The 68001-nt window shown below is 44.2% G+C and overlaps 3 protein-coding genes across 3 annotated transcripts; 1 reads left to right on the top strand and 2 right to left on the bottom strand.

Moving 5' to 3' along the window:
• Positions 1 to 7430: 7430 nt before the first annotated feature.
• On the bottom strand, positions 7431 to 20178 carry LOC115359837 (alpha-tectorin-like). The gene is made up of 17 exons (XM_030052479.1): positions 20120 to 20178; positions 19283 to 19380; positions 18455 to 18691; positions 17952 to 18038; positions 16902 to 17007; positions 16301 to 16433; positions 15300 to 15561; positions 14498 to 14654; positions 14052 to 14145; positions 13706 to 13768; positions 13091 to 13293; positions 12119 to 12262; positions 11574 to 11764; positions 10488 to 10639; positions 9526 to 9771; positions 8674 to 8836; positions 7431 to 7526 (listed from the first exon to the last, which is right to left on the bottom strand). The coding sequence occupies exons 1-17, from the start codon at positions 20163 to 20165 to the stop codon at positions 7431 to 7433; spliced, it is 2478 nt and encodes an 825-aa protein (XP_029908339.1). The 5' UTR covers positions 20166 to 20178.
• Positions 20179 to 27351: 7173 nt separating this feature from the next.
• Positions 27352 to 37117, top strand: tomm34 (translocase of outer mitochondrial membrane 34). Its single transcript, XM_030052562.1, has 8 exons — positions 27352 to 27575; positions 28813 to 28962; positions 30130 to 30229; positions 32793 to 32945; positions 33411 to 33571; positions 34171 to 34318; positions 34856 to 34982; positions 36157 to 37117. The coding sequence occupies exons 2-8, from the start codon at positions 28833 to 28835 to the stop codon at positions 36256 to 36258; spliced, it is 921 nt and encodes a 306-aa protein (XP_029908422.1). The 5' UTR covers positions 27352 to 27575; positions 28813 to 28832; the 3' UTR covers positions 36259 to 37117.
• A 1784-nt stretch (positions 37118 to 38901) lies between these two features.
• Positions 38902 to 62297, bottom strand: LOC115358880 (14-3-3 protein beta/alpha-1). The gene is made up of 7 exons (XM_030050982.1): positions 62150 to 62297; positions 53736 to 53895; positions 50452 to 50592; positions 47564 to 47687; positions 44540 to 44703; positions 42425 to 42520; positions 38902 to 42097 (listed from the first exon to the last, which is right to left on the bottom strand). Exons 2-7 carry the CDS (start codon positions 53886 to 53888, stop codon positions 42041 to 42043), a joined length of 735 nt encoding a protein of 244 aa, XP_029906842.1. The 5' UTR covers positions 53889 to 53895; positions 62150 to 62297; the 3' UTR covers positions 38902 to 42040.
• Between the last annotated feature and the right edge of the window lie 5704 nt (positions 62298 to 68001).

The raw sequence follows: 68001 nt of genomic DNA, 5'->3' as shown, positions 1-68001 counted from the left end.
TCATCCTCCTCCTCCTCTTCCTCCTCCTCCTCCTCTTCCTCCTCCTCAGCTCATCTTCTGCCCGTCATTCCACTCGGATGCTGAGGGACAGACGTGGCACCAGCAGCACTGGAGCTGTGGAGCAGAGCAGCACTGACACACACACACACACACACACACACACACACACACACACTGCCAGCACTGACACACACACACACACACACACACACACACACACACGTACTGCCATCACTGACACACACACACACACACACACACACACACACTGCCAGCACTGACACACACACACACACACACACACACACACACACTGCCAGCACTGACACACACACACACACACACACACCCTGCTAGCACCAACACACACACACACACACACACACACACACACACTGCCAGCACTGACACACACACACACACACACACACACACACACACTGCCAGCACTGACACACACACACACACACACACACACACACAGCAGGAACTAAACAGGCAAAAACTAATTAGATCAAAATCTCACAGCAAGACTTTTTAAGGAGTGTGAGTGTGTGTGTGTGTGTGTGTGTGTGTGTGTGTGTGTGTGTGTGTGTGTGTGTGTGTGTGTGTGTGTGTGAGTGTGTGTGTGTGTGTGTGTGTGTTAGAGGACACTGAGGTATTGACAAAGGAGGAGCGATGTTGAGCTGTGCAGTTTGAGATGTGAGGACGCTGATCTTCAGAATAAAAGCCCCTCAGGCTGACGACAGCCCAGTGAACTGCTGCGTCACATTAAAAGCCCTCAGCCGGACGTTTTCCTGTCCAATATTCACAAGAACATGAAGAACGGAGCGACCTGTTCTCTGTTCGGGTTCTGCTGCGTCGTTCTGCTGCGTCTCCACGCGGTGGAGACACCTTGAGCAAGGCACTAACCTCTGCCCTGAAACCCTTGGAAAAATACTGGTTCTGAAAAGGTTCTTCAAAATGCTCTCTGGTTCTACGAAGAACCATCAGCAGCTGAAGAACCTCTTTATTTAGGGGCTGGTTCCTCACACACCTGAAACCCCTGCTGCTGTTAATGCCTTGCTCAACTGACTAAGGCTGCAGGAGAAGAACCAGCACATTTCAGTCTAATTCCGTGACAGAGAGGAGACACGGCTAAAGCTCGTACAGGTGAAGCTCGTACAGGTGAAGCTCGTACAGGTGAACTCGTACAGGTGAAGCTCGTACAGGTAAACCTCGTACAGGTGAACTCGTACAGGTGAAGCTCGTACAGGTAAACCTCGTACAGGTGAACTCATACAGGTGAACTCGTACAGGTGAAGCTCGTACAGGTGAAGCTCGTACAGGTGAACTCGTACAGATGAAGCTTTTACAGGTGAAGCTCGTACAGGTGAAGCTCATACAGGTGAAGCTCGTACAGGTGAAGCTCGTACAGGTGAAGCTCGTACAGGTGAAGCTCGTACAGGTGAACTCATACAGATGAAGCTTTTACAGGTGAAGCTCGTACAGGTGAACTCATACAGGTGAAGCTCGTACAGGTGAACTCGTACAGGTGAAGCTCGTACAGGTAAAACTCGAACAGGTGAAGCTCGTACAGGTGAAGCTCGTACAGGTGAAGCTCGTACAGGTGAACTCATACAGGTGAAGCTCGTACAGGTGAAGCTCGTACAGGTAAAACTCGAACAGGTGAAGCTCGTACAGGTGAAGCTCGTACAGGTGAAGCTCGTACAGGTGAACTCGTACAGGTGAAGCTCGTACTTCAGGTGAATACTTAAAGAGGCTCTACTGCAGTACTGCATGGCGTTTGCAGTCGAACACACTCACAGGAATGTTCGGCTCATCTCAGATCATCACGGTGGGAGGCAGAAACAATCTCATTGGTTGAGTGAAACCTCGGTGGGCGGGGCTAAAGAGGCAGGTAGGCGTGTTCATGTGGGCGGGGCACCGGTGGGGTCTCTTCCTGGTTTTTAGGACTAAACATCAGGGAATTAATTAACTCTGCAGCTGCTTGAGGCTCGTCTGCGTCTGCCTGCCATGTTGGGGGCGGGGCCTAACACGGCGAGGCATCTTCCTCGAAGGAGGTGAGCGAGGGAGACGAGGGACAAGGGATTTTACAGATTAGGGTTGATGGAGAGAGCGAGGATTTTATTGGTGGAAGTTTGGTTCACGCCCACTAGCCACACCCTAATGATGTCATCACTGATGTCATCACCGTTTCAAGGACGAGGCAGCGCTGGAGTTTAACAGTAAATTCATTTTTTGTTAAACAGGTGGATTGTCTGGCACGGAAAATGAACTAACCTTACCTTTGTCAGGTAGCTCTTTGGCTCCGCCCACTGAGGTTGGTATGCTGTTTGTACGAATAAAACCACGTTTTGCATAGAGATCGATTCAAAGACACGTGACATGTAGGTGAGGAAGCTAAATAATAACACAGTGGTGGAAAAAAGTTTTCAGACACCCTTAAAATTTTACACAATCTCAAATATTATCATGAAATATTTGTGGGAAAAATCTTTTTTGTGTTTCAAAAGGTGTGGCTGCATTAGACAGATACAAACAAATACAAATGACATTTTTTTGTTTATTGTTTCCAAGAAAAACTAAGCAAACTAAACAGTTGACAGTGTAATCTTTCTCTTCAGGTGTGTTTCCTGCGTTAGGTTCCTTGTTTTAGCCATTTTTGTGTCTGAAGGACTTTCAGATGTGCTGCTTTATATCGACACCAAGCTTGGCAACAAAAATTGTGTCTTTTAATAAAAAGAACCACCTTCATCACTGGTACCAAAATGACCCAATACTCAAAATTTCTTCTGTATTTTTATGGAACCAATCAATTTGAAGTTTTGAATGGCTTTTTTAGGATTTGTTTAGTATTTTGGCTGTGACTGGACTAAAAGAAATTGTACTTGAAGACCTAAGAGTGATTTGCTAATGCAATATTTCACAAATGCATGGGGGGTCCCAAAACTTTTTTCCACCACTGTAAATCAAAGTTATTTTTAAAGGCTAGCGTGCGGCGGTGGTCATTGTCTCGGTGACGATGGAAGACTGGAAGACGGCGGCGGCGCCACGGCGGCTCTGTCCTCTGAGGCTTCAGCACAAAACCAACGAAACCCGTCCAAACGAACCGCAGCTCTGATTAAACTCATTTTACTCTCAGAAAGACAAAAGACCTGCAGTTTTGAACCGTTTGATTCTGGTGTTTTAGCAGAAAAGGAGAACTGGACGTCAGGCGGAGCTTCACTAACATATCATGTTTTAATAATTAATGCCGTTCAGTCGGGTTTCACTCTGCTAGTTTTATTCTTTTCTCTTTGGTCATTCTGCATATCGACCATGAAACTGAAAAAATAAAAGCTCCAAACTGACAGCTGCTGGAATATTTCACTTTAATGCATCACGACAAACAGAAATCAGACTCTTCCACACAGCGGGCAGTTTTTATTTTTCATTTTGTTATTTTAGTTTTCAGTTTTTGCCGCCGGTGTCAGCGCCCCCCTCTGTTGAACTCTGTCAGTGTTCAGTAGATTTTCCCGTTCTGGGCTCAGCTGTATTCTGTCTCCTTGCTGCTTCACTTTGACTCCAGATCCACTTTGGTTTTATTTATCTTTTGGTTTGGACGTGGATCTCCTGACAACTTCTTTGTTTTGCTAATTATATGAGTTTATTATTTTTTAGTAATGCTTCTTTCATGGCAAATTGGACTCTGTTGCTGTGTTTGTGTCACTGACCTGACCTGCAGTCTGACATTATGACAACATTACGTTCAAAATGTAATGTATTATGTTTTACTTATTACTGACTTTAGTGGAATCTGTCATTTTAACCCTGTAAAGCCTGAACCATCAAATAAGAATTTTAATTCTAACTCTTTGAAACTAGAGTGTTTATTGAACTTTGTGACAAATAAAAAAAAATAAAGAAATTAAATAACACTTCTTGTATATTTTGTATATTTAGTTTTGTTTTGTGTCGTATTTGAGACATCTGGAATTTGTTGCTATTAATTTTGCACAGCTGGGTTTTTTTTTTTTAACAAACAAAAATAACCAGAACACAACATTTTAACCCCTTAAACTCTGAGTTTCAAGAGTTTAATTTCAAATATGAGACAGTTTTTCCAGATTGTGCGACTGTCACACACATTCTGCAGCTGCATCACCTCTACATCACGTCACCTTCACTTTTTCAAAACCGGCTAAATGATCCGTGCAAAACCACCAGCGGCTCGCAGATCAACAGTGTCCATGTTGGGTGTCTCTGTACTGCAGTGCACAGATGATCCACCAGGGGGCAGAAGACTCAGATCAGATTATATGGGTCAGGTTTTTCAGCCGTTACAATTACTAATGTAGTTTATGGCTGGGACTAATTCAATACTATATGATCCTCGGGTACCAGATCAATATGTATTGCAACTCTTAGGTTATACAGTTCAATAGTATGATTTATTGTGATGTCTGTTTTTTGAATCCTCTAGTTTGTGTGTGTAAAGTTTGATGAGGCTGTGATTCTCCTAGAGGTCACTAGAGGCCATTTTCTCCAGTGATGTCCAGTGTGACAAAAGTCTCTGCCTGCAGTGAAATGGCTGCTATGGGGGCCAACATCATCACACAGGAATCAAATGTGGCTCATTGAATCCACAAGAGTCTCAGCTTTCCAGTCAAAGCCAACTGATGCAGCTCCAAGACTGTTTAGGCCCCAGTCTGCACACACACACCATTTTACAACAGGCCACAAGAACACATGTGGACTGCAGGCTTTGGGGCCCAAACTGCATGGGATTAGCAGAAGGTGGGCGTGTCTGCAAAGGGGAGAGCCGTGGCTGCCCAGAAAACTGTTACACAGAAAGTAAATCAGTGAGTAAAGTTTATTTATAGAGCACCTTTAAAGACGACCAAAACACTTTACAAGAGGACATTAAATACAAACAGTGAAAAATACATCAACAACAATAAACAACACGAGACGCATACAAAGTTATGGACATGACAGCAACTTAAAATTAAAAGGTGAGTGGGCCTACAGGGCCAGTGAATGTAAAAATGTGTCTTTGGCCTCAATTTAAAAACAGATGAAAGGAGCGCTGATCTAACATCTAACAGCAGCTGGTCCCATTTGATTTGTTGTCAAATGTGAAGCTGAGGGCTGGAGCGTCTGCAGGCCAGATCATGAAGACTGGAGGAGGAGGACAACCATACGGAGGCTCCAGTCGTCCGGCCATGACGTGACGAACACATGAACTTTTTCACCGTCATGGAAGGACAGAGGTGGCCTGAGTCTGCAGAGCACTCGAAACTGATAGGAACTATTTTTAACAACAGAACTGATCAAAGGGAACTCCCAGGTCTCATGCATGTGGCTTCATACACAAGGTGAGGTGGTTTCTGGACTAAGAGGCACCAGAGATCTTCAGCTCAGCTTTGGTCGCTGTTTGTTGGCAGAGTGAAAAAGGCAAACGCAGCTCTGACCCGGCTGAGCTTCTCTTCATTCAGATCAGTGAGTGCATGTGGGGCCTTTTTGGTCAAGTATTTCTGATTGGGATTGTGATTGAGACACAAGACGGCCAAGACAGCAGCACAATTAGTTTCACATAAAAAACAATTTCACATGATAGAACACAAACAACACAGAACAGCAACACGAGAGAGGCGTCCGGGCTGTGCCGGCGACTTCCAAACACAGTCCGGTTCAAGGCCAGGAAATCATGTAAAACAGCAACAGGTTTCCTACACAGCCGTTTGTAAAAGAGCTTTGAAAATCCCCTCAGCAGGGAGTGTTGGTCAGGTAGTGATACTGTGCAGCACCACGGCCGAGGTGCACAGGAGGAGGAAGCAGTTTTACCAAACTGAGTGCAGCCCGGGAGCGTTTAGAGAATCTGATCAGTAGATCTAACGCTGCGGCTGCTTGTATGAACAGATAAAAGGTTTTTACTTTACAACGCACAAAACGTAATACAGCGTGATGCAGAATCCAGTTTCTGAGGATGAAGCTGCACACATGTAAATCACATCAACGGAATCTAATACAGGAGAGATGAGCTCTGCACAGTTTTCCTTCGGGAAGAAACGTTTCAGGAAAACATTTTTTAAAGCCGGGTTAGGCCCAAGCTTTCTCAGCACCTTCAGAACGAGAGCGAGTGAAGATCATGTGTTTGGTCTTGTTTGACTTTAGAGCCAGTTTTAGTTTTAACAGTGAAAGCTGCAGGGACAGGAAGGCGTCCCTCAGGGGCCCGTGTGGGGGCCACAGCTGAAACTGTCACACTGTGGTGTTAAATATCCCAAATGTCAGCTTTTAGTGTTCTGAGTGAAGCTCCTGACCAAACGGTTTCTCCTTCATCGTGTTCCTGTTCAGTATCAGTACAATCAAAACCTCCCGCCCCGAATCAAACAGAGATACTAGAGAAAAGAAAGAGTTCAAGGATAAATAAAGTTTTCTTAAATACAGCCATAAACACTGAACAGGTAGAACTGAAGTGGGCCTTCGTCTCACAGCAAATCAGAGTGTTTCTGGGTGGTTCCCGTTGCCGGGGCAACAGCTCAAGGTTCAAGGTTCGTTTATCGTCATTCCAAACATGGTGTGCATGAAAAGAATGACATTTCAATCGTGAAGGCCCAGTGAGAACACAATAAATAAAGAAGAACAGATAAAAGTACCGAGAGCAGCTTAATGAGGCAAACTGATGTCACGGCGTCGACTGTGAGTAACTGACGTCACTGTGACATCAGTTGAACTGTTGCGGCTGTTGCCACGGCGACAGGAGCCACCGTCAGTTCTATTTTATTCAGTTTCTATGGTTAGCATAAATACTTTTCACAGCAGGAATTATTATTAACTAATTAATTGATCATTAAGTTATCATTATCATTAACAGAGAGGATTCAGGCCAGCCAGAGGTTGGAGGTCAGAGGTCGGAGGTCGTTTTCAGCTTGAAGGTTGCAGGTAAGTCCAGGTTACCATGGAGATGACCTGAGAAGAAAAGCAGATTTGATTTTTGGTTACCAAGCGTGATGGTCACCATGCTAGTGAGCCTCTTATCCTGCTTGAAAAGCTGAAATTAAACTGAGGGACTTTTCATGGAAGGTTCTCGAGTCTGATCCCAGGCACCAACAGTTTTCCAAATTATTCCCGTTCTGTTGCAGCTCTTCCAAACTGTGTGATACTAACAACAGTAACAGGTGTGATCACAACAGGGAGGAGGACCTGAGGAGCGTCCGCACAGGTGAGACACCTGGGACTCCCCAGCATTCTGTCAGGAACGACTTGGAGAACCTGCCAGCAGTCCAGCTGAGCTCTGGGGTTTGACACGTTCATACGTGATGCACCTGTACGACATCATCAGCTACAACACAGCAACCTGTGGCTGCCAGGGACTCTGCCCTTACCTCACTGGTCACCAGGAACGCTGCCCTTACCTCATTGGTCACCAGGACCGCTGCCCTCGTCTAATTGGTCCAGGCCATGGTGATGAGGGCGGGGTTTTCATCTGCATAGTGAGACCTGGAGGCTCTGCGGGGATGGCGACCGGCTGCCCCGCAGTTCTGGGAGAGAGGAGGGCGGGACACACAGTTTAGGGTGGAGTGTCGCTTGTATTTGTGCAGGTGAGTAACTTGTACAGGTGAGTAACTTGTACTCGTGCAGGTGTGTAACTTGTGCAGGTGAGTAACTTGTGCAGGTGAGTAACTTGTGCAGGTGTGTAACTCGTGCAGGTGTATAACTTGTACTTGTGCAGGTGTGTAACTCGTGCAGTTGTGTAACTTGTACAGGTGAGTAACTTGTACAGGTGAGTAATTTGGATTTGTGCAGATGTGTAACTTGTACAGGTGTGTAACTTGTGCAGGTGAGTAACTTGTACAGGTGTGTAACTTGTGCAGGTGAGTAACTTGTACAGGTGTGTAACTTGTACTTGTGCAGTTGTGTAACTTGTACAGGTGTGTAACTTGTGCAGGTGTGTAACTTGTGCAGGTGAGTAACTTGTACAGGTGTGTAACTTGTACAGGTGTGTAACTTGTACTTGTGCAGGTGTGTAACTTGTGCAGGTGAGTAACTTGTACAGGTGTGTAACTTGTACTTGTGCAGGTGTGTAACTTGTGCAGGTGAGTAACTTGTACAGGTGTGTAACTTGTACAGGTGTGTAACTTGTACTTGTGCAGGTGTGTAACTTGTGCAGGTGAGTAACTTGTACAGGTGTGTAACTTGTACTTGTGCAGGTGAGTAACTTGTACAGGTGTGTAACTTGTACTTGTGCAGGTAAGTAACTTGTACAAGTGTGTAACTTGTGCAGGTGAGTAACTTGTACAGGTGTGTAGCTTGCACTCATGCAGGTGTGTAGCTTGTACTCGTGCAGGTGTGTAGCTTGTACTCGTGCAGGTGTGTAGCTTGTACTTGTGCAGGTGTGTAACTTGTACAGGTGTGTAACTTGTACAGGTGAGTAATTTGTACTTGTGCAGGTGTGTAACTTGTACAGGTGAGTAATTTGTACTTGTGCAGGTGTGTAACTTGTACAGGTGTGTAACTTGTGCAGGTGTGTAACTTGTACTCGTGAGGGTTTGTAGCTTGTACTCGTGCAGGTGTGTAACTTGTGCAGGTATGTAGCTTGTACTCCTGCAGGTGTGTAACTTGTGCAGGTGTGTAACTCGTGCAGGTGTGTAGCTTGCACTCGTGCAGGTGTGTTGACAGCAGGCCTACCGGGACACAGCTCCTGCCCTGCTTGGCACACAGCCTCAGTTTGCAGTGCAGGTAAATGTCGCCGGTCTTCCCGGAGAACTGGAACATGCTGAAGGAGAAGTGGTTGAAGGTTCCCATCCCGTTGCCCTCCACCCTCACCGTGTGGTCGGCAGGGTTCGCACAGCTGCTCAGACACACACAGGCCAGACGGCACATCAGCAGCTGCTCCACTAACAGATTAGCATTAAAACTGGTAAAAATGTTATGTGCATTATGTAGAATTATGTGCATTAATCCTACAAAATATTACAGCAATAAATACAGAAATAAGATTCAGACCATATTAGAATGAACAGAGCAGAACAGACCTATTTTTTTTGGTTGTTCTTTGACTTCTTACGTAAACACAAAATAAAGTGTGAAGAATGTTTCAGCTGCCAAAGCCTGCAGAGATGATGCTGAAGCTTAATGCTTTATTTCACAAGCAATACAACACAAGAAAATCTGATGCAGCACCACTCATCTGACCTTTAAATGTCTCATTTTTAATAATTATAGATATAGGTTTCTTGTAATTTTTCTAATTCTTGTAATCTCACTCCCTCTGGTAATTTTGGGGGGATTTTCTTTGCAATTCTTTCACTAATGTAATAAAAGACTTTAGATAATTCAAAGCAAGATCTGTGTTGGTGTTTCTACTTCGGGAAATTTTGGCACTGCAATTGTCAAATTTACTTAAAAAGAAAATCAGTCCCAATATCAGTGTTCTGGATTACTAATAATAATAACCGGCATCAGCCCTGAAAATCCTGAAAAAGTGCAGCAGGATGCATTTTTTCACACCACACTCTGGCAGATGAGCTGCCGCCTCACCCTTTAACGATGAGGTTGTATCTCAGGCTCTCATTGGACGACGGCTGGACGGTCGCCCAGCAGGAGTCGGTCACCATGGCGACCGTTCTGTTGTCCAGCCCCTCCGTCTTCAGCTCCACCCACATCCTCTGGTTCAGCTGGATCTCGGTGCTGGAGTTGACGGCGTGCTTGTACTCCGGGTCGGTGTAGATGTTCATTATCACAGAGTACGCCAACGCTCCGGACACCATCTGCTGGATGACAGGGCTGCAGGACACACACACACACACACACACACACACACACACTTTAGCCAGCTTCCAGCAAAACAACTTGTGGTGTGGATGTAAACTAGGTCATGTATTACGATAAATTTCAAATAAACCCTGACTTAAAAAAAAAACAAAAAAACACACATTTATAATGAGCCAAAAAAAACTTAGATATATAGATATTTCAGTTTCCAACCTGTAGAGAATAAGGCTTCCTGAAAAAGCCTATTGAGAATATTTTAGCATAAGGCTTCTGCAATTCCATGCAAATCTTCATGCAAATTCAGTACAAACTGGGCGACAGCTGTGTACTGAGTTTTGACTGGTATGACATTATCAGCTCAGTTATTACATTATGGAAAACTGACAGTAAACCCCGACATTATTTTTTCTTTTTGGCAACACCGAGTCATTTAAATGTGTTAAATCGACTGAGGACAAATGTTATTTAAAGGTTTTCATTTACAAATGAAATGTTAAGCAGAACGCTGAGGCTTTAGCTGCAAAGCATGACTAATTATGTCTAATTAAGTTTTTGGTCCTTTATTCTCGGCTGCGGAAATGATAAATTAAAAAAAAAAAAAGTATTTACAGTCGTTTCATCTTTCTCTGCTGAAACTATAAACTGGAAAAAATGTTAGGAGGTGATTTTATGGTTCTACACTGAGAACACACACACACACACACACACACACACACACACACACACACCTCTGCTTGATCTTGATCATGCCGCTCATCTCCGGCTGGTTGTAGAAGCAGGAGAAGCCGATCTCCACGTGTCTCTGGCGAGTGATGAGGCCGGACGTTTTCCTGGCCCCCATCAGGACGGCGTTCTTGTACAGCAGGTGGGTGTCGTTCGCCTGCGTTCAAGGTCAAACACCAACACAGTCAGCGAAAAAAACAGCAAACAGGTGGGACAGGTGGGCGCCCAAGGGCCAGATTTACTTAGGACCTAGGACGGCGACAGAGTGTTTTACATTTTGTGTGGTCGTTTCTTTCCATTGACTAGGAAAGGAAAACCAGATGGCAGAGGGTTCAGGTTTGGGGTTTGGGATTAGGGGTCAGGGGTTAGGGGTTAAGAGTTGGGGTTAGGGGTTAGGGGTTAGGGTTCAGGGGTTAGGGGTTAGGGTTAGGAGTTGGGGTTAGGGGTTAGGGGTTAGGGTTAGGAGTTGGGGTTAGGGGTTAGGGGTCAGGGGTTAGGAGTTGGGGTTAGGAGTTGGGGTTAGGGGTTAGGGTTAGGAGTTGGGGTTAGGGGTTAGGGGTTAGGGTTAGGAGTTGGGGTTAGAGTTAGGAGTTGGGGTTAGGGGTTAGGGGTTAGGGTTAGGAGTTGGGGTTAGGGGTTAGGGGTCAGGGGTTAGGGCTAGGGGTTAGGGGTGAGGGTTAGGATTAGGGGTTAGGGGTTAGGAACAGGGGTAAGGGTTAGGGTTCAGGTTAGGGGTTAGGTGAGGGTTAGGATTAGGGTTTAGGGGTTAGGAACAGGGGTAAGGGTTAGGGTTCAGGTTAGGGGTTAGGTGAGGGTTAGGATTAGGGTTTAGGGGTTAGGAACAGGGGTAAGGGTTAGGGTTCAGGTTAGGGGTTAGGTGAGGGTTAGGGTTAGGGGTTAGGGGTTAGGAACAGGGGTAAGGGTTCGGGTTATGGGTTAGGGTTCAGGTTAGGGGTTAGGTGAGGGTTAGGATTAGGGTTTAGGGGTTAGGGTCAGGGGTTAGAGGTCAGGGTTTAGGGGTTAGGAACATGGCCGCCGGGTGGATCTGGTCGGTCGGCGTGGCCTGTCAGAGAGCTGGTGTGAACGCCCACCATGAGCACGGTGCCGCAGCTGTTGTCCTTCATGTCGTAGCCAAACGTCACCATGCGGGTCAGGTTGTCCATCTTGCCTCGGCAGGTGTGGTCGTTCAGGTGCAGCAGGGAGCAGTCGATGTGTTTCTCCTCCAGGAGGCAGGCGGCGAGGGTCAGCGAGGCCGAGTCCTGCTGGCAGACGGCCGGCTCGCCTGAACCACAACCAGGAAACACACAGTGCTGACCAAAAAACTACAAAACAAAACCATTCTGATTGTTCTGCTGAATGACATGTGGGGGCTTCAGTATATTAGTGTTATAACTCTCCAACAAGTCAAATAAAAAGCACCAACAGGTTGCCTCAACATGTTAAAGACTCCTACACTTAAAGATTCCTACACTGTCCTGTAAACCTTTACAGGCGACCTGATGCTCTCCACTGCAGCTGCACTCTGTAAAATTCATACGCTTTGTTTTGCCTTGACGCTCACGTTCACTTCAGGGATAATTTGCATGAAGCTCGTTAGTCTGCTTGTGTTAACGAGCCGTGCAGCCGCTGGACGTACCGAAGGTGTTCTCTCTGTATCTGGAGGCGAAGGCGGCCCGGCACAGGCAGGCGGTCTCCAGCTGGCCATCGATGGTCATCCTCTCTCCGCAGAACTCGTGGGGAGCGCAGAACTTGTCCTGGCAGGAGGCCGACAGCATCGTGGCTACAGACAGACAGACAGACAGACAGACAGACAGGTAGAGACGAGAAGGGAGACAGGTAGGCACAGGGGTAAATAAGGCCAGATCTGAGCTCCAGTAAAATCCCCTTTTTCCAGTTTCCTCAGACTGAGACAAGATGTTGGACGTCTTGGAATTAAAAAAAAAAAACAAAGCAGAGTGTTTTGAGAAGTGAATTAGTGGTGGATCTTCCTCCACCTTCAGCGGTGTGAGGATCACTGCCGCAGACAGAAGGAGAAATGTGTTCAGAGGCTACAGCGCCACCATCTGACTGCTCCTCTAATCAACCAAGTTTTTTAAAAAAAATCCCAGGACATGTATTTCAGATCCAAGTGATCCACTGAGTAACTGAGACAGCTTCAGAGCAGCTGAAGCTGCTGAAGCCTTTCCACTTTGACAGAGCCAGGCTAATGACTCCCACAGACTTCAAGTCTTTATGCTAAGCTAACAGGAAAAGCTACCCAAAGGAACTGAACCACAGGACGTCCAGAGGTGGAAATGGTGTCCAACATCTGGTCTCAGTCTGTCAGGAAGTTGAGAAACGGGAATTTGCCTTCCTTTAAATACTAAATATTTTAATGTAGTTTTTATATGATATTTCCCACCCTATTTCATCTAATTTCAACTTATACAACATCTTGTTATTGGTACTGTGTTTTTACATGTTTTTACTGTTAATATGTACACTGTCTTTTTATTGGAACGCATGCTGTGAACTCTTTCAGAGGCATGCTGTGGAAATACTGTTATTACTATAATCATCATTATTGTCTTCATTAACGTGACCCAGTGGGGCTGCAGGACGGTCTTACAGCATCTGGCCTTGGACCTCCAGCCGCTCAGCGTGTCGTTGCTGTGGCTCTGGCAGGCCGTGGCGTACGCCTCCATCAGCTGGCAGTGGACGTCGTCCACGGCGGGGTACCTGCACAGCATGTCGGTGCAGGCGGTGATGTACGGCTCCGGGTCCATGTGCTTGTTGCAGGCGGTGAAGGGCTCCTGCCGCAGGAGGTCACACCTGGTCCAGTGACGCAGACAGGAAGCAAGATTACAGTCATGAGGTGCTGCTGCTGGTTAACATCACAAACTGTCACTGGTGGAAAAACAGGATACAGGGGTTGTGGCCTCCGGCTTTAGGTCGGCGGCCTGGCTCGGGCCTCGTGCCCCGCTGTATCTGCTGTACCTGGTCCTGCTGTACCTGCTGTACCTGCTGTACCTGGTCCTGCTTACTCCTGCACCTTCTACAGCCACTAGCTTTGCTGCATTCACACATTTATGCACCTGATTTCTTTTCTTTCTTCTTCCTTCCCCACTAATGTTCTGTTTGTGTCTGGTTCAGAGGTTTGTTTACAGAGGCAGTGATCTGAGGCAGCCGCCTGTGATTTGAATATTTTGGGGAAAATAAACTGTTGGGTAAAGTCTTTCCTCACCTGGCAGTCGCCGCCCTGCAGTCGATGGTGCTGTCAGCAGAGTCGTTGTACTGTGTCTCACAGCTAGGGGGCGACAGACAGCATGAGATCAACTGACTTCCCATGCACGCACGCATGCACACACACACACACACACACCTACTCCAGTCATTTATTAAGCCCATGTGCATCAATATTACCTGTTTAAAAGCCTTAAATGTGGATCTAAATCTTGCCCTCATTAAAAATGTGCATATCTATTAATATGCAAATAGGTCCCGCCCACCGCCCTGCCTGCTGGCACACCTGTGTGTACATAACGTTTTGAAATCTACAGTGTTATAGATCTTCACTTGTGTGCTCTCACCCGGGCTCGTGGAACAGAGGACTCTTAAATTCAGTCTCATCAGAGGAGCCGCCCAGGCCGCCGCACAGCCCCTGCACCTCCGGCCCGTCGTATCCTGATCAGTTTCAGGAGAAGATGGGAGTTACATGATATCAGATCAATAAACTTGATAACTCTTGATTGTATGTATATATTTATACTAAGCTAACAGGAAATGCTACCCACAGGAACTGAACCAGTGGACGTCCAGAGGAGAAAATGATCTGGACTGGTCTGGGGGAGTTTAGAAAAGGGGATTTTGCCAAAATGTTGCAGTATCCCTTTAAAAGAGTGGGGATCCAGGCATTACTCTGATACATTTAAGTATTCCTCATTTTGCTGAGGACCTGCTGGAAGACTCTCATGAACCCCTGGGGTCTCCAGGCCCTACTTTGAACACCTCTGGTCGGGGAGGTCATTCTGCACACCTGTCAGGTCGACGTGTGCGGTGAAGCCGTTGAACATCACAGGGATGCTGTTGTTGGAGAACAGGATGGTGGCCGTCACCCCGGCCTCGCTCTTGGACAGCTCCACCCCCTGGACCAGCCGAGGCGACGGGCCCAGCGACACGGTCTCGTTGTTCACCTGCAAGCGGACGACAGGTGGATGTGACGAACACAGGCTGGTCACCATGGAAACGCCTGTCTGTCTTCACACCAGTATAACACCTCTGGAATAAAGTCCTCCACATGAGGTTTCCGAAAAGCAGCAGCACTGTTGTGTTTTCAGGACTTTTTCAGATTGAAACGCTCCTTCCTCCTCCTCCTCCTCCTCCTCCTCCTCCGCCAGGAAAAATAGTCCCCGGGGAAACTTTGTTGGCCACATAAAAACTTCATGTTTTTATTTCTTAGTCAGAATCAGAATCAGAAATACTTTATTGATCCCCGGGGGAACATTTGGCAATTTGGGTCAGTTGCAGTTGTTCAGATTCTCAAGAGAGGACTTAAATTACAAGCATTTGTGAAAATTATAAGAAATAGAAAAGGACAATAAGAAATACAAAAGCATGTAGGCTAAAATAGATAAAGAATAAAAAAGTGTTTTATGTGCATTATGTAAAAATATGTGCACTAATCCTACAATAATCTTACAACAATATATACAGGCATAAGCAATCCAGACTATGTAAAAAGTATAAATATATACAGCATATACACTGGTAAAATTGTACCATTCACTTATTGTGAAGGTCTTCAGTGTGTGTGTGTGTGTGTGTGTGTGTGTGTGTACCTGAACTCTCCCGCCCTGCTCCAGGCTGATGACGGTGCGTCTCTCCGTCAGGAACAGCATCACACGGTCCAGGAGGGGAACGTCTCTCCGTCTGCGTTCCCGGAAAACGGCGACCACGGCGAAGGCCGGGCTCCGCCCCCCCGCCGCCCGGGGCTGCAGCAGAGTGTACCCGCAGTGGGACCTGACGGGCGGCCGGGCGGTACCCTGCAGGTCGATGACGGTGGAGCCCGTCACCGTGCACATGGTGGGCGGCGGGGAGCACCTGACACACAGAGCCAAGAGTCAGATACATCCATCATCCATTCATCCATCCATTCATCCATCCATCCATCATCCATCCTTCCATTCATCCACCATCCATCATCCATCCATCCATCCATTCATCCATCTATTCATCCATCCATTATCCATCCATCCATCCATGCATGCATGCATCCATCCATTCATCCATCCATTATCCATTCATCCATCCATCCATCCATTCATCCATCCATCCATTATCCATTCATCCATCTATTCATCTATCCATCCATCCATCATCCATCCATCCATTCATCATCCATCTATCCATCCATCTATTCATCCATCCATCATTCATTCATCCATCCATCCATCCATTATCCATCCATTCATGCATCCATCCATTCATCCATCCATTCATCCATCATCCATCAATCCTTCCATTCATCCATCCATTATCATCCATCCATCCATGCATGCATCCATCCATCCATTCATCCATCCATTATCCATTCATCCATCCATTATCCATCATCCATCCATCCATCATCCATTCATCCATCTATTCATCCATCCATTCATCCATCATCCATCTATCATCCATCTATTCATCTATCCATCCATCCGTCATCCATCCATCCATTCATCATCCATCTATCCATCCATCTATTCATCCATCCATCCATTCATTCATCCATCCATCCATCCATCCATCATCCACTAGGCTCACTGGTTTCCAGGTGTAAAAGAGAGATAGTTACTGTCCGTTGCCATGGCACCAGGCCGGCGAGCCGCAGGCCGACACGTTGGTGATGGCGGCGTTCACGTCACACGTCTCCACCTGGCACGTCTCAGGTGTCGAACTCACCACCTCATTCACTGCATAGATCTTATCTGGGAGGAGAGGGGAGGGTCAGGAGGTCAGAGCACAGGAAGTCCCGCCTCCCTCACAGCTTCTACCTGCAGAGCTGATCTAACCTTTTACCTGTGAGGTCCTTTACACCTGTAGGACCTGACAGCAGCTCAACACCACAGCATCCCTGTGCATATGAGGTGTGTGTAGGTGGACTTTACATGTGATCAATTTCTTATTTCTGTATTTATTGTTGTAATATTTTGTCGTATTACTGCACATGTTTATATTTAATACACATAATGCACATACTTCTGATACAACTTTAAACAGAATGCACATACTTTTTTTTAAATTATAAGGCACATATTTTTATATTTCTTTCTATTTCTGATCATTTAATTCTCTTGAGAATGTGAGCAGCTGCGGCTGGCCCAGTTTTCTCATCAGTGATCAATACAGTGTTTCTGATGAATGATATTTCCCCTCAGTGGACTCAGCACGCTGACCTCCTCGCCTGCAGCCGCTCAGGTCTCTGTAGACCTCCAGAGTCTTCCCGGTCGTGTCGAACGTGTCCTCAGAAACCGCGCTGTTCCTCGTCTGAATGTTCAGAGTCTGGAGACGAGAGAGCACGCTTTCATAAACTGAGCTGTCAGAATGTTATTACAGAGGGCCAAGCCAACTCACGCATGACAACAGATTTTACATACATCTCTCTCTCTACATACACTACTCACAAAAAGTTAGGGATATTCGGCTTTCGGGTGAAATTTCAGGATGAACCTAAAATGCATTATAACCTTTACAGGTGAACTTAATGTGACCTTCTGTAAACTTTTGAATGCACATGTCCAACTGTTCAATGTTTCAGTATTTTTTGCACAAGTTGCTGTTCTCTAACAAGGAGTTTAACGGCAAAATTCACATCAGGTGTTTGATGCTCCAGCTCATCGAGGTCGTATCATTAGGGAACGGCTGCTGGAGACTGGGGTACCTCAGATGGAGTGGCCTGCACTTTCTCAGACCTGAATCCCATAGAAAACCTATGGGATCAGCTGAGTCGCCGTGTAGAGGCTCGGAGCTCTGTACCCCAGAACCTCAATGTCCTGAGGGCCGCCCTTCAAGAAGAGTGGGATGCCATGCCTCAGCAGACAATAAGTCGACTTGTGAACAGCATGAGACGTCGTTGTCAAGCTGTAATTGATGCTCAAGGGCACATGACAAGTTATTGACACTGACATTTTTTGTTGTGGTATACCCACCACTGTTGTTGGCTTTTGTTTCAAGAAATTGTTTGAGATGAGGAAATCACCAGTGTATGCTTCCACTTAAATGCCCTACTTTCATGATATAATATCACTGTAGCATGAACTTTTTACATTTTCCATTAATTTCACACAAAAGCCAAATATCCCTAACTTTTTGTGAGTAGTGTATATACATACATATATATAGATAGATAGATAGATATAGTTATACCTGCTGTGTTTAAAAACAGCAGTGTGTGTGTGTGTGTGTGTGTGTGTGTGTGTGTGTGTGTGGTCATCACATGTACTCACGACTGATCTGTTGAACAAGTTGTATCGGTGAGAGGTGCTGAGCTTCAGAGCCGCCTGAGCTCCGAAACTGAAGATCTCCATCCTGACCTAAACACACACACACACACACACACAGAGAGAGAGAGAGAGAGAAAGAGAGAGAGAGAGAGAGAGACTGTTAAACAAAACAAAACAAAAACAACAACACAAAACTAGTTTCTCTCCTCCTCTCTGTCCATAGCTCCACCTGTGCTGCCCCCTGCTGGCCGTGTCTCAGGCCTGCAGCTGATCCCCTCAGCAGATCCTACTCTGACATGGGATTCAGGAACAAGGAGATCCTGCTGATCTGAGCCCAGAATCAGCAGATTGTTTCTTCTGAATCGGCCCAAGTCACAGCAACGTCTCTTCAGAGTCCAGATGCTGAGGAGGAGGTTGGGGTTCTGGACTCAGACCAGCAGGATTTTCTTCAGCCTGGATCCCACAGGAGGAGGACAAACTGGTTTCTGACCCTGAGCCGGACTTACGAGCTCGAAGCTGAACGAGCCGACCACGTTGACGCTGCACCTGGCCGGCGAGGTGATGTTGGGCAGCTTGGAGTGCAGCGTGGAGCCGACGGGCGCCTCGGTCGGATCGATCCTCGTCTCGAAGTCGACCGACACCTCAGCGCCCGCCGAGATGCTGTCGATGCTCTGCGGCGCCGCAGCGGAGCCGTCGCCGTCACCGAAGGACACAGCGAAGGTGTTTGGTGACGGTTTGCTGATCTGGGAACAGCAGAGAAACGAAAACCCATCAAACAGCAGAGGAACACAATACACACCGAAAAATAAAGGTGCTACCTGGAACCAAAAATGGTTCCTCAGAATGATGCCATAGAAGAAACCATCTTTTGGCAAGAGGTTCTTTAAAGCACCGTTTCTGTGGATCGTTCTTTAAAGAACCCCAAAGGTGCCTCAAAGAACCATCAAAAATGGTTCCTCTCGAAACAATAAATGGTTCTTTAAAGAACTTTCACAAAGATAGGTTCTTTAAAGAACCATTTCTAAGAAAGTTCTTTGTGGATCCAAACTGGTTCAGTAAAGAACCTTTTTAAAAAAAAAAAATTGGGGGGGGGGGGGTAAATTTTCAGAATAAAAGGTTCTCTGAGTATTTTAAGTCAAATGATTGTGGGCAGGTTGGAAGGTTGTGTGCAGAAAATAATCTGCACATTAATCCACAAGGAAAAGAATTGTTAGCTGCTGCCGCCACCAGATAGCTCCAATAAACATGAAGAACCTTTAGCGTGTGTGTGTGATCCTCTCAGGTTCTCTGTAGAACCAGAGAGCATTTTGTGGTGGTCGGTTCCTCGCACTCACGTAAATCGAGTCGTAGGTTTTCCCAAAGTACGTGATGGGACAGGCGCTGATGTTGACCCGTCCAAGTCCAGAGGCTGCCTTCACCTGAACAGCAGCACCTGGACCACAGACAGACAGACAGAGAGAGAGAGACAGACAGAGAGAGAGACAGAGAGAGAGACAGACAGACAGACAGACAGACAGAGACACAGACAGACAGACAGAGACACAGACAGACAGACAGACAGGCAGAGAGACACACAGGCAGAGAGAGACAGAGAGACAGAGAGAGAGACAGACAGAGAGAGAGAGAGACAGACAGAGAGAGACAGACAGACAGAGAGAGAAACAGACAGACAGACAGACAGAGAGAGAAACAGACAGACAGACAGACAGACAGACAGACACAACTCACAGTTGTCAAGATCCTACATTTATGAAAGAAAAAAGAAAAATAGTTTTTCCTCCTTATTAGTTCCTCATTAATTTTCCACTTTAATCTCAGAGAATAGTTTTTTCTTGTAAATCTATGAATTTAATCTCAGAAATTCTAAGTTTTTTTCTTGGCATGTTCCCCTCCCCTCCCTTGGCTCCACCTGGCTCACAGTGACCCTGATACACCGTCACAGAAAAATAAATAAAATAAAAGATTTAAAAAATACTGTATCCTTTGTTTTGTAAAAGGCCGTGATGAACAATAAAGTTTGAAGTTTGTATTTAAAGTCACTGCTTTCCTGTTATCCACCGATCCTCTGTTATTGATCTCACTGATATTGATCTGCTGTGTCGGCGTTTTGAGAAAAATCAGCTGGATGTTGGTGTGAACAGGTGTGTGTTGGAGGGGCGGAGCCTGTTTACCTGCCAGCAGGGCGAGGACAGCCAGGTGGAGCAGAGGGCGGGGCATGATGGAGCCGGCCAATCAGCTGGAAGAGAGACACATGGGAGAATCAATCAATCAGTCAATCAATCAATCAATCAATCAATCAATCAGTCAGGCTTTAGTAGTGCAGCACTTTTCATATAGAAAATGGTTCACATGATGACACACACACACACACACACACACAAACCCTGTCACTCAGTAAAACAGGAAGTGAGGGAACGTGCTAATAATATTAAATCTAAACAATTTCAGAAGAATAAAATAAATGGATGAAAACTCAAAATATTAAAATACGTAGCAATATTGTACAGTAATGATTAGTAATAGTAATAACCTAATTCCCCCTCGGGGATCAATAAAGTCTTTCTGATTCTGAGAGGAAAAAGGATGAGGTATGAAAAATCAAAACTGTATAAACAGAAGAAACAAGTAAATAAAAGCTTCAGATAGCAACTGAAAAAACAGGAGAGGTTTAGAGCGGAGTAAAATCAGAGATAAACGGAACGATGTAGAGAGAATAAAATCCATATTTTAAAAGGATAGACCAGTATAAATAAAGTCTGATTGATTGATTGATTAATTGATTGATTCATCAGTGTGTAGATGGAATATGGAGGACTTCTTTTTGACAAATTAAAAACGGATCCCTAGAAGTTTTAGAACTGACAAATGTACGTGTAGTGGATTTTCTTGATAAATATTTGATCATCAAAAAACTTGTTTTGATAATCTATCAAATTACAATCCACAGAGTTCACTTTAAAGAATCACTGCATGTTGTTATTGTTATTATGTTATGTTGTGTCTGACTTGATTCATCACTTTAAAACAAACACACAGTCAAAAAGATATATAATCATTAATAACATCACAGTGCCAGAGGCCCAGTGTCCACTGAGAAATAGAGATTATAATGAAATAGAGATTAGGGGGTAGGATTAAAAAAGTTTTAACTTCTTCCTACTCCTTCCTTGTATTTTCCTTTATTTTACTTTAATTTTGGACCTTTGTTTTCTTATTTACCTTTACTTAGTATTGATTATTATTATTTTGGTTTTGTTTGATTTACTGCTGTTTATGTTCAAGATAAAGATCTCAATCAATCAATCAATCAGTCAAGCCTCCAGGTGCTCTTACCTGCAGAGGGTCCAACAGGAAGTGTGGCGTGCGGCGGTCCGCGGGGCGAGGCTCTCCTCCTCAGAGGTTCAGCTCCTCTCCGTCTGCCGGGGGTTTTATCCTCCCGTCCCGTCACGTGGCTCCCGTCCCGTTTAGGAGACGCCCGTCATCTCTGAAATGTCTTTCATGTTCGTTACGCAACAGCGGTGAGACCAGCCTTTAAAACTCTGTGTGTGTGTGTGTGTGTGTGGGTGTGTGTGTGTGTGTGTGGAATGCAGCTTCCATGTAACCTACCATCAATAGGAATCAGTGGTTCTTGTTCTTGAAAAACACACACACACACACACACACACATTGTATAGAAGAATTGATTTTTCCTAAACGATCTATGAAGCCCATCGGTACCAAGCAGGTGATGCGTGACCTCTGACCTCCAGCTGTGTGAATGAAAATGGGTTCTCTCCCCTTTGCAGACACGCCCACCTTCTGCTAATCCCATGCAGTTTGGGCCCCAAAGCCTGCAGTCCACATGTGTTCTTGTGGCCTGTTGTAAAATGGTGTGTGTGTGCAGACTGGGGCCTAAACAGTCTTGGAGCTGCATCAGTTGCTTTGACTGGAAAGCTGAGACTCTTGTGGATTCAATGAGCCACATTTGATTCCTGTGTGATGATGTTGGCCCCCATAGCAGCCATTTCACAGCAGGCACAGACTTTTGTCCAACTGGAGAAAATGACCTCTAGTGACCTCTAGGAGAATCACAGCCTCATCAGACTTTACAGACACAAACTAGAGGAGGATTCAGAAAACTAAAATCCCAATAAATCGTTCTATTGAATTGCAGTGTGCAGTGACTCAGCTCTCTGCTCACACGACAGTTTGCCCATAACTGTGAGCCACTGTATGGCAACTATAAGACACCAGAGCGCATAATGACCATAATCTGATCATTAGCCACACGTGCTTAATCCTCCTCCTCCTCAGGGCCGGCGATAACAATCCCTCTCTCATAATTACAGGAGATGTAATTATGTATTATCATGTACAATGTCTGTTTATCACCTCTGATGAATAGAGACACATTTTTTTTAAAAGGCTTGATGACACGTTTGATTTAACTGCCAGGCTTGTGAGGGGATGCAATGTCATCAAACCTGCTAGAGGTAGGTGACATGCTGTGTGTGTGTGTGTGTGTGTGTGTGTGTGTGTGAGTGCAGGTGACAGACAGGTGAGCGAGCCGCCACGAGGCCTGAGGAAGCCACCGACATGTGAAGATTAGTTAGGGTAACCTGAACAATGTGTGTGTGTGTGTGTGTGTGTGTGTGTGTGTGTGTGCAGATATGCTACATGTATACCAGGATGTAACCAGATTGTACAACTTGACAGTTAAGTACATTATTATTCATCTAAACCTCTGGATTCTGTCGGTAATGAACCTGCACCGTTCAAAAAAATGGATGCACCCGTTTGGTTTTCACCTGAGTGATCGTCTTTATTTCAGGAGACGCTACCTGTCCAGAGTGTGGACACCTGCCCAGCCCTGTCTGCTGAAACTGATGCTCCCATACAACTACACTACATTCTTCATCATGTTTAGCGGGAAATGTGTTTTGTTGCAGATTCTGTTTATTTCTAACGTATCATAAATACTTTTTTAAATCAACGTCTCATCTTGGGAGGCATTTTAGCCAGTTTTGTTACTTTTAGCCACCAAAAGTACTTGGCTATGGTTAAAGTAGAGGACAGAGTACTACAAACTGCTCCTCCAGTAGAAGTACTGTTCCTCTGCTGGTGTGTGACTGCAGTAGAAGTAGAAGTACTGTTCCTCTGCTGGTATGTGACTGCAGTAGAAGTAGAAGTAGTGCAGTAAAAATGTCCTGCAGTAAAAGTCCAAAGTGTCTCATGTCAAATGTCCTGGCAGTAAAAGTGACTGAGCTCCTTTTTCCAAACAGTAACTGTGTATAAGAAATGACAAGGAAATTAAAAAAAAAAAAGAAAAAAAAAAAAAAAGTGCAAAAAAATAAAAAAAATAAAGTCTGATTCCTCCTCTAATCTCTGCTCACTGGCAGTTTATTTTGAAAGCACATGTACAAGCTGTCAGGTTCTGAAGGTCTAGTCTCTGAGGCTCACAGAGAGCATGTGGAGTTTGTAGTGATGTGAGTTAAAATGTCAGCAAAAACACACTGAAGTATAAGCAACTTCTGAAAATACTCACAAAAGCACAAGTACACAAAAAACGACTTAATTCCAGTAACATGAGGAAACGTAATTAGTTAGGATAAGGTTTGGTTTAGGCATAAAAATCTTTTGGTTATTCTAACATGTGTTGTTTGCAAAGAGCGCCCCCTCCTGTCCGCCGGCTGCGGCTCAGACTGGCTGTTTGCCCCGTCCCGTCCGCCTCCCGTCCCGCCGCCGGTCCAGGAGTCAGGGATCAGCAGCGCTCGTGATTCATCACAAACAAACCTGATCCACAACGAAAAAAAAAACCCTGAAATGACACTGAGAATGCAGGTTTCATCATTAGTAACATTCATTATTAGGAATGTGGGACTCTCGTGACTTAATTCTGATTATTGGGTGTCCGATTTGATTTAAAAGCGATTTTTGATTCGAAATGATTCAAGGGTTCAAGGATTCAAGGAACTTTATTGTCATACCAGCTCACATTTACATGTTAGTGATACGAAATTAGAACTCAGGTCCCAGTATAAGCCTAAATAAATAAATAAAGCAAGGTAAAAATAAAAAAATAAATAAAAAAATGTAAATATAAAATATAAAATATATAAGTATGAACAGTATCAATTATAAACAATATGTATAAATATAAACAGTATGTATAAACTATAAACAGTATATGTAAATAAATATAAACAGCCTATATAAATGTAAACAGTGTGTATGAATAGATTATAATCCTCGATTATAATTCTCGATTATAAACTGATAATCGTCTAAATAAATGGAAAGGAGGCACTATTTTTGTGTCCCTTTTTTTTTTTTTAACCACCCCTATTAATTATGGATTAGCTTTATTCCTAATTCTCTACCTTGTGTTCTTCAATTGCTTCTTAATGTACTTGTTTTTTAAAATTAATTATTTTTATTATTATTATTAATTTCCTGTTTTTTTTTCTTGTTTATTATTTTATCTCCTTGCCTCTGTATTATTCACTCATGCTCCCTTTGTTATTCAAATTGAAAATGAAAATAAAATTTGAAAGCAGGTTAGCTGAGACACATAATGTGCAGACTTTTTTTTACAACTAGATTTAATGTTCAAGTAGGACTAATACACATATTTATGCATTAATACACTTTTTTTTGTTACAAATTCCTAAAGCACATTTTTCAGTTTCTTTTTTTCTATTTTCTTGTAACTGAGTTCTTCTCTTGAGAATTTGAGCTACAACTGACCCTGTTTCCCCAAATAAAGAACCAGTGTGTGTGTGTGTGTGTGTGTGTGTGTGTGTGTGCTTTATTGTCATTATGACACATAGGTTTCCATATACATTAGTAAAGTTAGCTTTTGCTGTCCCTCTCCTGGCTCACTTTGTTTTTTAAAAAAAAGACAAGAGAAAAAAGAGAGAGAGAAAATACTTGAACAAACTATATTTTGTTGCTTTGGCAAAATTGTGCTTGTAACTTTCATGCCAAAAAAGCTTCTGAATTGACCGGACCTGAACTGAGAGCAAGAAAAGTTTATTTTCTGATTGTCTCGGTCACGTTCTAAAGCACAAATAAATAAATAACCACCACACAGCCGCTTTCACTGCATTTAGATAAAAGTAGCTCCTTCAATCTGTTTGAATGGAGGTCTGGGAGCCTGCGTGTCGGCCTGCTTGTCTCTGCTCTCAGGGTCAGACACACACACACACACACACACACACACACACACACACACACACACACACACACACACAACCTGCAGGCCTCAGTCAGCTGCTGCTACAGCGCCACCTTGTGTCTGCAGAGGGAACAGACCACACGCTGCAGAGGCCTGTGAGTTCACTGCTTTCACAGGAACTCTGCAGACATGGTTCATCATCTTAGCTCACGATGATGATCACACACACCTGCTGGTCTTAAAGGGACGTTCTTGTGGCAGTAAACTGTTTTACTGAGGAACCTGCTGCCTCGCTCTGCCTCACCTGGGTGCCTCACATCCAGCATCTGATGCTGCTCAGCTGTTTAAACTCACCTGAGACCTGCTGCTACTCACCTGCGACGCGTCTCACCTGAGATAAACGTCAGAGCAAACCTTTCCACTGGTGGTGTGAGCTGCGTTTTCACAGGATGGTTCTGCTGAAGTCACATTTCAGCTGCAAAATCCAGCCTGAGTTTCACTGCAAACTGAGGTTTTCTCCCCTGGGATGGGTGCCTGCTGTTTCTGCAAAAGATCTGACATCAGAAAACCAGTAACAGGAGGCTGCTGGCTGAGACCCTGGCTGTCAAAATAAAAGCCTGTACCCTCTGTCTGTAGCAGAGGTATTCTAGTTTTGTATTTTTCATTTTTTTAGTATTATTATTATTATTATTATTTTTGTTTCATTTTTAATTTTAGTCTCAGTTCAGTTTAGAGTCAGTTTAGCTTCCAGACTGTGTTCTCTGGTCCCAGTTGAGTTGTTGTTGCTGTCAGTGTCAGTGGGACTTGGTTAGTTTTATTCTAATTTGGCCGCTGTTTGTCAGATTAGCTCTTCACTTTGTGAAGGCAGAGACTCCCAGTCATGTCCACGTCCCAGTCTCAATAACCATCACACACACACACACACACACACACACACACACACACACACACACACACACACACACACACACACTCATTTTCTCTATACTTTTATTTTAGTTAGTTTTGTAAGAACAGCATTGTTTTGGTTAGTTTTCTTTTTCATAAACTAAACTAACTAAAATGTTTTGTCACTCCTAGTTTTAGGTGACTGTAATGATCTCGGTCTGTACAGACTCTGAATGCAGGGTGCAAGCCTTTTTCTAAGTTTTTTTTTTCCATATGAACAGAGTTTGAAGCTCCTGAAAGTCATCTTATTGTTGACTTTATCTGATTGTTCTTAGAAATATGAATATCACAAGGAAATAAACGTAAGAACGTGTATCAACGCGAGATCTGGCCGCCAGACGCGCAGCGTGACTGTCCTTTCTCCAGAATAGAAACCAGACATCTGCTGCGCTCCGTCTGCTGATGCGTTCAGGGGCTGCGCCAAACCTCGGACACACGGCCTTCTGCTGGAGAACACAGCAGCCAAGCTGTGTAGTGTGTTAGACACTCAACAGAAGCAGCCAGACATTAAAAATGATATGTATAGAATAATATCGTCAGTCATAAGATGGATTGATCTTGATGGATGTACTGTATTGATCCCAAATGGGTTAATTCTTGTGCTCCAGCAGCAGCTTGTCCAGACATTACAGGAACAAAACCCACCTCTCAACACCAGCAGAGAGAAATACACATCTTCAGAAAAACAAACACAACAAATAACAAAAAACAGTGGATCAATACAAAGAATATAGGAGGAAAGAGGATAACAAGAAAAACCTTTGCTTACCCTATGAGTACTAAAAACTTGTGTATATAGTAGTTGTATAATCATAAAATGTAATTTATAATATAAATACTGGGTGGCAGGGGCTATCAGACCTGGTCCAGCCTTATGGAATATATTATTTTACAATCAAAGATAATTCAACATATAAATATATACAGAGCGTATATATTTTATTTTATTTATTTTTTGTTTTGTTTTGTTTATTTTATTTATTTATTTATTTATTTATTTGTTCTTTATTATTACATGTTTGCACTAAAAGGAGCTGCTCTTAATCTCATTGTACATGTGTATAGTGACAATAAAGGCATTCTATTCTATTCTATTCTATATTTATTTGTTTATTTGCCAGCGGCTCCAGAGCATTCCCAACATTTCCAGAACACCTGAACGCAACACAGAGACGAAACGAAAATGACAGACAGGACCGCCCGCCTCCTGCTCACACACACACACGCACGCACACGCACACACACACACACACACACACACACGCACGCACGCACGCACGCACACACACACACACACACGCACAGAGCCGGCCCCCCCCCTCGCTGATAGCGCTGAGATATGAAGCAGCAAACTAACTCCGCCGTGTTCCTGCTGCCTCAGTGAGGAGCCGCTGCCCGGCAGGAAGCCGCTTCTGAAGCTTCTCCGTCCGCAGCGACTGTTCCGTCCACAGCCGCGGAGCCTCAGAGCAGCGCAACCGGCTGAAGCCTCGCCAGCCCCGGCCGTTTTCCCCAACCGGCAGCCGGTAAGTGCAGGCGTGCTAACGTTAGCGTTAGCATTAGCATTAGCATTATCCTGCAGTAACAGGCGGCAGGTTAGCCTGTTAGCTCCCCGCACACAGCAGCGTGCCGGTCGAGCTAGCGTTAGCCTCCACAGCGAGCTAGCTAACCGACAAACCGAAAACAAAACGAAGACAACAAATAAATAAACACAAATAAACACACAGCCCTGTTACCGGAGCAGCTTTCTGAAGCAAAGTTACAGCTAAGCTAAAGCAAACTGTCTTTCTTCAGCCTACTACACAGATTCAGCGAGCAACATTCACCAAACACATTAAAACAGCAGGACATCAATACATAAAATAAGGAAAATATGTTTTAAAAAATGTAAGAATCAAAATAAAGGTAAAAAGAAAAAAATACTGCAAAAGAAATAATAGTAATTCATTACATAGATGTACATATATACTCTGTATACATATGTGTGTATGGTTTTGCATTTATTTTCAGATTATCTAAAAAGATAAGGTCCTGTAAAAACTCTGTAAATGTCTTCAGTTCAGTTGCGTAAATATAAGGCAACATCATTAAGTAGTCTTACATTTGAATTTAAAAGGTATGAATTTCCACATAAACACGTTGTCTAATCTCATTTTTCCATCTTTTAATTTCTTTTACTCAAACATTGTCGAGCTCTTTTGCATGAAATTCAACATTTCTGATGCTAGAAAACTGTAAACGTGACGCTTTCTTTAAATTGATAACCTATATCGAACCTGTTGCAGATTTCTCACTTTTTACATTCACTCACTTTTTACATGGGGGCACTGGTATAAATGTCTTTTAAAAATGAGTCATTAGACTTTTTTATTATTATTATAATTATTATTATTATTATTATTGTGTATTTTTCTTTTCTTTTCTTTTCTTTTAGTTTTAATTCTTTTTTGTATGGACCTTGAGTCTGGAATAAAGCATATCTACATAAAAAACAGACCGTTTAGTTTATATGTGCAGGGAGAAATCCACAAAAATCCTTGGACTTACCTGTTCCAAATAAATAAATAAAAGCCTTGATTTTATTTTTTTATTTCCCCCGGTAGCTTGCATCTGAGTAATCAAAAATATTCCTCCCTGAAACTGACCTCAGCACAGCACTAAATATATATCACACTTACCTGCAGGGCTCATTTGAATAAGAAAAGTCTGTCCTGTGTACCTGCAGCCGGCCTCTCACCTGTGCTGTCCCACCTGTGTTTTCAGAGAAGTGTGACGCCGCCGCCATGCCGCAGAAGCGCAGGTCCCAGTCGTGGACGGAGCTGAAACAAGCCGGCAACGAGTGTTTCAAGACGGGTCAGTACGGAGACGCCGTGACGCTCTACAGCCAGGCCATCAAAGAGCTGGAGAAGTCAGGTACCTCTCACCTGTCTGTCTGTCTGTCTGTCTGTCTGTCTGTCTGCATGCATGAACCTTGTTTTACACGGCACGTCGTCTCTGTGCTGATTTTAAAAAGCAGAAGTCGCGGTTCACTGTGTGGTGTTTTGGGGTCAGGGTTAGCAGCACGTCATCGCACCGCTCCAGGTGGGTTAGGGTTAGTCAGCCGTCTCTGTTACAGCTCAGACAAAACTGTGACATGATGCAGCAGCCGAGCCAAAAGGGGGGCACAGTCTCTGCTCCAGGCTGTGAGCGAAAAAACAAGACCCGCAGTGACCTGGACGACTTCTCTTCAGCCCGACTGAAACCTTTCTGATCAGATTCCAGCGTCACTGTTCACGTGGAGCGTAAATAAAGTGATCAGATGTGAGTTTACATGTCGCAACGTTTTTAATCACAATAAAACTTTTTCTGACTCGCAAAGTGGCTCAGCCTGCTGGGGAGAGTCTAATCTGATGGAAATATGAATATAATATAGATTTAATCCAAGTCATTTTGTCGTGTCAGGTCGTCCATCAGACTGTAAAAATGAAACCTGGCTGCTGGTTTGGACTTTTATTCTTGTAACAGGAAGCCTTCAAACTTCTCCAGCAGCTGCTTGATTTGCTCGATGTTCCTGATGTTCCCCCTCATGAGCAGAAACATGAGCAGAGAGAACAGATTTATTCCAGCCAGAGAGAAACCAGCAGATTAAGAGTTTACATGGTTACTCTGATCAGTCACACTCCTCTGATTGATCTGCTTCCATGAGGCGTTTTTATTCTGGTTATTAGTGGAGGATCAGGCTCCATGTAAACACAGCCACTGAATAAAGACGTTTGGAGCGTTGCAGTGATCTGTGCAGCATTTAGTTTGGTCTCATTTTGACCTGCGTGAATTATCTCATACAATTTATCCACGTTTTCATGTCTCTTTGTTGCTCAGTTGCTTGTTGCCTTTCTTTCTCATGTTTTTGAAAGAGATCAAAAAGCCACTTTCAAAGGGTCAAGGAACCAGAAGACTCTGTGTTTGAAAAATTACGACAAAAACCAAACAATGTTATTAATTGTTTTTGTGTTATTAATGAATAATTATGTTGTTATTGACTGTGAATGTAAGTGGACACAGCAGAGTGACTGTGGCTCGGCCTCGTTCTCCTGCCTGCAGGTAAGAAGAGCCCGGAGGATCTGAGTATTTTGTACTCGAACCGAGCAGCGAGCTACCTCAAGGACGGCAACTGTGGAGAGTGTGTGAAGGACTGCAACATGTGAGAACAGCTGTTTTTATTGCTCCTGTTTTATGTACCGTCATGTCTTTGTCCAACACACTGGCTTTTCGTCAGTGAGTGTTTTTTTGGTTTTATTTCCAGGTGAGGTTTCACCTGTCCATGTTGTTGATCTCAGTGTGTTTAGTACTTTTTTTTTTTTTTTTATTGTAGAACACAAAACAACATATATTTAACAACATAAAACGTCAACAAAGACAATATATAAACTTACAATAAAACCACGCATATCCAACAACATAGAACAAAACATAATACATAACCAACGACGCATAACTACAACAAAACAGCACATACAATAAATACATAAATACGTGCATACCTCTCATTTTTTATACATGAATCCAAAAAAGTATGCCTTTTAACTCAAGAAAAAAAAAAGAAAAAAAAAAATTTGCTCTATAGCAGCTAAAAAAAAAAAAAAGTTCATTAAACTGGGCTATGTTGAATTTTCATCCTACGTTTTTGTTATTGCCAAGACGTCCCATCTCTTTATATCTGTGCTATCTCCGTTAGTTCTCAACATAATTTTTGTTAGCAAATACTAATACTTAAGGTACATTAAAAAGTTTTTGAAAATGATCCTTTTTTGAATTTTAAATATAAAGGCTTTTCCAAGCAGCACAATAGTGTTAACAACATATTTTGTTCTTCTTGAAAGCTCCAAATAATATGAATGGGGGATAATGATAAAACAAGTCCTTGCTTGGATAACCAAGCTGCCAGCTGATACCAAAAGAGAGCAACGTCCGGACAATACCAAAATAAATGCATAACATCCTCCTCCTCATCTCCGCAGAATCTACATGCACTATCATCTGTTATTCTCCATATTTTAAGCATCTAACTTGTTGCTAATATTTTATAAAAAAAAAAAAAATTAACTGAAAAACCCATAAATAAGTTAAACAAGATGATTCATAGATATTTTTAAAGAAGTTCAACCAAGAAAGTGGAATATCAAAAATATTCTTCCAGTACGCTTGAAAATAATTTGGGTGAGCTGCTATTTTTTTTTGGAAAACACAAAGAACTTATACATGTCAGAATTAATCTTCCCTTGTCCCAACCATTTACAGTTCTTAATATGTGGGCAGCAAACTCCTCATTTTCCAAGCTTTAATCGCCAAGATGAGTGTGTGTAGTACTTTTTCTCAGTGTGATTAGTACTTTTTCTCAGTGTGTGTAGTACTTTTTCTCAGTGTGTTTAGTACTTTTTCTCAGTGTGATTAGTACTTGTTTTAAACATTAAAACAAGTACAAGTTTTTTTTTCTCTCTCTTTTTTGACTTTTTGACTTTTATGGAATAATATTGTAAGTACTGTATGGTCCCTGCACCCCAGAATTTGCACCCCAGAATTAGAATGTGTTTCAGAGCCCACTCACACTGGCAAGTTTGATCCGCGCCCAAGCACGATTGCCCTTAAAATCCGGATTCTTTGACCAGTGTGATCGCTCCGTATCGTGCTTGAATACAGTAACTTCCCCCGCTCTGGCACGGTTGGAAGGGGTGTGCTTCAGCACGGTACGGGCGCGTACATGAGCACATGCACGGTCACGCACGCAGTGAGCGGACGTAAATCATGCAACTTTCCTCCTGCCTCTGCAAAATTATTTAATGTGCGCAGCGCGATTACCGGCAAATGGCCGCGTTGTGCAATCAATAATCAACCATGTTGTCTGTGTCATTGTCTGTTGTGCTGCTGCAACCGCGTATAAACAAAAGTCGGTTTATAATGAAAGTACAGCAGTCTGTGTGCGGAGATCTGGCAGACGTGGTGCTGGCCGGCACCGCGTCGGCACCGGCCGGCACTGGCCGCGGCACCGCGCGGTGTGCGGCAACCCGGTCACCCGGTCTGCCGGATCTGACAGGTGCCGCTCCCGCTGTCAGTTGAACCTTTCTGAAGAAGGAGGAAGTTACCTCCGAAACTGTCAAGGTAAATAAACACCCCATGTCTGATTAAAAGGACCAAAAACGTTTTTTAGTTAAAAGGAAGACATGATGTATTTGAACTACATTGATTTATAATGTCGTCGGGCCATGCCTGTTGTTGTCCTATTTCAACGTGGTGACGTGCACACCGGGGGCAATCGTGCTTGGGCGCGTTTGGGCTTTAGGTAATGTGAGTGCAGGCCAGCCGGGGACTGGGGAGGGGGGGGATTTTGGCTTTAGCACGATACGGGCTCAAACTTGCCAATGTGAGTGGGCCCTTAGTGGCTTGTCTACCCACTTGTTTATTGTTGTATGTATTTTATGTTGCTGCAGAAACCGAATTGCCCCTTGGGGACTAATAAAGCAATCTGAATCTGAATCTGAATCTGAATCTGAATCTGAATCTGAGACAGAAGAACTGACACTTTAATAATTTAGCCCAGGTGCCTGTTCAGTACCAGGCTTCATGTTTATTCCTCGTTATTGACCCAACGACATCACCGCTTTGTTAATGTTGTTAACGGGTGTCGTTACTGTTAAACCTCCTCCCCCCGTTGATCCCAGAATGCAACGCGGCTCGGTTTGACCCGTGAACGTGTCGGCTCTCCTCAGGTCTCTGGAGCTCGTCCCGTTCGGCATCAAGTCCCTGCTGCGCCGCGCCGCCGCCTACGAGGCCCTGGAGCGCTACAGGCCGGCCTACGTCGACTACAAGACGGCCCTGCAGGTCGACTGCAACATCGCCGCCGCCAACGACGGCACCAACAGGTACGGCTCAGCCCGGGGGGGGCGTGCGCACGCCGGGCTTGTTGAAACGCCCAAAGTGAGATTAATTCATGAATTTATAATCAGCACCAAACAAACATGATTAGATTAAAGTCTGATAAACAGTCGATCAGATCGTCCGGCTGCGTGATTCTTGCTAAAATGTGAGACACAAGATCGTAATTCTTACTTTTAACAAAATATTTATCGCTCTCTTAGAGAAATGGAACGCACAGATGAGATCACAGAGATTTATGAATCGAGGTCGTGATTTTTCTACGAGTAAAGGTGCAGCTCCGTGAGTTTTGGTGTCAGTCGGCTTCATCCAGAACACAGCAGCAAGAAGAAGAAGAAGAGGGAGCACCCGGCAAATCAGGCCACACTGAGTCTGATGTATTTCATATCTTGTTTTCACTGTGTTTGTTTTTGTTTGTTTGTTTGTTTGTTTGTTTGTTTCCGGGCTCCCAGGATGACGCGGGTGCTGACGGAGGTGGACGGCCCGGCCTGGAGGGAGAAGCTGCCTCCCATCCCCGCCGTGCCGCTGGCCGTCCGGGAGAAACTGGCCCAGCAGGCGGCGGCCGGCAGAGCCCAGGCCAACCACACCTGCACCCGGCAAACACACACACCTGGTAGGAAGGACGGCTCACACACACACACACACACACACACACACACACACACACACACAGTTAATGCAGTGTTTTTTTAAATGTCTTGTGTTGGATGTTGTCCTGCTGCCTCTATGCCAGCGCCAAAGACAAATTTCCATTTTTAATGGATAGTAAAGTAGTCTGAGTCACACACACACACACACACACACACACACACACAGTAGTGACATATGCACTTAAAGGAGAAGAAACAGTTTGTTTAAACTTCCAAAAAAAAAGAAAATGAAGGCAGGCAGCAGAGTCCAGGTTTTGTGAAGCTAAACAAACGCACTTTAGGTCCAAACGTCAAACTTGAGCCTTTTTATCTCTGTTTTTTTTTTTTTTTTTTTTTTTTAGCACACAAGTTGTGTGTTTGTTTTCCTCATATCTAGATATTGATATAATAATAATAATAATAATGATAATGATAATAATATACAGCAGCTAGCTCCACCTCGGCGTAAAATGTGCTCAGGAATTCTCTTACAAAGGGAAAGGGCCTCGCTAATTTGGGTAAATAATTTAGTGTGTGTGTGTGTGTGTGTGTGTGTGTGTGTTGTTGCTGTGTGGGCCGTCAGCTCCCAGCGAGCAGGACGTGAGGAAGGGCCAGGCCCTGAGGGAGGAAGGCAACGCCCTGGTCAAGAAAGGAGAGCACAAGAAAGCCATCGACAAGTACAGCCAGAGCCTCACACACAACCCGGCCGAGGTCAGCACCTACACCAACAGGTGAGTCACCTGCCACGCCGCCCGGCCCGTTACCTGTGTCCTCTCTTTAACATCTGTCTGTCCATCCGCCCGTCCACCAGGAGCACAGCTACTGCTCAAACACTAATAATCTGCAGTGAAAACGGCTTTAGAGTTTCACTGCTCACACTTTGACAGGACTCAGCTCTCTGAAACCTTCAGTATGAGGCGTTTTACTCGGCTCACACCTTTACACCTTTACCTGAAGGCCTTTTTAATATTTCAGCTCCTGATGGGAAGCAGCTCTTATGGCTCCATGTGTGTTTTTTGTTTGTTTTTTTTTACTTTATATCATTTTGGGAAAATTGGGTTGTAGCATAATCACAAAGGGATTTCATGACAGCGTGAAAGCGCCACCAACAGTCAGTACACACACACACACACACACACACATACCACCCTGCACAGGTGAGGGACTGAGCAGCCACAGTTTGGGCCATATCGCCAAGCTGCACTATGACTTCTACATGTTAACTGGTTTTGTTCTGCGTTTGTGTGTGTGTGTGTGTGTGTGTGCAGGGCGCTGTGCTACCTGTCCGTGAAGCAGTACCGGGACGCGGTCAGAGACTGTGACGAGGCTCTGACGATGGACAGCAGCAACGTGAAGGCTCTGTACCGCAGGGCTCAGGCTCACAGGGAGCTCAAGGTGAGAACCTCCACGCTCAGGTGTGTAAACCTCCACGCTCAGGTGTGTGAACCTCCACGCTCAGGTGTGTGAACCTCCACGCTCAGGTGTGTGAACCTCCACGCTCAGGTGTGTGAACCTCCACGCTCAGGTGTGTGAACCTCCACGCTCAGGTGTGTGAACCTCCACGCTCAGGTGTGTGAACCTCCACGCTCAGGTGTGTGAACCTCCACGCTCAGGTGTGTGAACCTCCACCTGCTGCTGCTGCTGCTGCTCTCATGTTTTCAGACACGGAGACTAAAAGCCCAGTGAGCTCAGCCTGTTACAGCTCATCATCATCATCATCATCATCAATATGAACTGATCACACACGAGCCTCCAGATCAAACCACCTGATCAGTCACATCTGGATCATGTGTCACACACTGACACACACACACACACACACACTCCTAACTAAATAAAGAGGCTTGTAGAAAATCATACAGCACAATGACATGAGATATTAAGGACATTTAATGTGTTGAAATAGTAAAATTACAAAGTCACTTTCTTGTTATTTTCTGCCACTTCTGCACCAAAACTGTGTGTGTGTGCAGGTGTGTGTGTGTGCAGGAAGGAAGTCAGCAGACAGGTGCTGCTTTTACAAACACCACCTGGTCAGAAACAGGCCTCAGACCTCAGACGTGTCGTGTGAATTTGGTCAGTTCTGATAGTGAACCTGTGGATTTGCTGCTGGCCGGCTCTCGTCTCCTGTTGTTGGATGTTGAGGTTTTCATCACAGAGCACGAAACACTGAGACTCACCTGGAAACAAAACTGAAACTAACACCTGATGAATCCGTGTATCATTCGTTCTTTCTATTTTCAATTAAATAATAAAATCAAATTCAGTCCTGATTCCTGTTTTTCCATTTCGTATTTTCGATCCGAGCCTAAAATTGAACTATGAAAAACCAGGCATATTTTGGATTTTGGTGTTAGATTAAAAAACAAATAACAAAATAACCAGTCACTTTTTCATTTTTTAATTTTTGATTGGCAATTGAAAATAGAAAGAACGAATGATACACGGATTCTGATGGAAAAAAAAAAAAACGAGCACGTCCCTGTGCTGTGGGCCAGTCTGGGCTGTATCCCACAAACAGAAGGTGAAGCGACCACAACCCAAACTGTTGTTCTTGTTCTCCCTCCAGGACGTCAAATCGTGCGTGGACGACCTGAACCGCCTGCTCATCGTGGAACCAAAGAACACCGCCGCCCTCAAGCTGCTGCAGGAAGTGCAGAAGAAGAAATGATGGCATGACGAGGGAGGTTTGGAGGAGGAAGTAGCGGTGGTCATGTGACCGCCCCGCCCCGCAGAGGACGGAAGAGGAATCACCGATGTTTCAGAAAAAAACAAACCAAAACAAAAATAGGAGGAGGCGTGGCCGGGCGGCGGCGGGAAGCGGCCGGCTCGTTTCCTGAAGCGTCTCGACACCGAACCTTCGATCCAGACAGGAAGTCGGTGTCGAGGCGCTCCTGTGAAACCGGCGGCCGCCGCAGAAGAATTGTAAGACGTGAGCTCGTGGCTGCTCCCAGCTCAGCTCCAAGTCCAGGCTCTTTTTGTTTTGTTTGTTTGTTTGTTTGTTGTTTGTTTGTTTGTTTTTTTTTTCCTGGTGTCGGGTTCCTCATGGGTCCACGGTGCGTTTCCCGGAGCTTCTCGGTGTGCGAATATTCTGCTTTTCCACCTGATTGCTATTTAGAAAGCTGGAGCCCACAAGTCTTTGCCTGTGTGTGTGTCGAAGCCCCGCCCACCGCTCATGAATATTCATCAGTCTGATCAGCTCAGGCTCCGAGCGCAGACCTCGTTTCACCTCCAAGTTCATTCTGTCCTCTGATTTTTTTTTTTTTTTTAATTTTCCCGTCATCAGTCCTCTTCCTCTTCGTCTCCATGGAGGCGTCCGTCCTGCCTGAAGTGCCTGTCTCTGTCTCCGTCCTTCATCTTCGTCTCTGCAGAAGATTTTCTCCACCAAAGCGTCTCCTGCTGCTGCTGCACACCCCAAACATCAACCTGTCAGCGTTCTGCAGAAAAAAAAAGCTTTTCAGGGTTTTTATCCAGAAAAAAAAAAAAAAGATTAAAAAAAGGTTTGCCGGTCACATCCTGTCACATGTAAACAGCTGACTCATTTATATTGGACGCTGCCATGTTGGGTTGTCATTTTATTGGAAAAACCGATTTCTTTATTATTATTATTATTGTGTTGTCAGTTTTTTGTCACTCTGCTTCTGTGTTTTAACAAAGCAAATAAAGTTAAAAACTCTGACCCACCAAGAGAGCTGGTTCATGTCTGCATGTTAATGTGGATTCTATTAGCTTTTTTTTTTTTTATCCAGGTAAAGTCATTAAGCAATGTGATTTTTCTGCTTCTCATTCACAAACACTGCAGCTTTATTTTGAAGGGACAGGTGGATGAGAGAGGAAGTGTAGATTTGTTTAAATTAGCAGCCACTAGAGCAGGAAGAGGGCACTGTTTAAGATGCTCTGTTTCACAGGAAGCCCAGGTCACGTGAGGCTGTTTCATGGAGACTTTATTAGTTTATTGTGGAAACAGGAAGGAGCAAAGACCCGTCCGTCGTCTCGTTGGCCTCCCAGGATGCCGTTCTCAAACTGAACAGGAAAGCACAGCATGTTAAAGGAGCACTGCAACGTTTTGGGCAACCTGACGTCCCCAGACTGAGACCAGATGTTGGACACCATCTTCACCTCTGGACGTCCAGTGGTTCACTTCCTATGGGTAGCATTTCCTGTTAGCTTAGCATAAAGACTTGAAGTCTATGGGAGTCATTAGCCTGGCTCAGTCAAAGTGAAAAAACTAAACCTTCCAAATACACGTCTTGGGATGTTTATTATAGGGGCTATTTTTTTCCATTAATTACTTTCTAATAATTATTTTCTCAATTAAATCCTGGTGGTGAACTTTTTTTTTTTGGCCCGGCAGTGAATCTTCCAAAATACCTGGTGTCTCCACTCCCGACAAAATCAGTCTTAATTCATGGAATTTGATTCAATTTATAAAAATATATCAAACAGGATATGAGAAGGTGTGGCGCTCCATTCGTACAGATAAATTTAAGTATTTGATTATTTCTGCGAGGTGTGTTGTAGTTTTGGTGAGCTCTTCTGGAGGAACGGGCAGAAACTCCCACAGACACTCCAACATCTGGCAGAAACTCCCACAGACACTCCAACATCTGGTAGAAACTCCCACAGACACACTCCAACATCTGGCACAAACTCCCACAGACACACTCCAACATCTGGCACAAACTCCCACAGACACTCCAACATCTGGCACAAACTCCCACAGACACTCCAACATCTGGTAGAAAGCCTCCCAGAAGAGTGGAAGCTGTTCTGCTGCAAAGGACCAACTCCATATTAAAGCCTCTGGGTTCAGGATGGAGCTCAGAGAAGCTCCTGCAGGTGGAGGTGCAGGTGGAGGTGGAGCAGGACCCCCATACCTGTGACCCAGATCTGTTTCACAAACACTAATAAATCGTCACAAACCTTACTGGTATTTCGGCAAAATTCATTCCTGGCTCCTACGCTCGTTTTGGGGAATTCTTCCTGTCCGGATTTGCATGCCAAGGTGAGGCGACTCACCTGGAGATCAGCGCTCCTCCGGTTCCATCTGAACTCCACCATGGGACCCAAATTTTCCTACAAGTATTTGTGAGATGAAACCTGAGCAGATCTGACGCTCGTTTTATTTTGAAGGCTGGGTGCTTTTCTCCGTTTGTCAAGATTTTCTCACCATTTCCACCATCAGGGTCTTTAAAAACCTAAAAAAAAAAAAAAAAAAACCTGCGGCCTTTTCACTCAGGTTATGTTCAACATGTTAGTCAAGACAAGGCATGCGCTGTCATCGCTCACAAGAAACAGAACAGGGATGATTCGGAACTGATAAAACCTTTATTTCACTTTAAATTGTCTTTTACATTTTGTCCTGTTTATAACATGTAAGGTGAAACTAGAGTTGGATTTTTTTTTTTTTAAAAGACATACACAAATCTAGTATTACGTCAATAACCAGGAAGGGAAGATGAAGTTTTTTTTTTTTTGTCATTTTGTTTATTTATTTTATTTTTTTTGGTGTCCTTAAGCTAAGTCTAAATTTTCACAACCACGTGCGCGCTAAGCAATAAAACCGTCACAGAAGCAAACTTTTTTTTTGTGATTTTTTTTCTTTTTCTTTTTTTTAGGCAGAATACTGGTCAGTAAAAACAAAACGATTGGAGATACCAGATATACAGACAGGCTCGGTGCCACATTCACTACTGCATGGGATCATTTTTTTTTCTTATCAAGCGTAGAATAACTGCCTTTTTTGTTCAGCTAAAGAGAAAGGGCAGCAGGGAGGAAGTATTTTTTTTTTGTTTTTTGTTTTTTTTTTACTTCAGTGCATGAAAACATTTGTCCCCAGCAAAAAGAAAGAAAAAAAAAGACAGACATGACTTTTTCTACACCTACAGAGTGGAATGTCAAGGTGGTTGAGAACAAGGTTATTGTGACACTGAGTAGGGAACAAAATCGACTATTTCTACCGTTTTGGGGAGAGGAGAGTCTTAAAGTGTCGGCTCTGTGCTCGGACTGAACACTGCACTCCTGTAAAGGCTGCACCGTTAAGAAAAACAAAACAAACAAAAAAAAAAACACATTTTCAACAGGTACTGAGTCCGGTTTGGGACGACTAACATTTGCCTTCCTTTCTGAACACCGCTGGAGGAGTGACACCTTTGTGCTCACAAACTCGACAGAAAACGTCTCAGCAGTGCACCTGGTTTCCTAAAGGCCACGCCAGCTCTCTCTCCTCCAGAAGCACAGAGCAACACTCCGCTCTGAAAGGACACCCACTCGGATTTCTCCCCGCGGAGACACGCGATGAAGACCGGACCTGAGCACTGACGGCCACTTTCTTCCTGAACACGACAGAAGCGTCTCACGAGTCGGTCGGCCTGCGCCGGCTAATCGAGGTGGAGCCTCGCCTGAGCGCCTGGAGACGTTCGGGAAACCAAAACCCCACTGGGACCCGAGCTCCGGAGCGGGACAGAGTCACTCTGACGCTCAAACTACAGCTTCCTGTCCGACTCAGCTGGTTACGTCACGACAAGGCCTACCATCCACCTGACCTTCATCTAACACCGGTCAGGTTGTTGGATTTGGATACACCTTGAGGGAAATAAGAAAATAGAGAGAGCGCCCTCTATCCTCCTGTCTTGCCGTATTCATTCATATTTATGGGCTAATGGGGCGGGGCGGGGGGTGGTGGGGGGGATTAGCTGGCACAGTAATCCAGATTGGCTGCCAGCGAGGGGACAGGCTGCAGCTCTGGGACGCCGGGTCGCCTCCCTGCTCACTGACAGGGTGAACACGACTCCTCTACGCGTCAGTCAGCACGGGCCGGGGGGGGGGCGCAGATATCAACTAAAAAACTGAAATGGTCGGGGCAAAATAAAGAAATATCAAAACCAGCAGTTTGGCGGGTGGGGGGTGGGGGGTGGGGGGGGCGGGGTCTTTTTTTCCAAGCAGGTTGGACCGAACAACATCAACAGGTCTTTTTTTTTTTGTTTTCCAAAAGACAGATTTACAGTTAAGCTCTAAAAATGTTTTACAATTTTACAGTCTTCAAAAAAAACAAACAAACAAAAAAAAAAAAAAAACAAATTGAGAGATGAGTTTCATTTGAAACACACACACACACTCACACACACACACACACACACACTGGGGGGAAAACCAACCGGAGAGGGGAAGTGACGTGCTTGTTGTTAAAGTTGTGGACAAACTGATGTCCAACAGCACCTTCACAGAGAGGGGCGGGGCGGGACGGGGGGGGCGGGGCTCAGATTGGAATGTGCACTTTTCCAAATTAGTCTTGGTTCAAAATGGAGGACAACATGTGGAATGGCGAAAAAGGAAAACCCTGCGTGAGTCCCCTCTCCATCTGAATCTTAGTTCCAGATTAATTACCAAACAATGGAAAAAAAAAATAAGAAAACACAATAAGTGGGTGAGTGAGAGTCTGATTACACAGCAGGTAGAAGGAATGCAGTTCATTCTTTTTTCTTTTTTTCTTTTTTTGAAATTAGTCAGTGTCACAATACAGCCTTGTATGACCCTTCTGTATAAACCTCAGCACAAACGCACCGCCGCTGGAGAGAGCAGCGTTTCTCCCCCCAGCTCGTGAGGCTGCCGCTCGCTCTCCTGGTGACAAGGTGGAGAAAAAAACTAAGCATCACAGTGTTTGTTGAAAATAAATGGACCGTTTAATAACCATCATTGTTTTTTTTTTTTTTTCTTCTTTTGAAGTGAAATAAAACCAGCCATTTGCCAGTGGACTAAGAAATGCCAAAACAGAGGGGAGGAACTATATAAATGCATTAACTCGCTAGAGGAGGGAGTTAGGGAGGGGGAGGGGAGGGGAGGGGAGGGGGGGACAACATACTTGAATTGTTTCTCGAAATATTTCTTAAAATGTTAGGACGGCGGGAGGTGGGAACAAAAGGGAAGGAAACGAGGTAAGAGCAAAGGAATGGAAGAGAGAGATTAAACCAGGGTGGAGGAGGGGGGGTGGGGGACCAAAAAAAAAAAAAAAAAAAAAAAAAGTAGGGAATGCGGGCTAGTTACTTATTAATTTTCTTGTTTTGGAATCAACCCCTCCCCGGGTGCTGTAAGACTAGGCCGGCCAGCCCGTCACACTGCTGCTGGCTCTGCCTTGGAGTGCCATCGTAGAAGGGAGGGGGGGCGGGGAGGGTGGGGTGGGGGGGGGGGTCATGGAAGTGATGGAATAAAACTTTTCTCCTCATTTTTTTTTTTACTCGTGAAGCTCAGGTACTATTCATGCTGTTGGTTATACAGAAGGGAAATCGGGAGGCTGGGTTGAAAAAGCAGGAGAAGGGGAATGAACGGGCTTGTATATGTGTAAGAACAGAGGAGGAAAGAAAGAAAGAAAGGAAGAGAGGAGGAGGAGGAGGAGGAGGAGGAGGCAAAGGAGGAGAGGAAGTTGGAGAAGTGGTAGGTTAACAGTGAAGTGCGCTCTAGTTCTCTCCCTCGCCGGCGTCGCCCTCGTCTCCCTGGTTTTCTGATGTCCACAGCTGCAGGGGACAAGGACACACAGTCAGACACATGTCCACACGGACCAGAGGCACTGATCAATAATCAATCTGCCTGTTGAATCACACTGGACAGTCTGATCTGAGACACAAATCTGATTGGTCTGCAGTCTGAACAAGGCCTGAGTGAACTACATTTCCCAGAATGCCTTTCAACACACCTGTGAGAAGGGGTGTGACATCCCCACTTTCAATCAGTGGGTGTTTGGGCATAGAAATACAGCCAGCCGGCCAAGTAACTCAACACTGGTGTGTGTGTGTGTGTGTGTGCATGTGTGTGTGTGCGTGTGTGTGTGCGCGTGCACTCACAGTGAGGTTGTCCCTTAGTAGCTGCATGATCAGAGTGCTGTCTTTGTACGAGTCCTCGTTCAAGGTGTCGAGCTCGGCGATCGCCTCATCAAAGGCCTGAGGGGAGGGAGAGGGAGACCTGAGTTAGTCCACACACACACACACACACACACACACACACACACACACACACTCCTCACATGATGAGCTCCATGTTTTGCATCTGTTTTAATTTGTTTGAACAGTATACGGGTATCATATCATTAACTGGATATGAACAGGCGTGATATTAATAAACGATATGGACGATTTCAAATTCAGTTCAGCCTGAGACTCTGATTGGTCTTTTGTGAAGTAACTGCTTCTTCTACATCCAGTTGGTGTTATTATGCTGTTCATGAGGAATGCTTGATTTTCACTGTTTCAAATCATTGTGAAGCGGCAGTCACATCATACTGTATCTACCCAGATATCTGGCATGAATATTGAGATATGGTGCAGCCCTGGTGACTGTTCAGGACGTCAGCAGAGCTCCTGCTGTGGTACCGAGTCGATGCCAACAGTCCAGAAACACAACGGTACATGGGCACCAGATGTATTTATTCAGATGTGGCCTTCAGCGGGCCGTGACATATTGTTCCAGAACTGATGGGGGCGCTATACACATGATTTACACTCAGTCAGGTGTGGCTGAAGAAGAGACAAACACAGGAGGGAGACGGCAGCTCCGCCTCGGCTCGCCCAAAAGAAACCCAGCAGAGAAACACAGGCCGAGGCTCCGGGGATGAAAACACGTTCAAAAAGCAAAACATGTCAAAATATGTTTCTGATTAAAATCACTGTTTCTGTATCTGATTATGTATAAACCGATTTATTATTTCCATATTTCTCTCATGTCTCTGCTGGACACAGCAGGGGGAACTGTGTGCAATCTGAGAAGTTCTTGATGCACAGCTGACCTGCTTGTTTCAGACACCTGGATGTTGTGCACACTAAAGGAGTGTGTGCTGCAGTAAACGGGGTTTCCTCAGGTTCAGGTCTGAAGGATCACACAGGTGAGCGTCACCTGACAGCCCTGCTGGGTGTGTCGCCTTCTCCTGCTCTTAAAGACTCTCAGCTCTCTGAAGTCATTCATGTGCGTCTGCCTGCTGGGCCTTCACGTCCACAGAGCTGAGGCCTGAGTCACTGCTCCACACTCAGACTGGAACAGGAGCCACACGGTCCTCAGAGTGTGGACGCAACCTCAACACTTCAATCATGTAACGCTATGTGAATAAGTGTGTTTTAATAAATCATTGTGTGTGTGTGTGTGTGTGTGTGTGTGTGTGTGTGTGTGTGTTAGGGATGCTAACCGGTGGCCGTTTGACCGGTTGTTGACCGTTTGAACTTTAACCGAATAATCTTGTCGGTTAAAAAGAAGTTGAGTCAGCCTGGAATGTGACGTGCGTTTGTTCACTTCAAACAGAATATGATGCTGTAAGTGGGCCGGTACGCACCGGCACGGAGTACCAGCACGTCTCAGTTTCAGCCTGTAGCGTAGCCTGTAGTTTTTACAGCGTACTGGGACTTCTCGTGAGCTCATAGAACCGTCTTGTTCTATTTCTCTCCTTGCGATTTGGCTACACTACATTACCCAGTGAGCACGCCACACACCTGACCTTCACTCCTAAGGAGGTCTCGCGAGTCGAGTGTGACAGAAAGCATAGAAAGGGCGTGAAGAAAAAGAGATCTCGCGGACGTTGAATGTAAACATCAGAGCGAGTAAACCACTGACAGTTTGATTTAGCGGTTGGTTTGGGTGGTTTAGTGACCTAACGTTATTACAAATGTTGGCGTTTTGTTATGATAGAAACAAACACAGTTATTTAACCCGGCGATGTCGGCACCGACAGGATTCGGCATGCCGACTTTACATAACGATTTCTCCGTGACCGCTTATGATATTCAGAAACTTTAAAAAACTGTTAAGAAACTGTTGTTTGTTGCGGTTATTCTTTTAAGGTTTACAGACAATCAAATAATATTCTCGGTTAACCGAAATAAACCGATTAATGAGGCCCGGTGGTCGACCAAGAAAATTTTCCATTTTCGCCATCCCTAGTGTGTGTGTGTGTGCATGTGTGTGTGCGCGCTCACCGTCTTGGCCAGAGTGCAGGCCTGTTCAGGCGAGTTGAGGATTTCGTAGTAGAAGACGGAGAAGTTGAGGGCGAGTCCCAGCCGGATGGGGTGTGTCGGCTGCATGTCCTTCTTGCTGATGTCGAAGGCTTCCTGGTAGGCTTGCTGAGAGTGCTCCACCGTACCTGCACCGCCACACACACACACACACACACACACACACACAGCGTCAGCACAGCGACACACACTAACAGCCTGACAGCCTCTCAGTCAGACTAACCTTGAAGAAAAATGCCCACATAATCAGTTAATATCCCCCAAATATTTATTTTACCTACAGAAAGAAAGCAACAACTAAAGGAAGAGAGAAATCAGCGTCCAGCCCTGAAGCCCAGTCGCCTAAAAGCAAAGCATCAACCAGCTTCTTGTTCACGAGTTCACATTTTAACAGATTGTACTGTTGAGCGTTTTCATTATCTTTTGTTTCTTTGCAGGGATACTGTAATGATATCTAACTGAAATATGTATTTTCTCATTTGTCATCACTGACTCTGAGGTCTTTTCTCTCAGCTGACTTCTCCTGAGTCGAGCCTGCCGTTTTACTGCCCATTAAAAAGTTACTGTCACACGTTAGAGCGGAGCGATCCAATCAGAACGCAGCGCAGTGTTTACTCCTCCCGCCCTCGTTTGATTGACAGCTGAACAGGAAGTGTTTTCCCCGGGTTATGTGGAGGCTCAGAGTTCAGGTTTGAACAAGAGAGCTCTGCAGCGAGGACAGCTGGGAAAACATCAGCCGGCTCAAAATGACCTAACATGTTGTCGGCTAGGAAAACCTTAATTAACATGTTAGCTAACACGCTGTTAGCTAGGAGAACGTTAGCTAACGTGCTGCAGTGCCAGTAAGAGCCACAGCTCCCTCAGTCCTGAAATCCACTTCCCTGCAGAGAGCGACCTGAGGACATTCTCAGATCTCGGTGGATGATGAAGATGAGAGTGAAGAATGAAAGTCCATGTTTTTAACTGGGTTTCCTGTCCCCTTAAAGCAGACCCGCTGAGCGCCACGGCTGCTCCAACGGCATCGACGTTTTCTCCCTCCAGAGCGCTGCTGCTCCTCTGCTCTGTGCAGCGCCTCGGGCCACAAACTGTCCCCCAAATTAGGTCATCACTAACGTAAAGGAGGGGTGTCCTGGTGAGCGCTTCCTCCCTGCGTTGGCCTTATTTTAGTCGTCTGACGTGGAGAAGCAGCAGTGAAACGCAGAGCGCTGGAGTCCAGGCGTGCAGACGCTGAGCGACCTGAGCGGCTGACAGACGCCGTGTCGCCGCCGACCACGGCTCAGCCTGACGCCGGGCCACCTGGTTTACTGGACCGGAGCTGTTTACTGTGTGAAAATGTGGTTTGTGCAGCACTTGGCAGGCAAAGGGCTCAGCATCTGAACTGGAGGTCAGACGGGATCAAACAGAGGAGAAGGCGCTCGTCACTCGGCTGCTGCCGTCTCTTCCCATTAGCACATGTTTTGCTTATTTCCATGACAGTCTGAGTCAGAGGGTGGATAACCATGACAACAGACTATTACGGGACTATTATGGATTACGGTCTCTTGGCAACAGTCGCAATCTGTCAGTCTCACCCTCGGCAACAACAGAAACTACAGCAGAGTCCAAAGGACAAACTGAGTCAAACAAATTAAAGGAGGAATCTGTGATGGAGGGATGTGAGTCTGGCCTCTTCCTCCTCAGACGGGCTGAGTGACACCCGGAGCCTCAGGTGCTTCACTCTGAGCTGAACCAGAAGCCTCGGTGTCTCTACTGTAAACAAGAGGCCCAGGGCAGCCTCTCTCACATGTCTAACGTTTCTCCACGTTAAGACTACATTTCCCAACAGCCCCTGCTGCTGTGATGTCAGAGAGCACACCCTCCAAGGTCATTGTGAAAAAACATTTTTGTTAAGTGAAATAAAATTGAACAAGAGGCTAAATAAATAAACTCAAATTCTGAAGAAACTGACAGTTTTTTTTGTTGTTCATCTCTCCTCAGTGAAGACTTTTTTTTTTTTTTTTTTAAATGGTGTGACGCTTTGTATGAGTTTTTATTACACAGTAATTTTTGACTTTCAGACCGTTTTGAATTCTGTCTGTCAATCTCCCCATATTCCAAAAAAAGACTCAAACTAACACTGAAACTAACGTAACCTGAGCATTTTCAAGAAATAAAAACTAAACCAGCAGACCTGCTTTAAAATGAAACTCAAAACAAAAAGTCAAAATGAAACAAATGAAAAAAGCAAAACTGTAATAACCTTTAATATAATGTGAGTGTAGTTTCCCCCTTGTTTAAAACACTGCATCACAGTAAATGGATGCAGTTTTCTGAAGTCATGAGACGACAGGAGCTGCTGAGTTATCTGCCTCGACCTGCTCGCTCATTATATCCACATTACTAATCGCTGACTAATCACTCAAGTATTTTGTTAAGGCACCAAGAGTAACCCCTACAATATCATCATAATGTCAGTATATTGTGATATTTGATGCAGTCCACGCTGGCCAGCCCTATTTCTCATTTTATCATAATTCACAGCCTCAAACATGCACAGCTATAAATGATGAGAATAACTTTTTGAATTCATCCAAACCAGTCCTTTGGTAACTCAACAGTTCCTCACTCTGAACTGGAAAACTCCCACAGACCTCTGTGGTCTGAGTGGTGTAAAAAAGCAGGCATCACCTATCAGGCATTCAGCATTAAAGACATAAGACGTCAACGCCTTTCAAAGCCTCTGACTCCCTGCAGCTCTGCCTCCTCAGCTTCACCCCACCCAGGAAACGTTTAGCAAAGCGTTGCTGTGCTGACTCAAGTGTGCGTGTTCATTTTGCTCATGTTAAATTAAACTGTGTGTATAAGTGGAGACATGACCATAATGCAGGTTAACTTTTTAGACGACTGATAGCTAAATGAGTGATTTAGTAACTGTGTAATTAATGATCTGATTAGCCGACTAATCGTCTGAATAGTGGATGGCTTGTCTTTGAAACAGCCGGTACTCACTTGTCTTTGACTCCCCAGAGGCCACCTCTGACAGGTATCTGTAGTAGTCTCCTTTCATTTTGAGGTAGAACACCTTGCTCTCTGCCTGAGATGCGTTGGGAACGAGGAACCTATCGAGCAGATTCTGGAAGAGACAGACGACAGGAGACGTTCACACACCGACACACACACACGACGGGACACTTCAGGCCTCGGCCTCCTGACATCAAGACACTGCAGGTCTGAGGTCTGCAACAGCTGCATGTAGGAGGAAAAACACTCAACAAATTCAGACATACAAAAGTCACATTTACAAGAAAAAAAAGTGAAAACTAGTATTTTTTTTTTAGTTAGAAGGAAATCCTGATGATGTGAGCCCAGACTCCACCTTCTTAAATCCCATGTCGTCGTAGAATTTGATGAGGTCATCAGCTGCAGGCCTGACGCGCGGCGAGATTGTGAATTCTGAAATGTGTGACTTTATAATCTCAGAATTTTCAGGTTTTTTGTACGTTTACAACTTTAATCTCAGTGATTCTGATGGTTTCCCTCTGGGAACGTTGTGAATATCCGGCACTGTGCTCTTAGGTGACTGGTTGGCTCGAGCAGCAGGAGGGAGGAGGCGCTCGTTTTGCCAGCAGGGAGTCTCCAACGTGCAGCCCTCACCTGCTCCTCTGTTAGGCGGCTCATGTGATCATGTGATTCCCCCCCCCCCCCCCCCCCCCCCCCCCGCTCTCTGAGATCAGCTTTGTTTCTTCACCCCGACCCCGGCGATCTGCCTTTGGCTCGACGCCACGTCAGCACCATGACTGTCAGAATAACGCCGCGCTAAAACTCAGATCATGACAGAGCTGCTGGCGCTGGCTGGCCCACTGCGCTCAGCAACAGGTTACAGACAAATATCAACCTGCTTCCACTTTCAGGTTTCACTTCTCTGCACAATCCCACCCAACTGTATATGGAGGAATCTGTGAGAGTATTTGGGTCATTATAGGGGAAAATATCCAGAGCCGGGGGAGGGGGTGATTTATTCAGAGAAAAAAAACATCAGAATTTCAAAGATTAAACTAATTTATGAGGCAAAAAACTCAAATTCTGAGATGATATCTGATTTATCTAATTTATGATTGATTTTTGGAAAAGAAAAATAGCAGTGAAGGTAAGTGTAAAGGTAAGTACTACATATTTGGTCTTGTGTTGACAGTAGTATTCTAAGTATTAAGTGAGTTCAGTTAATCTACAGACATCTATATATCTATATCTATCTATCTATCTATCTATCTATCTATCTATATCTATATCTATCTATCGATATATATCTATATAGATCTATCTATATCTATATCTATATCTATATATAGATATAGATAGATCTATATAGATATAGATATATATAGATAAATAGATATATAGATAGATATGTGTGTGTGTGTGTGTGTGTGTATAAAGTATGTCGCAGTGCATTTTGTTTTCCCAAGGGAATCAGCTGAAGAGATCCTAAAAATAATGTAAGGCTTTTTGTAACTACATTTCATTATGCAGTCTAACTGATTTCTTCCTAGTAATCTAGTAAGGAAAGCAATTTTGCTCAATTGATCAGCATTTTTTTCCTCCTTCTGCTAAACTGACTGAGTTGTATTTTGTCAAACTTTTGCTTTATCCCCGCTCCTTCAGTCCCCGAGGCTTCATCCTCAGCGTTCGCAGGCCTTCAGAGATCTGCAGAGGGCAGCAGCAGCCCACAGCTCCACCGGCTCCTCAGGCTTTCTAGGTCAAACTTTTTTTTTGAATGTTTGGTGCTGCCGACCAATAAAAACCCTTCCCCTCTCTGACCTTGCTCCTGTTTAAATGGACAGTGTGTCCCACCCGTCCTCCTCCTCACAGATGTCTTCCACTTTGACCTTGAAGCATAGAAATTCAACGGGTAGAACCGGCGTGGACCTGTGGTTTATGGCAAATCACAGAATTTCCTGATGGTTCCTGTTGCCATGGCAACAGCTGTACAAATTCAACTGATGTCACAGCATCAGCAGAAGAATTTGCTGACATCGGGAGCAGAACTACAGCATGCCTTTCAGGCTGTCACCTGTAATATTCCTGTAGTATTTCTGTAATATTGCTATAGTTACTCAACTGCGTCTGGGGACACAGGGACTGAAAGTGTGTGTCATGTTCACACTGGAGGGGTGTGTGTGTGTGTGTGTGTGTGTGTGTGTGTGTGTGAGTGTGTGAGTGTGTGAGTGTGTGTAGCGTCTCTCCCTCAGCCTCTCCTCGGCCTGTGCAGCTTCAGCAGCAGCAGCTGATCTGACCTCTGATCAGTGAATGCTGGTTTTGGGAGGAGCTGAGTCTGATGTGCTGCAGATTATTAGGATGAGCTTAGCTCACATCTGATTAGCTAATATTAAGGTTAGCCTGAGATGGCCGTGAATCAGCCTCCGATAAGCAGCAGAATTCTGATAGAACTTTATGAGCAGCAGATGATCTGAACTTGAACTTCCTCCTTGGTTGCTGCGGCGACAGAGAGATCCACCCAACAGCAGCTGCTGCCAACGCCGCCATGCACGTTTCAATGAACTTATTCAAACAAATTCTTCTGCCAGCGCGGTGACGTCAGTGAACGCTGCAGCTGTTGCCATGGTAATGCACTGATTCGCCGTGAACCAAAGGCCTACAAAAAGCTCCACGCCGGTTCTATCCATTCAATTTCTATGCCTTGGAGGCGGCAGAGCTCAGCGCGGGTGCAGGCAGTCGTAAATCTGAGGGCCCGAGGCGTTTTTCTCTCAACACCTGAAACACATTCAGGCTGATTCCTCCCTCCATCACCCCTCCTCCCTCTCCATTCATGCACCAACTTCCTCCTTCCCCCTTCCTCCCACTTCCTCCTCCCCCTCCCAGCCCGTCCCGCTGCGTACCAGCACGTCGTTGCAGATATCTTGGAGTTCAGTCTCGATCTTCTCGCGGTATTCGCGGGCCATCTGCTGCTTCTTCTCGTTGCCCTCCGTCTTCTGCTCGATGCTGGAGATGACGCGCCAAGACGACCGGCGGGCGCCCACCTGAGGGAGACATCCAGCACAAACAGCTCTTTAAACATGACGCCGCATATCAGAGACAGGAAACACCACTGACATCCTGAGCCGGAGTTTTTAGGCGTGATGCTGCAATCACAATTTCCAATCGTGATTATTTGTAAGTCTGAATCATTGATATGTGAGCATCAATAATAATTGAGTGTCATTTAGGAATTACCAGTTTTACTATAAACCACAACAGAATATCCAGATTGTTAAAACCGTTTCAAACTGTAATCATCACTTTTGTATTTTTCTTGATTATTTAATTTACATGTTTTTGTTGTGTTAAACCTGCATGAGGGACCTTTAAAAAAAAAAAAAAAAAAAAAAGTCTTTTTGGTTGCCGTTTCTCTCGTCTGCAGAACTCTCTTGGCCGCAGCACTGAGCATCCACAGTGCATCTGACTGTGTTTTCCACCTCACATGTTAACAAAAGGCACTGGGTCTGTTATCATTTTAATGTAAACAGTCCTGATCATTTGAGATTTTTGATCCGAAGGAGGGAAATTATTTCAGTCTGTGTTAAAGGTGAACATTTTTAGAAAATTTTGAGAAATACCTAAAACTGTGATAAATATGGTGTCTGTAACAGTGATTTTTAATTGTCATATTGTCCCATCTATAATCTAAATAATTCCCGACAGACCTCATCAACAAACTTTAAAGGAGCTCAGGACCTTTTGAGGACCTTAAGACACTGCAAGTAACTTGTTAAACAACCTGAACTTCCCCAGTAAAAGGAGCAGCTTGGTGTAAGGACACACGCCAACCTCAGCATGTCATACTGAACTGTAATCCACATGTTAGAGCCCAAGTGCAAGCAGGTCCTTCGCTTCAGTCTGGAGCAAATAAATTAGACAGAAGGTAACTTTAAGCTTCCCTGCAGGGCAATCAGCCAACACAGCGGGAACGCAGGAAGCCTCAAATTATCCAAATCACAGGATGGAGCCAAACTGTAGTTTAATTGAAAAGTTTTAAATAAATTCTCTGGATGAGCTGTATCAGTGTGCTGTTGTTCGCGGTGCGGCAGCAGGAAGCTCGTGCGGCAGGGGTTCCTCCGCTGTGGGTTACTGGCAGCTCAGAGGGAAGTGTCACGGGGAGGGAAGCGGTTTTCCTAGTTTTGATGTAAACGTTGCAGTCCGAGATGATATTTAAAGGTTCTGCGTGCTAAACGATGTCACAGGGAAAATCAAGCTCATCAGGATTGGCCCCGGTTGTTTTGTTACATGTGGGCCTCATGAACAATCAGCCAATCAGTGAGAGTTTCAGATCAGCATCAGCCCGCCCAGGCTTCAGCGGCAGGGAGGAGGGCAGGGCCACCACAGTTCATCGTATGAAATTCTCAAAAAAAATAAATAAAATTAATCCTATATTACCCACCTCTCTATAGCGTAGAGGGAAAATATCTTTAACTTTCAACTTTACTTAATTTATTCATTGAGTGATGGTGAACAACAAAGGCACTGAAGCTGGTGCTACTGTCTGTCCACAGTCAGTGAAGGTAAATGCTCACAGGATGTGTTCTGAAGGCTTTACTGCCTTTTTTGGTTGAGGCACAAAAAGCAGCCCAGTCTCCTGTGCTCTCTTGTTGCTAGGCAAACACCATCAGCTGTCAGTCACTCAGACGGCTGTACAATTTTTGAGAGCCGTTCTCATTTGCTGTCACTCTGCTACTTAGATCTCTTTCTGTGTATATTGTGGTAAGTCATTCAGCTCTTGGTGAGCCACCATATTTACAAAAATCTCCGGAGACGCCCCACCTCTCCACGGATCGGATTGGACAGTAGGGAAAAAAAAAAAAAAAAATCAAACTGACATTCTGTACAATGCTTCCACATTGTGTTCAGGGCACTCTTCCAAAAATGCATGACGGGAGTTATGCAGCAATTGAAGTTGTAATCTGAGTCAGAGAGACAGGCCAGTACAAACCTGTCGAGGCAGTTTCCCATTAATTCATGTGTTAAACTGTGGGTAGACTGGGCCTGTGGATGGAAAGGCTGGTTCCCTAAACCATTCACCAATCACTGGATAATGGAGTTGGATTGATATCATCTTCCATCGCCAATGGCTGACAGCCATCGCCCACTCAGCCCTCTACCAATGTAACATCAAATTTTCACAAAAAAATGTTATCATTCCAGTATCTCTGCTATAAAATGCAAAAATCTATTTATTACTTATTTGCTGTGATGGGGATTGGGCGATGGAAAATTTTCATGTTGTCGTGATTCAAATGTAATGTAAGATTTAGACTGACTGAAGGAGAAATGTTTTCACAGCAATATAAAATATTGGAGAAGAAATTATAAGCAGTTTAACTTCCTAACACTAATTCTAAGCAGTTTGAAATGTATCATTAAAACTACTGTCAAGATTTCCTTTAATCAAAGCAAATATTTAAATAAAAATGCAGCCATTTAATTCCCAATCATTTGCAAAAGTTAGTGTGCAGCCCTGATAATGCTACCGCCGTCCATCACAATGCTGCACTGTGGTGCCAGTTGGCTTGACAACGCCCAGCCCTGCCCAGCCCGCCTTGTGCTCCGTGCCAGCAGGTTAAGGCGGTGTGCAGGATTGTCTTCCTGTTTGCCTAAGGCTGGCACCATTAGTCATGTTGCAGCCGTCCTGAAGACTGAGCCAGCTGCACACAGGCTTTTCTTCTCATATCGTTTAGATGAAAAAAACAGGGAGGGTGACATGTGATTAGATTAACATGTAAAGGTGTTGAGGGCACATCATTTGTGATTAACCGTAACTTGGTTGACTTGGTGAAACCACATGGACCTGCCAACTCCAGGATCAGAGCGGAGAGCTTCATGTTACCCACTGGCTCACCAGGGGACTCTCAGAAATGTAAAAATATTCTATCTCAGTTTACCACAACTGTATACATGCATTCAGTGTTGTGTTTTTTTTTTTTGTTTTTTGTTTTTTTACTGTGGAACTGAATGAGCGACATAATGACTTACACCAGCTGCTGTCACAAACTAGTCGGCCAAAACTGAAAATAGGAAACATTCCAAAAAAAAAAAAAAAAATGTTCTGACCGGTACTGGTACTGAACTTTCCTTATGCTTAAAAAAACAGATCAAAGAAAAGCCAAGAGCCATCAGCTGGATGCCGTACCACGTTCTTGTAGGCGACAGACAGCAGGTTGCGCTCCTCGTTGCTGAGCTCCACGCCCTGCTCCGTCACGGCCTTCATGGCAGCCGCCATGTCGTCGTAGCGCTCTGCCTGCTCTGACAGCTTGGCTTTCTGCACCAGGTCGTTCTTATCCATCTTTAGGCTGGAGACACACACACAGACAGACACACAGACACAATTAGGCTTTATGTGGACTTTGCAGCAGCTCCGTCTTAGCAGTCACCAAGACAAGACGACAGAGAGATAAAGACAGGAGACAGAAACAGAGTTTGGGAGAAGAAGAGGAATGGCGTGAATTAAAGGAGAAGTAAAATAAGAAATGGAGAGAGGTGGAAAGGGATAGAAGAATAAAAAATAGGTGAAGAAGAGAAAGGATGGTGGGGGAGTGAGATTAGAGAGACAGAAGTGTGAGCTCATCATCTGAGCGCCCAAAATGCAAGTGAAGCATTGTTACAGCAAGCACGAAACGGTCCAGACCCACGGAGCGCCCGCACACGGCCCACTAAACACGCCTACTGAAGCCGTGATCCACCACATGGTCCCGGCTCAGCTCCTCTCCATTCGCTTTGCTGTTCTGGATTTGGTTTCCCACTGCGGACAGAGCCCCTCACGGCGACGCCGTGCTGGCCGCTTGTGGACTGTCGACTAGTTCCCCCCCTTTTTTTTTAACCGATAGATTATTATTATAGATTAACAACTACACTACGTCATTGGTGAGTGTTGCCCTCACATTTCCTGGTTGTGCGGACGACGTCGACGACAGCGCCACACAGCTGCTGCACGAGCACGCGTCGCCGAACGTCCTTTGCAAGCCGTCCACTACGGTGCAGGGTAAGGGTCAAAATTAAGACTGCTGAGAGGTCGGAGGAGGCTACATCCTCACTGAAGCCAGACCTGACCTGACCGACGAGCCCCGTGCTGGTAACTGAGAGGCCGATGGTGCCAAATGAGAAGCTGACTGTTCACTCTACCAGTGTGGTAACCTAGCAACCCACTGGATCAGCTACTGGCTGGGCTGGTCATTAGCATGCCAAGGCTCGTTACCAGTTAACATCGAATTTGACTCATTTCAGTCCAATTTGATTTTCAGCCCTTTTACATGGGAGACAACCAGGACAAATGTGTATAATGCTAAAAGATCTTTGCTACATTTCTTAAGCATATATTTGAACAAATATATGCTCCATATATTTAAAATCTACAATACTGGCAGAGGGCTGAACCAAGTGTGGTGGCAGTCAGGGGGGGCTGTTTTAAAGTACCAAAATGATGAAAATTATGATTGTTAATTTATATCGATTAGGGTTGTGGGTTTGCTTTATAGTGCGGTTTTTGTGTCATGATTTCAACTTTGGATTGATTTGTTTTGTACATCAGGGAGGAACCATTTTTAATGTTCTCTGAATTTTATTTTATTTGCAAAAATAACTTCATTGAGAGATTTGGGATAATCTGAGATCAACAAATATTCTTTCTAATACAAAACTAGGTCTTATTTAAAAAAAGACAAAATATGTTCATTAATTTTCATTAATTCATCAGCTCAGTGTATGTTAGAGACTCTCATACAGTGGATGTGTGTGTAACACTACACTTTGTAGGGCATGTTGTGGATTGAACAGCTGATTTTTTTTTTTTTTTTTTTTTTTAACGGATTGGTCTTGCACTCCTAATATCTATACATGAATAACACATGACATGGATACCCCCCCCCCCCAATCCCATGCAGCCATACCTTCAACCCCCCAGCTCACAGGGCTGCAGAAGGATCACTATTACTGGTTTGAAAAGAGAATACGGATAATTTGGATAATGAACTGCCATTAAAGTCCCTTTAAAAAAAAAAAAAAAAAAAAAAAAAAGGGGGGGGGGCATAACCAGCAAAGACAAAAAGCTGCTTTTATAAAACTGTCAAAAACCCTTTCAATTCCAGTGAAATGGCTGCTCCCAGTTACCCCCTCCTCCTCCCCCCAGGGGTTTCTGCTCTCCAGATGAATGTGTAGGTCTAAGTAGGGCACCGCCTCGCCTCCTCTGTATCTACACCTCACACTACAACAGCTCCACAACGCCATTCAACGGGCTCTAACGTCTGAATTTGCATAATGAACCTGAATGACTGGTGAGGTCCTTGTTACCTGTATCTGATGCTAAAACCCTAAACTGGGACTTGTTTAGACGCCAGATCTAACACCCAAAACAAATGCATTTCTAAATCTATAACATTTATGACCTTAAAATGGGTCAACGATGTATCCAAACCAGTGTTAACACCAGAATTTACATAATAAACCATGCCATGAAAACTAGAGCAGCTGGGTTCATACTGCCACCCTGCTGAATTGCCTTTGAGCCAGATATAGCTGACCCTGACCTCTGACCCCCCTGTAGGAACAGGAGGCAGGAAAAAAATATTTCCTCAGCAGGATGAAGAATAAGGTATGATAATAAATACAACTACTGTATTATGCCTTTTACCCATGAGGTTCGTCTCTGCACTCTAAGAGATGCAGAAATGATTCACCTCTGCAACCACCAGGCATCTGCACTGAGATCTGCTGAAATATTCAGATTGCTTTCCAAAGATGTCAGATTTAACCATTCATAACTTTAACTACAGCCACATCACACATTTTGATCAGAGAATCGGCAATTACCTTGAGCAACCACTACTGATGTTCAAATCTGAAGCACAGTCTTGCTGGCTCTCCTAACAGAATGACCCACAGCTTGGTAGTGATATTTATGCTTTGTTATAACAGGAGTGATTACTTCTGCATCCACTGCATTCCGAGTGTGTTGAGAAATTTGTATTTAACAGCTGCAGTTTGAGTTATTATGACTGCTGCTTATTTCATATCTGGATAATACTGACCCAAATGTGCAAAATGTATGTTTAAACTTTGTAAAAAAGAGCCTCCATCAGCTTTTTGTATCACAAGAACACTCAGCGAAGCCTGAGGAAGTTTTGGGGAGGGGTGGGGGCTCTAGCAAATATTACTGTCTATTGAAATTATTTGAAAGAATTCATTAGCCTATTTATAGTAGTTCTTATTTCACCATTTCAATTCTCGTGAGTTCTCCGCCTTACTTTAGTGTATTTACTCAAACTATCTCTCACCTTGCTTTCCCCTTCTCTTCTTTCCCACACACACACCACCTGCCACGCCCTGCCTCTCTCTCTGTCTGCTCTGTTGACTTTCTTCGTCACCAGTATAAACTCGTCCCAGACACAACTCGTACGTTGGGTTTTTTCACCCATGATTACATTTTCACGGCAGCGGGTGAGCCGTGCGTTGAGGCGCCCTCTTGCTCATAACGTCCTGAAACAAACATGGTACCAAATTACACTTCTTTTATCCAATAAACTGCAGCAGCGAGAAGTGTAAGGTGCCACGAGGGCAGCAAATTTTGATACCTAGCTGTAGGGTTGGGCAATGCATCACCATCTTATCAATATCGTGATATGAAGCTAAATATAATCTGGGGTTTCAGATATTGTAATATCATGATATGGCAGAAGTGTCTTTTCCTGGTTTTAAAGGCTGTACTTCAGTAAAGAAATGCATTTTTCATAACTTACTAGATTGTTGTAGCTGTTTTGTTTTTTATCTGTACCTGCCTGGTTGTCATATCCACATTACTGATGATTGTTTATCAGAAATCTTTTGTGTGTAAACATCGTATGAAAGCATGGAAACAGTCATCCCTACAATATCCATAAAGGTATTTGGTCAAAGATAGTGATATTTGATTTTGTCCATATTGCCCAGGTCTGCTAATAACATGTTAAAGACTGTGTGTGTCAGCAAGCCGGAGTGCTGGTTACACAGTGACCACGAAGGGGGGTGTGGCTGATGTAAGACAGGTGCTAGATGTAGTGCCACAGTTTAATATATTCATGGGAATCCCTGAAAAGGTCAAATTATACTTGGTGGGCTGTAAATATACCTGGACTGGCTGGCCAGGTGAAACATATGTGGGAAACACTGCTTACTATTTAAATGCAGAGTGGTTTGAATCCAGCCCAGGATGGGTTGGATGTTACCTGCTACCGAACCCAGATACAAAAACCCCCCCAAACTATTTCTTCATGCTAGGCTAGGATCCAGCCCCCTGCCGGGTAGGGAGATGCAGGTATGGAAAATGGATGAGCTATCTACAATAAGCCATTGTGTGATATGGATGTATTATCAGCCTCAGTTCCTCACTTAAAACTGGAATCAAAGGACAATCAAATGTCCAGAATCTGTCCTCTATGCAGGCTGTGAGAGAAGAGCTCAACAGGAGAAGTATCGCTTCTGAGAGGACTTTATCTGGGCCTGCTCATATTTTCTTTCCCTGTCCATTTGCATTCAAGAGCGCTACATTTTGGAGCAACTGTATGAGGATACAATGGTGGTTTACGTCTTCCTTTATATCACTTTAGTGCAGTAGATTATTCTTGATTCAAATTACTAGCAATAGCAGCGTCTAAAATTTTACATACTGCTACGTGTATAGAAAAGATCATACCCTTAACCAAGTACATTTTACCCATGTAAGCCGTGACAAACGTTGTAAATAATGCAGAAGTGTAATTTTAAAAAAACAACAACAACAACAACAACGAAGAACTCATGATAAAGTGTGAAATATAGTTACATCTGCGAGACCGCAGACCTGCCCATCTACAGGACAAAGATGTTAGCTAATGTATTTAAAACAGGGTCGTTTCTCAGTCCATGTGAACTGTGAGACACACACACACACACACACACACACACACACACACACGCCCTCCGGACACTTCTGACAGTCTGCAGAGGAACATCCCCTCAGGCTGATGCCACTTCCCCCCACTGAGTAGTACCGGTACTCAATATATGTTGATATTGCTGCATTACTTTTACATAAAAATATAAAGTATGGCTTAAAACCATTAACTTGATGTATTGTTATTACATAAAACACATATGTATTTTCTCTGTAATTGCAATACTCTACTGACAGGAGATCTCTCAGTAGAGAACCCTAAAAATAAATCTGATACGTCAAATATCTTGTGGTGTAAACGCTGTGGACGGTAAGTCTCTGGTGGCTTTGTATTGACCAAATCTCCAACACCAGCATCAGGATGTTTCAGGGTGTAAAACCGAACAATAAAAAAACACAAACTGTTCAACACAGCCTACAAAGTGCAGTGTTACTCACACATCCGCTGTCTGAGAGCCATCTAACCACACACTGCTGATGAAGTAATGAATAATCTGAGCATTTTTATGTTTGTTTAAAATAGTCTAAGTAGAAAGAATATTTGTTGATTTCATATTGTTATCCCAAATCTCTGAATGAAAAAAAAGTGATGTTTGCAAATGACACAAAATTCAGAGAACATTAGAAATGGAATTGAGTTTTTTTCCCATCCTGATGTATAAAACAAACCAAACTGAAACCAAAATAGTGACCCAAAAACCACGGTGCAAACCAAACCGTGGTTTACTGAGCCATTACACCCCTAATACATTTGTATTCCTAATATCATCACCTAAAACAAATAGAAAAAAATCAGACCTTCATTTTCTGTTGTATTCCCGGCCTAAAGGTGGTGTCATTTTTTTTTTTTTTAACTTGTCCACAACTCTAGATCACACATGCTATGTTAACCCTCCCATTATCTTCATATTGACTTTATACATTTTTACATTCGTTCTCAATTGGGGTCAATTTGACCCCACTTATTTAAACCTCCAGAAAGCTGTTATAATAAAAATTGTTATCAAAGTTTGTGTCAGGTACTTTCTGTATTTTGTTGATGACATAAATAGTTCTTTAAGTACAGGTGTGTTATGTTACTACAAGTGTTATTATGTTCTGTTACTACAGGTGTGGCACTGTTACTACAGGTGTGGCTAGGTTACAGGTGTGTTATGTCACTACAGGTGTGGTTGTAGGTGAGGGATCCAAAGCAGAGGGAAGTTTTTTGAAGATTATAAATGCCCTGTTCTAGTGCCTCAGTGTTCAAACAGCTAAAACGAATGTGGGCAAAATGTTGATATTTCTTGTGTTCTGTGCTGCTGAAACAGCCTGGAGGTCAAACTGACCCCAAGAAACACTGATGGGGACAAAATGTGTTCAGGACACTGAAAACATATCATCATGTCAACTTCATGTTAACTCACATGACCACATTAAAATAGGAAAAGTCATGAAATATGAAGGAAAAAATAAATTAATAAAAGTAAGGTGTTTAGAAGTGTTACATACTGAATTGGGTCTGACACCAAAGATAATAGGGAGATTAATTCTGGGAAGAAGCGATGATGTTTGGTTAACTTAAAAATTATGTACCTGGACAAAATTTCATACCTCCATATTTATACAAAACAATCAACAGCGATAAAATATGACTATGGGTTCACACTGATTTGAAATTTTAGGTGTTTCAACAGTTAAAATTAAGCATTCTTAATTTTTTTTAATATACATATATACACATATACACACACACACACACATATATATATATATACATACATAAAATTGGCATAATGATACCAACTGGAAATAGAAAATGCAGTTATTTCACACTGTTTTATTGATCAGAAAAGATCAATCAGTGTCTTGGGTTGTATTAAAAAAAAATTAAACATTTTGCTGGAACCTCTACTTCAACACAATTCTAAAAACAACATTTTAGGTGTAACAACGGTGAAAAATAAGCTATCTTTAAATTAATTAATTAATTAATTAATTAGCATAATAATACCATTTGGATGTAGAAAATGCAGTTCCTTAAAGTATTTTATTGATCATCACAGCCCACTGTCTCAGGCTGAACCCTGACACTAAATTTGATATCGTCCATATGGTTGCCTTTTGAGATATTAACATAACGGTATAATAACGATGCATCGCTAAGCCCGATCGTGTTTCTGACGTGGTTCAGGTGCACTGACCTGACAGGAGCACATGCAGGAAAACACTGTGCACCGTTTGAACAGGACGCACACCCGGGACACCAGCCTGCACCTGCACAGGTAGGTCTGAACATCCTCCGTGTGAGACAGACATGCAGCATTCATGCAGCGTCAGATTATGGCAGCAGTGACCCCACACACACACACACACCTCCTATTAAAACTGATCCGGCTCGGCCTCTCCAGACATCTTTCTATCTATCCATCCATCCATCTATCGGTCTATCCACAATACAAGCTGGCACGCCACCAACACACTGGGCTTTATATTAGCAACGCCGTTACTCAACCAGCCCTGCTAGCATCGCTGCTGCTAAGGTTAACACAAAAAACGGATGGGTAAACTCTTTCAATACAAGCACGACTTCGGTGAATCTCGATCGCTTTAAAAATGTTAATATTATCATTATTATAATTATTTCTTAAAATAAAGATTTTACCGAAAGCGAGCGCGGCTGCGGGCGGGCCAGCCTCACCCCGCGGCCCGGCCGTGTGTGTGGGCAGCGGCGGGGCTGCTACGCCCTCTCTGTCGCATTCCCTTGCGGAATTTTAAGATGGAGAGATACCGCCAGCTAACGTAGCATAGCGGGCTAACGCTAGCCAGCTAGCTGCTAACGTAACGGCGGCTAAGCCCAAACAGGAGCTGACCCAGTTCAATCACTACTGCTGCATTGACAAAACGCCGAAACCAGGTCCTAAAAATAACACTGATATTTTTTTCTTTGTTTTATTGGATCAATTTTAACGGCGTTGCTTCTCTCTCTCTCGCCGAAGCCAAGCGAAATGAAACAGAAAATGGTGTTAAAGCGGGCAGATGCTGGCAGTGCCGCCGCGGCGCCGCGCTCACACGACGGCCGGGCGCAGCTACCGCGAGCTAGCAGCGAGCTAGCAGGCAGGCGATCAATCACGGAAAAACGCATCGATAACAGCCAGCTGAGCCCGCTCATGTGCCCGAAATGAGTCCGCTAATCGGGCCAGCGGAGCCGCGCTAAGCTAGCTCGGTGTGGCTACGATGTGTAATATGTGGGTTTGTTCTGACGACGGCCGGGCCGGGCAGGGCTGCTAAGCTGTCAAAATGGCCAGCGTGGGTGCCTCATCCTCCCGTTTCTTCACGGAGATTTGCGAGCACCAAACCGCGGGCAAGCCGATCGGGAGTCCGCGCCCCGAAAACGCGGCCGGCCGCCTCACTGCTGGACATTATTCGACAGCACAAAGAGCGTCGATCGAGTCACGCCTGGCATTTTTTTTTTTTTTTTTTTTTTTTTGTGAGTCATTTCTCGCTATTGAACCGCACGGCTCGGCCTAAGTCCTTGCACCCAGCCTCAAACCACAATAGGCTCCTTCCGCCGCATAGGCAGGGTTACCGTCTCTCCCGCACAATATGCCGTTTCTACGCCTGTTTATAACTCAAAAGTCGACTAATAAGTAGGGTGAACTCACGTTTACAATGTACTAGGAGTCCCGATTTAATTCTCCGAACGCTGGGAGTTCACAAGCCGTCCTCCGTTCGCTGCTCAGGGTATTCAGGGCAGTACCACTTCCGCCTGCTCTGACACTTCCGCTTCCTCTAAACCCCACCCCTCCCCCCGCCAGTATCCATGGCGACGGCGCCCCGGGGTTTCCCAGGCATATCACAAGGGGCTTTGACGTCAGCAGGACCATGGCAACCACTACGGGGATGACGTGCGCCGGTCGCCGTGGCAACTGTCTCCATGAGGCCGCTGTCGTATCTGGGTTCAGCATCGTGTCACCTGACGCAGCGCGTGTGGGTTACACTGATTTTTCTTTTTATTTATTTCATTTTTCTTTTTTCTTTTTTTTCTTTTTTTTCTTTTTTTTTCTTTTTACAAGCGTTCGTGCATTCTAACTAGTATTCTGACCAACCTGTGGGCAGGTGCCTCCCACCACACCAGTTACACAACTGCCTCTGCTGCTGCCACTGAGGCTGCCATGTGGAGAGAAACCCATCAGCTCAATCAATCAATCAATCAATCAATCAACCAACCAATCAGTCAGTCAGTCAGTCAGTCAGGCCAACAGACCAACATTGAGGAGGCATGAAAACAGTTAATTAGTCAGTCCACCACTCAGTCCAGCTACCAGTATTTCATTCATTCTTTCATTCATTAAAAAATAAGTCAGCCAACCAGTCAATCAATCAATCAATTTAATCAGTCAAGTAATCAAGCAATGAGGCAAGTAAGCAACCCACCACTCCTTCATTCATTCTATAAATGACACATAACACATAACTTCAGGTTCTTATCTTCTTTTTTTTTTTAATTCAAAGATTTTTTTTTTTTCCCTCGAGTATATTTGTTATTGAGTTTTTAACAAGAAATACACAGGGTGTTTCAATTGCACCTGACTGCAGTCCACAGATCGGGGTTGGGCTAAATGTGGGCGGAGCTAAACGTTTGACTCCGTGTGGTGACTACAGCTGTGTCCCAATTCAGGGTCTGCATCCTTCGAAGTCGGCATTTGAAGGCCAGTTACGTCACAACACTGCGCGAAGTCATGTCCCAATTCATCCAAAGCCGAAGGATCCTTCAAATGCGCACTTCAAATGCGGCCTCCTTTCCAGCCGTTGGTAGCCGTTTCGGAGGACGCACCGCGACCATCCTTCTCGGCCTCCTGTATCCCAAAATGCTTTGCGTGCTGCTGCTCAGTCGGAGAAAAGTTCAGATTTCACATTATAAATATTCGTTTTTTACTCATTTGAACATCCAACGCCATATATGTTAAACCAAAACCCCTGTTCTGTCTTGTCTGACAGAAAGAAACGTTATATTTCGGTCTCCGGAGTTTGTTGCCATGGAAACGGCTAGACCATCCCATTTCGTTGCCGTTAGTTGACGGGGAGGATGCTTCGGTTGAAGTCCGGGTCCTCCGAAGGAGGACCCGGACTTTGAAGGATGCAGACCCTGAATTGGGACACAGCTTACAGTTAGCAGGTTGGAGTTGGGCTAAATGTGGGCGGAGCTAAACGTTTGACTCTGCCCGGGCGCCATCTGGTTAGGGTTAAGGTGAGGGTTAGGTGAAGGGTTAAGGTTAGGTTAGGGTTAGGATTAGGGTCAGGGTTAGCAACCTTTTCCGGCCGCTTGCTATTGAGCAAGTGGGCGGAGTCAAACCTTTAGCTCCACCCACGTTGAGCCACTCCTCGACCTCCGGACTGCAGTCAGGGCTTACTCGGGTGTTTGTAGGCTGTACATGACTGACTGTTGTTTTCTCTGTTGGCTGCCTGGTTGTCTGGTGCAGGATTTCCACTTGTTTTAAACTACCTGTTTTTATTTTATTCTCTATTTTTGTCACTTTATTGTGAAGCACTTTGAGCTGCACCTCTTGCTGTATAAATAAATAATAATTATTGTTGTTGTTGTTGTTGCTTTTGTTGTTGTTGTTGTTAGAATTATTATTATTAGAAGAGCACATCATGTAAGTGTTATCCCCAGCTGGTCCCATCTACAAGCTGCAAGGTGCTGCAAGTCAGGTTTGAATTTTAGACAAAAAAAAAAAAGACTCAAATAAATACATAAGTAAATAACTGATACATTATTAAAGAGTGAATGAATGCCAATTACATTACCAACAGCGATCCACTTCAAAGTAAAAAAAGAAAAAAAAAGAAAAAAGAAAAACGATATTGACACGCTGCCCTGAAGATGAGAAGGTAAACAGGGCAGGTCAGGACGACCACAGGTTCACTGCACAAACAGAGCAGCTTTTACCCCTCTCTCAGGAAAACACTGGTTCTACACAGAACCATCAGCAGCTGAGGAACCTCCTCATTCAGGGGCTGGTTCTCCACACACTTTCTGTGGTTTTTTAAAGTCCTAAAGGTTCTTCATGTTAATTGGAGTTATTTGGTGGTGGCAGCAGCTAACAATTCTTTTCCTTGTGGATTAATGTGCAGATTATTTCCTCAGTGAATGGATTAATGTCTCAATCTATAAACCATCAGAGAACAGGGAGAAATGCCACAGCGTCACAGCTGACATTTTTAATAGCTCGTGTGGAACCCAATGAAGGAACAAGGAACATGGAGAACCAGCCAACAACATGTTCATGCTGGTTTTTCAACCTGACCGCAATCATCCGATTTAACATGCCCAGAGAGACTTTTATTCTGAAAAATTACTAAAGAACCATTTAAAAAAAAAAAAAATTCTTTACTGAACCAGTTGAGTCCACAGAGAATTTTCTTATGGCCCTTTTCCACTAGTATCTACTCGGCTCGACTCTACTCGCCTCGACACAGTATCGGTGGTTTTCCATTACAGTTGAGTCCCACCTCGCCGTGGGTGGAGTCGTCATAGCAAGGCGGCGCACCGTCCAGCTCCTTGTGGATTCTTTGGGCCGCCACCAAGCACAGAAAAGTCTCCACCTCTTCATCTGACCACGGTATCAGTTTGCTTGCCATTTTCCGACTTTGCTAACTTCAGTGACGATCAATGCACACAGGTGCTGTTGCCGTTTTTTTTTTTAAATTTTTTTAAATTTTTTTTTATTAATGTCGGGTTTTGTTTTCATTGCAGGAGTCGCTCTCATGTGTCGTCACTCCCTGTCCAATCAGTGGCCTGCACGGCGTTTACGTCACATTTTCGGCTCGACTCAGCTCGCTTGGAACCCTGGCTGAGTAGGTCCTAAAACGGGACCTGCTACCAGGAACTACCACGTAATGGAAAAGCTCTCAAACCGAATAGAGTCGAGCCGAGTCGAGCCGAGTAGGTACTAGTGGAAAAGGGCCATTAAAGAACCATTTATGGATTAGATTAGATAAAACTTTATTGATCCCTTTGGGCAGGTTCCCTCAGGGAAATTGTGGAAAGAAAGGTGGCATTCTAATGTACATTTTGCATCAGTTGAGGCTTGAACTCACAATTTCTGGCATGAAGGACAATGTTCTATCTCACTGAACTAATTAGGTTTCTAAAGGAACTTTTTTTTTAAATGGTTATTAGACCTACATTTGGGGTTCTTTAAAGAACCAGCTACAGAAATGGTTCTTCCTAAAAGGTTCTTTGTGGAATCAAAATGGTTCCTCTACGGCGTCACTCTGAAGACCCATTTTTGGTTCCAGTTAGCACCTTTATTTGTCTGTGTGCAGTGACATACAATTACTTGGATTAAAAAAAAAAAAAAAAAATATATTCTCTGGGATTAAAGAGGTAAATTTCACACAAAAACCCCTCACAAATCTATGAGAAAAAAAAACTTGGAGGAAAAAAAACCTTTTTTAGTTTTTTTCTCACAAATTTACCATTTTATTCTCAAAATCTGGCTGAGAGTTTATGAGTTTAATCTCTTAAATTCTGAGTTCCATAAAGAGACTGCGTTGATTTCAGAGAGGAAAAAAGCTGACGGTGTGTGTGACGTGTTGATGGCAGTCAGCTGGACCGGCCAGGTTGCTGACTCATGGTTTCCAGCACATCACACTATTAAAAATGATGAGTCACTTTTGATCCTCCCATGTGTCTGGTCTGGGAATCCACTGAAGGTAGAATTTATTATTTTATAATCGTGTCTTCTTGCCCTGAACGACACACTCCTGGAAGAGTTGGAGGTCACACACACATCTGGGTGCATATTTATATAGTTTATATATTTGTATAGAGATTTTACATATATATGCAGAGAGATTCTTATAGATTTTTTAAATAATTCATTTAATTTTTAAATGTAATTTTTATTAAATTTTTTAATTTAATTATGTAAACATTTTTATTCTATATATATTTATATGATGAATTATATATGTATGTATTCCATAAAGCTGAACCAGGTCTGACAGTCTCTGCCACCCAGAGCCATCAGGCACAACCACATGGTAATTTATAAATTTAATTCTAAATTAATTGTTAATTAATTTATATGTTTTTTATTACTCCTATGCAAAGGGTTTTTTCCCTTTTTATCTTATATTCTTTGCATTTATCCATTATGTTTTATTTTATTATTTGTTGTGTTTTATTCTTCTAAAGCTATTTATTTCTCTCTCCTAATGTTGTCAGGTAGATTTTGTGCAGCCTGCTATTGTTCCTGTAATGTCTGGACAAGCTGCTGCTGGAACACAAGAATCTACCAATTTTGGATCAATAGACTATATCTATCTATCTATCTATCTATCTATCTATCTATCTATCTATCTATCTATCTATCTATCTATCTATCTATCTACTGTGTGATCCCCTGTGAGCACTGAGTGGCTGTGCCTGTTGGAAACCTGTTGCTGCAGATGATGTGGGTGGATGAATGTGTGTGACAATGATGCTGCTTTGACTGCATATGTCACTGAATGAGTGTGTGTGCGCATGTACCTCACTGTAGGTGTGTGTGTGTGTGTGTGTGTGTGAGTGTGTGAGTGTATGTGAGTGCGTGTGTGTGTGTGTGTGTGTGTGTGTGTGTGTGAGTGAGTGTCCAAAAAAAAAAAAAAAAAAAAAATTCAATAGAGCATGTACAAGGCTCCATAAATTAACAGATGTGGGGATTTCTGGAATAAGCAAGTTTTGACTGGGAGGGTTTTGTTTGTTCACGTAAGATCCCCCCTCAGCAAAATGCATTATTTAAAACACACACACACACACACACACACACACACACACACACACACACACACACACACATCACTGGCCAGAATCTGTCATGGAGAGGTGGAGAGACTCCTTAAATATTTTACCAGAGAATAAATTCTGCCAACAGTTAAAGCTGGTTAAAGCTGAGTCTTACATAAAAATGCATCCCATCCCCCTCAAAAATACACCATCTGGACTAAAGTCCTGGTCCACCTGCAGGAGCTTCTCTGAGCTCCATCCTGAACCCAGAGGCATCAATATGGAGTTGGTCCCTTTGCAGCAGAACAGCTTCCACTCTGCTGGGAGGCTTTCTGCCAGATGTTGGAGTGTGTCTGTGGGAGTTTCTGCCAGATGTTGGAGTGTGTCTGTGGGAGTTTCTGCCAGATGTTGGAGTGTCTGTGGGAGTTTCTGCCAGATGTTGGAGTGTCTGTGGGAGTTTTGAGCCTGTGTGAGCTCAGACTCTGATGTTGGACCAGAGGGCCCGGCTCCCAGTCTCCGTTCTAGTTGATCCAAAGGTGTTGGATGGGGTTGAGGTCAGGGCTCTGTGCGGGCCGCTCAACTTCTTCCACCCCAAACTCAGCCGGCCACGCCTTTATGGAGCTGCTCTGTGCACTGGGGCTCAGTCGTGCTGGGACAGGAAAGGGCCTTCCTTCCCCAAACTGGTCCCACAAAGCTGGAAGCAGAGAATTGTCCAAAATGTGTCGGTGAGCTGAAGCGTTC

The sequence above is a fragment of the Myripristis murdjan genome, chromosome 5 (assembly GCF_902150065.1).
Source record: "Myripristis murdjan chromosome 5, fMyrMur1.1, whole genome shotgun sequence".
NCBI classification, from domain to species: Eukaryota; Metazoa; Chordata; class Actinopteri; order Holocentriformes; family Holocentridae; genus Myripristis; species Myripristis murdjan.
This window is presented reverse-complemented; position numbering and strand designations above follow the sequence as displayed.

What these genes read in the sequence shown, in the direction of transcription:
- LOC115359837 (XM_030052479.1), bottom strand. Translation starts at nt 20,165, where the DNA reads ATGCCCCGCCCTCTGCTCCACCTGGCTGTCCTCGCCCTGCTGGCAG. An exon ending in GCTCGTTCAGCTTCGAGCTC is followed by an intron (nt 18,039 to 18,454) that starts GTAAGTCCGGCT and finishes GTGTGTGTTTAG; the next exon opens with GTCAGGATGGAGATCTTCAG. An exon ending in ACTTGTTCAACAGATCAGTC is followed by an intron (nt 17,008 to 17,951) that starts GTGAGTACATGT and finishes TCTCGTCTCCAG; the next exon opens with ACTCTGAACATTCAGACGAG.
- tomm34 (XM_030052562.1), top strand. Translation starts at nt 28,833, where the DNA reads ATGCCGCAGAAGCGCAGGTCCCAGTCGTGGACGGAGCTGAAACAAGCC. An exon ending in GCCAACGACGGCACCAACAG is followed by an intron (nt 32,946 to 33,410) that starts GTACGGCTCAGC and finishes CCGGGCTCCCAG; the next exon opens with GATGACGCGGGTGCTGACGG. An exon ending in AGGCTCACAGGGAGCTCAAG is followed by an intron (nt 34,983 to 36,156) that starts GTGAGAACCTCC and finishes TTCTCCCTCCAG; the next exon opens with GACGTCAAATCGTGCGTGGA.
- LOC115358880 (XM_030050982.1), bottom strand. Translation starts at nt 53,888, where the DNA reads ATGGATAAGAACGACCTGGTGCAGAAAGCCAAGCTGTCAGAGCAGGCA. An exon ending in ATATCTGCAACGACGTGCTG is followed by an intron (nt 47,688 to 50,451) that starts GTACGCAGCGGG and finishes TGTCTCTTCCAG; the next exon opens with AATCTGCTCGATAGGTTCCT. An exon ending in TACTAAGGGACAACCTCACT is followed by an intron (nt 42,098 to 42,424) that starts GTGAGTGCACGC and finishes TGTCCCCTGCAG; the next exon opens with CTGTGGACATCAGAAAACCA.